General features: G+C 42.7%; 1 protein-coding gene and 1 long non-coding RNA gene across 2 annotated transcripts; one reads left to right on the top strand and one right to left on the bottom strand.

Annotated features, from left to right (window-relative positions):
* The first annotated feature begins 24,482 nt into the window (after positions 1 to 24,482).
* Positions 24,483 to 56,950, top strand: LOC141410363 (uncharacterized). The gene is made up of 4 exons (XM_074040804.1): positions 24,483 to 25,820; positions 47,309 to 47,422; positions 51,935 to 52,058; positions 56,735 to 56,950. Exon 1 carries the CDS (start codon positions 24,754 to 24,756, stop codon positions 25,708 to 25,710), a length of 957 nt encoding a protein of 318 aa, XP_073896905.1. The 5' UTR covers positions 24,483 to 24,753; the 3' UTR covers positions 25,711 to 25,820; positions 47,309 to 47,422; positions 51,935 to 52,058; positions 56,735 to 56,950.
* Positions 25,867 to 56,759, bottom strand: LOC123573667 (uncharacterized). The gene is made up of 3 exons (XR_006698396.3): positions 56,031 to 56,759; positions 46,670 to 46,776; positions 25,867 to 32,217 (listed from the first exon to the last, which is right to left on the bottom strand). It is a non-coding gene; the product is annotated as an uncharacterized lncRNA (long non-coding RNA).
* Positions 56,951 to 72,089: the final 15,139 nt, after the last annotated feature.

Below are 72,089 nucleotides of genomic sequence, written 5' to 3'. Positions count from 1 at the left end.
TTTAATGCTAAGGGGGCTTGCTCACCAAAAGTACAGTGATAGTGACTTCATACCCCAGTGTTCTGCTGCAGGAGGCGGGAAGAACAGTGCAGCAAATGTCTGTAAGTGAAAGAAATAAGATAATACCTGAAGATGCACGTTTGCTTGTTTTAATGTAAGTAAGATAACCACAGTGATCTGTAAAGTATATCTGGCACCTGAATCAAATTCTTCTTCTCAAACCTCCCTTGGAGTTCTCTTTCCAATAACATCAGTGAGAAAAGGACTCTCCTCACAAGTCACAAATGCAAATCTCTACTCATGTCAAGAGTAGGTGACGTGAATCCACCCAGACAAACTGGATGAGATGTAACTTCTTAAAAGTCACTTCTACGCAGTCTTGAGAGTGTCATCAAATTGGTGGCTTATAATTATTTTAAAAACTGTTCATAAATGCATGCTAAAATGTTTGTTTTTATCCCTTGAAATTTCCATTTCTGTGTATCTGGAGTTTCCAGTCTTTCTACCAAATACGCAATGCTCCACTGAGGACTTTTCTGAAGTACAAACAATTTGATGTTTTCCCTGGAGTTCCAAAAATAGGGCTACTATGTCTTTCATCTCATCATCTGGCAACCATACTTCCCACTGATCACCCAGCAAAGGACGGACCCGGCACCCAGCATTCAAAGGGCTACAAAGCAAGGCAAGCCTCCGGGTGTGTAGCACGCTCTTTTGAACACAGTGAACCATCTTGTTAGTAAGGACTGAGGATTTCCCCTAGATTACAAAACAGTTTTAGAAGGCATTTTTTATTAATGACACAGATCAGGCCCCAAAATAGTTGGAGGGTTCTTTTCCTCTTTGATTCAGCTCACCAGCTTCCAAGAATGCGGACACCATTCCAAGGCTTTCGTGGTGCCTACCTGCAGAAAACAGTAGTCCTTTTCCATCTCTCACGACTTGAGGTATGTGCCGCACTCACCAGGAGTTGAACACAATTGCAATTACCAGAGCTAACAGCAAAAATGATGATGTGATCTGAGGCAACACTAGAAATTCAACAGCTTCAGCTAAGTCATCCATTCAGCCAACGCAGCCCTTGTCTGTAGAGTTAGACAAAGACATCAGCTGGAATTTCTTCCCCATTCTCTCTCCGAAGAAGTTTTGGCAGACACAAAAAATGCTAATTTTCATGAGACTGTCTTTAATGAGAATTTTTAAAAATCTTTTCAAGTTACAGGATTGTTTAATATAAAATTTGCACAGTTTTTGTGGGTTTCAATAATGTGTTCCAGTTCCATTCCATCTCACGTGTGGAAGAAAAGTGATTTTCCAAAATAAATAAATAAACTTCACCATTTAAATTTTTTTGAATTTTTGTTAAATTTTAGCTTCAGAGGATGCATGTGCAGATTTGTTACACAGATATATTGTGGAATGCTGAAGTTTCGGCTTCTAGTGAACCCATCACCCAGTGAACACAGTACTCAATAGGTGGTTTTTCTACCCTTCCCTCTCTCCCTCCCTCCTTTTAGGGTATCCAATGTCTACTGTTCCCATTTTTTTGTTGTTGTTGTTTTTTGAGCGGCGTCTCACTCTGTTGCCCAGGCTGGAGGGCTGCGGCATGATCTCGGCTAACTGCAACCTTTGCCTCCGGGTTCAAGCAGTTCTCCTGCCTCAGCCTCCTGAGTAGCTGGGATTACAGGCACGCACCACCACACCCGGCTAATTTTTTGTACTTTTAGTAGAGATGGGGTTTCACCATGTTGGTCAGGCTGGTTTCGAACTCCTGATCTTGTGATTCACCCGCCTCGGCCTCCCAAAGTGCTGGAATTATAGGCGTGAGCAACTGCCCCCAGCCTACTCCTCCCATTTTTTATGTGCATGTGTACCCATTGTTTTGCTCGCAGTTATAAATGAGAACATATGGTACTGACTTTCTGTTTCTGCATTAATTTACTTAGGATAATGGCCTCTAGCTGCATCCAAGTTGCTGCAAAGGACATGGTTTCATTCTTGTTTATGGCTGCATGGTATTCCATGCTGTATACAAACATTTTCTTTATCTAACCACTGTTGATGGACACTTGTGTTGATTCCATGACTTTGCTGTTGACTTCACCATTTTCAAAATAAGACTTTTATGACTAGGGCTAACTGGCACCACTGCTCAGCTTTTAAAAATATATCCAATATTCCTCTTACTCTTCATTATATACATTCATGTCCACATGAATCACTCATGAAATCACTGGTTATTCCTTATGAATCAATTTGGTTTTCTTCCAAATTGACCCAGGAATTCTGAAATTTGGCCAGGCCTGCAAAGTGAGGAAGATGTTACTATTGGACATTGGATGCTAAGGTTACTCCAGGTGTCCAACCACATATGCAAGATTTTTTATCATTTCATGTAAATAGTATCAATAATATAAAAATAAGCTGTTGATTTTTAAAAAATACACATACAAGTTACCTAAAGTTTGACATCTTCCTCTGCCTTCCTGAAAACAGAAACTTTTCAACATCATTTATATCTTATCTAAGGTATCGCATTGTTGCCCATGCAGTGTTCCAGGGACCTCATTCAAAAGATCCCGTGTTTACCTCCCCACGCTGAGGACCACAAGGTTGAACATTAACAATAAAGTCCACTGTGTCCTGTAATTAATATCTCACTTCACGCTTTTTTTTCTCAACTCTGATTAGAAGAATTTTATTCCTCTTCCTTCACAACAAAAATGTTCTGCGATCATAGTTTCCTCTCTTGCTTGTCAAAGAGCTAAATGGGCCAAGCTCTCTGGCTTTTTGTAATTGTCCAATTTATTTTATTTTATTTTTAAATTGAGATATAATGAATATACCATTTTTAAAAATCTATAGTTCATCTTAATTTCTAAAGCAATGTAGTAACGCAAATAAATTTAATATATGCTATTAAGTGTAATCATCATTAGACTGATACATTTTTTAGTATTTTTGCTAAGATTAAGCCTCTTTTGATTACAATTCCATTTTCCCCACTTATGCACCTTCACAATGGGTTTTTTAAAGCAACAACACAGGCTAAGCACAGTGGCCCACACCTATAATCCCAGCACATTGGGAGGCCGAGGCGGGAGGACTACTTGAGTTTGAGATCTGCCTGGGCAACATAGCAAGACTCCTTCTCTACTAAAATTAAAGAAAAAAAAAACTTAGCTGGGCATTGTGGTGGACACCTACAGTCCCAGCCACTCGAGAGGCTGAGACCAGAGGATCACCTGAGCCAGGAAGCCACAGCAAGCTATGGTCACGTCACTGCACTCCAGCCTGGACAACGGAGTGAGACCTTGACTTGAAAAAATAAATAAATAAATAAATAAATAAATATAAAATATTCCCCCAAAAAAGGACTCTAAATAAAATCTTTTATTCAGTTTTCTCTTTACTAAATCTTTATACTCAAAGTAACATCATTTCTAGCTAAAGAAAATCTGAAAATGAAGAAAAAAGACTAAAATCACTCAGTCTTCTAACCCAAATCCAACCACTATTAATATTCACAGTATTAATATTCGTGTATTTTTGTATTTTAATATTTGTGTATTTTTGTATGTGTTTTAATATTTGTGTATTTTTGTATGTGTTTTAATATTTGTGTTGTATACAACAAACAGAATGTGCAGAGGGTCCTAAATGCTGGTCACAGGCTGGCACCAGACCCTGGCTTGGTGTAAACCGTGTGGGGCTCTGGTTGTCTGCCAGGTGACTCTAATTCAGGAGGTGGGAGCCACAGGGCATGGGTTTGTTTCCTCACTCATTTATCTATTGAAAGTTCTCAGATCATTCTGACACACAGAAAAATTAGCAAATTACCAGTTTCAAGCATGGACTTTGGATCCCACAGGCAGACCTGCTCCCGCTGCAGTCCCATCACTTAACGTGGCTGAACAAGAGTACACAACCTGTCTAAGCTCACTGTCTTTACCCACAAAATGAACAAACCAAGAGCTATTTATAAAAATTAAGTGAGAAAATTTCTCAGCAAAGTCTCTAACACATAATAATTACTCAATATACAGGAATTATTGTTATACTTTCCCATTTTTCCCTCGCATCTGGTTTAAGATTTTGTTCTAATTTGTATTGCTGTGAAATATTACATATGTTTCTAAGTGACATTATGTATCATAAGCACTTTTCTATGTTGCTTCATAACCTTCATAGATATTTTTAACAGCTATATACTATTCCATCCAATATAAAGAACCATAATTTACCTAATATTTTCCATTCGTGGCATTCAGACCATATGCAATTTTTCTTTCTTAAAAACTGTGTAATGAACAGCTTCCTACCTATAGCTCTCTACAAAAAGTAAGATGCAGTAATTCTATTTCTGGGGCTATCTCTAAGATAATATTACAAATATTCCAGAATTTTGTAATATTATCTTAGAGATAGTCCCAGAAATAGAATTACCACATCAAACTATATGAACATTTAGATGGCTTTCTCATACAGACTGCCAAGATACTTTCCAAAGAAGGGTTTTTTCAATTTATTATATCATTGGCGGTACATGAAGGTATCAGATTTATTTTACCCTTGCCAGTACTGAGTGTTTTTCCCCCAGTGTTAAAATGGTAGTTTAGAAATTACTAGCAGCAGCCAATTAGCATTAACTCTACCAGTGAGGATATTTATGCAATACCTATAGATCCACATGACATAGAAAACTGAGCTAGAAAATATAAACTGAAGTTTATAGTCTCCACCCTCAAAGGAATTACAACCTAATGGGAAAGACACATTCAAAGTGACCTGCTAACATAAGCAATTAGAACACACAGGCCTCCCTCGGTACAGAGGAGCAGATACTAAGAATACGAAAATCCACGAATGCTCAAGTCCCTGACATAAAATGGCAGAGTATTCACAAATAACCTACTCACATCTTTCCAGATTCTTTAAATCATTTCTAGCTTACCCATAATACCTAAAGCAATGTAAACAGTTGTTAGACTATATTGTGTTGTTTTTTTTGTTTTTTTGTTTTTTTTTTTTTTAGACAGAGTCTTACTCTGTCGCCCAAGCTGGAGTGCAGTGGCGTGATCTCAGCTCACTGCAACCTCCACCTCCCGGGTTCAAGCAATTCTCCTGCCTCAGCCTCCCAAGTAGCTGGGATTACAGGTGCCCGCCACCACGCCCAGCTAATTTTTGTATTTTTAGTAGAGATGGGTTTCACCATGTTGGCCAGGCTGGCCTCGAACTCCTGACCTCAAGTGATCTGCCCGCCTCGGCTTTCCAAAGTGCTGGGATTACAGGCATGAGCCACTGCGCCCAGCCTGTATTGGTTTTTTATTCATATTTTTTCTGAATATTTTCCATCTGCTATTGGCTGAATCTGTGGACCCAGAACCCAGATACAGAGGGCTGACTGTAAATGCAAATTATTTTTTTAAATAATTGATCATATAAATGGTAATCATTTTCAACTTTTATGACTTGAGAAGGCAGTATATTAAATATATTAATTGAAATGCTTGGACAATCTTTTTGGTATGAGGACAAAATCAGCACAATGGCCTACATACTTGGAAAATTAAATATGTTAGCAATGTTACAAAGGGCTACATTCATTCATCAGAGTCCAGAACTTTTGAGTACATGGGGTCAGGGCTTAGAGAAAATCATTCACATTCTCTCTACACAAGTGCACATACTCTAAATCCCTCCTTGAAAGTAAAAGCCTTTTTTTTTATTAGATCACACTCTCGATCCTTAGACTGGACAGTACAGACTTATATTCTGAAAAGTCAATCTCACAAGTAGTCATAGAAATTATGTGAACTCACCAATTCAGGTCGAGCTGCTCTTTAGAAACAACTGTAACGCATGTTCTATCAGCATGTAACTGATTTTCTACCAATAAACTTTCAGAAATTTTAATGGGGGAAGAAAAAGATCATTAAAAAATGTAATACTGATTTTAGCACTTTTTTAAACAAATCTAAAATCCCTTAAATTGCAGAGACATTTTAAAGGTATTATGCACAATGCAACTTTATCAATTAATTATCAGTTTGAGTACATTTAAAGTAAATTTAAAGTTATAGTTTATTCAAATTACATGCAAATGTGCTGGCTAAATATGGTTTCACATTTTAACTGCAAATATAGCTACAAACTGCTGGACTTTAAGAAAATCACAGATGGCTGGGCATGGTGGCTCACACCTGTAATCCCAGTGCTTTGGGAGGCTAAGACAAAAGGGTTGCTTGAGCTCAGGAGTTTGAGACCTGCCTGGGCAACAGAGTGAGACCCATCTCTACAAAAATAAAAATAAAGTAGTTGGGTGTGGTGACATACTCCTGTAGTCCCAACTTCTGAGGATGCTGATATGGGAGGATCACTTGATCCCGGAAGGTAGAGGCTGCAGTGAGCCACGATCACACCACTGCACCCCAGCCTGGGTGACAGAGTGAGACCCTGTCTCAAAAAAAAATTCCAGGCTTTATCACTAGGTCATTTTATGAGAAATAGGCTCACACTTGAGAATAAAAGAAACTGCTATTATTTTAAGAAAACAAAGAAATTTTGGAGCTTTCTGAGCCTTATCTCTTCCATAGTGTTAAAGGAGTATCTAAAGTATTCATTTTTAAAAGAAGAAAGAGAGGAGAGGAAAAACTATTCATGAATTAAACTTTTTTCACAGGAAACATTTTCTAATTAGTTACTTATCACTGAATTAACGCCATCAACAATTTCCATGTGAATCTGCCTTCATGGACTTCTTCAAACTAAAGATTCGCTGCTATAAGTCGCTTCTATTCTCCTTCCTGCATTTACTTCTTGATTCGGCATAAGCAGTTTTAAACATGAACAATCTCTTCCACATGAAGGAGATGGAAGATTTAAAACAGGAGAAGCATGTGACAAGAACTGAAACTTGTCACCCAAAGGAACAGCATGACGCTGCATACTTTAGGCCTGGATCAAATACCTGGTGCTTGTAACATCTGAAAATCTGTTCCTAGGGTTGCCTGAGGGAGCTGCTTGTTCTGCGAGCTAGTTTAACTCCACAGCAATGCCCACATCTCTCACCTTTCTGCTTTTGAATTCTGGATGTAACATAGCCTTAACACAATATAAACTGGAAACTAACAAAAATAATTCCAATTTCCAAACCAACTGATGTAGTCTCCTAAGAATAAATGGGTGTCAGTCTCCATGTACCATCTATCACCCCTCCCTGTCCTTTGAAACCTGGTCAGTGACAAAGATTCTCTGCTTGGCCAAACTGTAGTCAGCCTCCTGAAGCTTCTATTAGGCCCATCTGTGCATGTCCTTGTAAAATCGTTTTAGCAAAAGAACCCTGCACTAAATCAGTTTAACAACAACCCCAATCCTTGATATCTGATCAGGTTTCTCATCCCCCACCATCCCCTAGGTGCTGTCTGATCACCCTGGCCTGTCTTCAGCAAGAATTCTATTAGGTAGGTTTAGCCAGAAACCCCCTCATGCCTTGTCTTAGTCCACCTTGTGCTGCTACAGCAGAACACCACAGATCGGCTAATTTATGAACAACAGAAATATACTTGGCTTATGGTTCTGGAGGCTGGGAAGTCCACAATCAAGGTGCTGAATTTTGTGAGGGCCCCCTGCTGTGCCATAACATGGGAAAAGCCATTGCATGGGGTGGGGATGGGGGTGGGGGCCAATTCGTCCGTTCATCCAGAACCCACGTTGAAGGTAACAGCATTAATCCATCGATGAGGGCAAAGGACTCATCGCCTAATCACCTCCTAAAGTTCCCACCTCTCAACGCTGTTGCACTGGGGATTAGATTCCAAGATACGAACTTTGGGGAACACATTTAAACCATAGCACCCCTGATGTTTCTTCATAGTAATTTTCCAGCCACTGACTTCCACCTGGCTCTTTCTTTGGCAATGAATTGCCACTTGCCCATGCTGTGTTTGGAGTTGAGCCTAATTCCTCTCCCCCACTGCAAGACCTTGTTGCACTGGTTCCTGTACCTACCATGGTGGTCCTGATAAAGTCTTCCTCACAGTACTTCAAAAGTAACATTAAATAATATTTTCTTTAACCTAGGGCAGAAGCATCCTCAACAGTCCCTGGTCCAGATACACAACAAAGGGGGTTTCTGGGCCAGAAAGTGAGCATTTTACCAACTCACACCTACACCAGTTCCTCCCTGCAACTGCAAGGTGGCAGCTACAGTGACCTCTGTCCCCACTATACCTCCTTAGGGTCAAGGTAGAGAATCTGGGTTTATTTATCCGTGCAGACCAGTACTGTAGTTACAAGGTCAAAAGGAAGGTAATTCTTCATAGGTAAAAATGGCAGTGAACATTCAAGAGTTATGCTCTACGAATTCAGTTTACTGTTAGTGATTTACAAAAAGCTGACATTTCACAGTCTTCCATAGAAAAACCTATCTATAATTTTTTGGAGAATAAAAGATGCTCATAATTCAACTTTTAAAAAGTATTTCAGAGGAAAACAGCAGTTAAAACATTTTATCAAAAATAGCTAGTGCAAAATAAGTGTACTAAAGGAAAAGATACAACAGTAATGTTGAAAGTCTATGTTTTTCTGTTTTGGCTTCTGGAAAGTCGAGTATATACTCAAAACACAAATCTCTGTATTTCTCCAAAAGTGGAGGGTTGACTTAAAAATAAAAGTCAGGGCTGAGAGAGGTAGCTAACACCTGTAATTTCAACACTTTGGGAGGGCGAGGTGGGCAGATCACGAGGTCAGGAGATGGAGAACATCCTGGTTAACATGGTGAAACTCCATCTCTACTAAAAGTACAAAAATTAGCTGGGCGTGGTGGCACACGTCTGGAATCCCAGCTACTCAGGAGGCTGAAGCAGAAGAATCACTTGAACAAGGGAGTCAGAGGTTATAGTGAGCCGAGATCGAGCCACTGCACTCCAGCCTGGTGACAGAGCAAGACTCCATCTCAATAAATAAACATAAAAATAAAAATCAGATCAGGCCGGGCACAGTGGCTCATGCCTGTAATCCCAGCACTTTGGGAGGCCGAGATGAGAGGATCACTTGAAGCAGAGTTGCAGACCAGCCTGAGCAACATAGTCACATGTCACCTCCACTAAAAAAACTTTTTTAAAGTTAGCTGGGCGTGGTAGCTCATGCCTGTAGTCCCAGTTGCTTAGGAGGCTGAAGGGGGAGGAACTCTTGAGTCTGAGAGCTCAAGGTTGCAGTAAGCCATGATCACACCACTGCACTCCAGCCTGAGAGACACGACAAGACTCATTCTGTCTCAAAAATAAATAAATAAATAAACAAACAGCTCTAATGAGTATCCAAATTCCACAACACTCAAGTCTGTCCTATTGTTTACAATGTGTACAGATGAAAACTTTAGTACAAATTCATTACTACCACTAGAAAAACAATTCAAAGCAATCAAGACCCCTGGCATCATGAGGTCATCCCGGTATACAGAACTACTTTTTTAGATCCTGAATATCAGATTAGAAAATAGATCGAGACCATCCTGGCTAACACAGTGAAACCCCGTCTCTACTAAAAATACAAAAAGAAATCAACCGGGCGAGGTGGCGGGCGCCTGTAATCCCAGCTACTCCGGAGGCTGAGGCAGGAGAATGGCGTGAACCAGGGAGGCAGAGCTTGCAGTGAGATTGTGCCACTGCACTCCAGCCTGGGCAACAGAGCAAGACTCCGTCTCAAAAAAAAAAAAAAAGAAAAAGAAAAAGGCACCTTTTTTACATTTCTCAGTAGTTTTGGGTGTTTCATTTTTTGAACTCATTTTAATGTTTCTAAAGAGTCATCTTCCCCTTCTTTTTCCAGGAGGAGCTGCTGCCACATTCTACAGCACTGTCTATTGGTGGGACATTCTCCAAACGACACATCTACCTTTTATGTAACTAAATGTACATAAATGAGAAAAATATATATATTTAAGTAACATCCGAATATAGTTAAATTATCTACCTTACTTTTTTTTTTTTGTGGAGACGGAATCTCCCTCTATTCCCCAAGCTGGAGTGCAGGGCCAGTCTTAGCTCACTGCAACCTCCGCCTCCCAGGTTCAAGCGCTTCTCCTGCCTCAGACTCCCAAGTAGCTGGGATTACAGGCACCCGCCAGCAAGTCCGGCTAATTTTTTGTATTTTTAGCAGAGATGGGGTTTCACCATATTGGCCAGGCTGGTCTCAAACTCTTGACCTCAGATGATCCGCCCACCTCAGCCTCTCAAAGCGCTGGGATTACAGGCGTGAGCCACCGCGCCCGGCCTATCTGCATTACTATTAAGTGTAACATGCAAATGCAGAAAATTGAACCGAAAGCCAGGTAACTGCTTGAATGTACTGGAGAAGTAGTACCTGTCCTGGGTCACAGGGCTTCCACCTCAGCAGGTCCCTGAGCACGGGGCGGGGTAGGTGGGGTGAGTAGGAAAGTCCTGACTGCCGGAGAGGACAGGCAGCAAGTCCATCCTCAGTCCCCCAGCATTCCAGCACGGACCCCACTTTCCATGGGGCCTTCCTGCAATAGACTAGCAGGGTGGGGCCAAGGCAGAGGGTGCTGGCCCACACTAGAGTTTAAAGATTTGTAAATTACCTCCATCCATCATACCTGCCTTCCTTACCTCTTGAAACACCAACAACTAACTTGTTTTCTCGTCCCCCATACACTTGCCTGGCTCCCAGGACTAGATCCCAAAGTTCTTAAGGACCAGGCTCGGTGGCATCCATTTTTGCTTCTTTTGTAACGTCCAGCAACAGGACTTGCCACAGTGCACCTTGGACGTTTTGAATGAATGAATGATGTTCTCCAAAGCTTCTGCACTCACTGCACTGGATTCTCAGACAGAAACTCTTATTACTGAAAGTAAAGAGTTTTTCATTGCAGTTCTCAGGCAGAACTCTCTGGGTTGGAGTTACCGTGCATAGGAAGTCCCGCTGCTCAGTTTTGTAAAAAACTTATTTTAGGCCGGGCACAGTAGCTCATGCCTGTAATCTCAGCACTTGGGGAGGCCGAGGCGGGCGGATCACGAGGTCAGGAGATCGAGACCGTCCTGGCTAACACGGTGAAACCCCGTCTCTACTAAAAATATACAAAATTCAGCCGGGCAAGGTGGCGGGCACCTGTAGTCCCAGCTACTCGGGAGGCTGAGGCAGGAGAATGGCGTGAACCCGGGAGGTGGAGCTTGCAGTGAGCCGAGATCGCGCCACTGCACTCCAGCCTGGGCGACAGAGCGAGACTCCGTCTCAAAAAAAAAAATACTAATTTTATAAACCTTGTTTATAAACGCTGCAAAACAAAGGAAATACAAGGGAAACTAACAAAGAGAATACTTAAAATAAGTTTTAAACTAGAACAAATGTCTCAGTTATTATAATACATTTAATGGCTCAAATCCCTAAAAAGACAAAGATTCATGATACTGAATTAAATTTCAAAATTTAACTATATCCTGCTTATAAAACACACTACAAAAAAGGATACCATGGATTAAAAATAAAAAAGTGGTAGTCCTGAGATCAGAAGTTCGAGATCAACCTGGCCAACATGGAGAAAACCCATCTCTACCAAAAATACAAAAATTAGCCAGGCATGGTGATATGAGCCTGCAGTCCCAGCTACTCAGGAGGCTGATACAGGAGAATTGCTTGAACCCGGGAGATGGAGGTTGCAGTGAGCCGAGATTGCGCAACTGCACTCCAGCCTCAGCAACAGAGCGAGACTCCATCTCAAAAAGAAAAAAAAAATAAAAAATAGAAAAAGGTGGTAATGACATACCAAGCACAAAGCAGAAGTGGCAATGCTAAGTTTGGAAAACTTAGCATTTGAAATTTTTTTGGAAAAATTTCAAGGTAAAAAGGATTGAAGAGGATTTTATGCTAACTGTATATTTAAATGTCTAGAAGTATGTATATATAAATATGTATATGTACAATATGTATAAATATACAATTGTAGACATGTTATACGTGTATAAAAGGTAAACTCAACAACAAAGACACATGTTAGATTTCAAAACGTCAAAATAAATAAAGCTAAAACTATTAGTAATATGATGCAAAAAATTATATGATTTTTGGAAGATGACTTTACACACATCACACACGGTCTTTGATAAATAAAAACTACGAACAATAAAAACACAGAATAGTTGACCAATATAATAAATTTAACATATGTAAATGTATTAACAAAAGTTAACACACATACTTCCTATTTTTAAAATTCCTTTTTCCAAGTTTCTATGAAACATAGAAATTGATTACTATTAGGCAACAAAAATGTCAGTAAATTTGAAAAAAAAAAAAAACAGGTATCATACAGTTGAGACTGACTGCCATAAGAAATCAGATGACAACAGTTTTTTTAAAACTCACAATTTCTAGGAGAAAAAGGAAGAAAAAAGTAATTCAAGATAGTGGGTCAAAGAGGAAATCAAAATGCTGATTTATAGACAACTGAAATAACTAAAACAATAAAATATTACATATCAAAGCTACACTCAAAAGCAATTTCATAGCTCTAAAGACTTTGTATTTTATATTTATGTAATTCACATGTACTATATAAATCATATAACCCAACACACTTCATTCACAAAAACTATATCTTATGTTATTAATTTTGAAAACTGAAAAACTTATCTGGCATCATAACCAAAAGTAGTTGAAATACACTTTACCATAACAAATTATTATTATTTTTTTTTTTTTCGAGACAGAGTTTCACTCTGTCACCCAGGCTGGAGTGCAGTGGTACAATCTTGGCTCACTGCAACCTCCACCTCCCGGGTTCAAGTGATTCTCCTGCCTCAGCCTCCCCAGCAACTAGGATTACAGGCGCCCGCCACCACACCCAGCTAAATTTTTGTATTTTTAGTAGAGACAGCGTTTCACCACGTTGGCTAGATTGGTCTCGAACTCCTGACCTCAAGTGATCCTCCTGCCTCGACCTCCCAAAGTGCTAGGATTATAGGTGTGAGCCACCTCGCCTGGCCCAAATTAATCTTTTTAATGTGGAAAAACTCAAAACAAATAATTATTTCACATCTAAGATTCTTAGTATAATCTTTTACACAGAAAATAAAAATAACTAGGAGAAGCAATGTCTTTAAAGTAGATTAAGTAAAATACTGTTCACAATTTGCTTACTCATTGAATCTAAAACCACCACCACCATGTAATTCTTGATCCTCAAAGAAGAAAAATAAAACACAGTGAAGAACAATGAGATGAAGTTTCCTTCTAGCACTATATCCCATCTTGTCATTCAAAAGATTTTCTCAGTACCCATTCCATTGCCCTTTTTCCTAAAATGAACTATTTCTAGCTGGTTGCCAAATTGTTCTTGTCATTAATTACCTTCCAATGTTCCTGTGCTGAGCATCCTTTGAATGTACATCTGGCACTGGCACTGTCCTACAGTCCTCACCAGCCACTCAAATGCTCATGTCCCGCCCGAGAGATGTTCTAAGCAGCACTGCTTTTCGGGCTTAAAATATCGAGGCCACAGTATTATCTTTAGTACTCAGCTTAATTTATTTGGTGAGATATATTTGTGTGTCTTAGTCAAGGGTCAGAAATCGTAATACAAATGAGTCTACTATATTTTACATTCAGAAGAAAAAGTGAAAGAGAAAATATATATATATGTGTATATATGTATAGTATTTATGTGTAGATATGTGTGTATATATATGTGTGTGTGTGTGTGTGTGTGTGTGTATATGTGTGCATATATATCTCAATACTGGTGAACAGAGCCAAACTTTGTCCAGGAGAAATGACATGCAGTTTTAAAAAGGTTAACAGCTCAGACTCTAGAGCCAGACTGCTGGGTTGAAATATGAAATCAACCCAGGCTACTCCTTGAACCTCAGTCTCCTCTTCTATAAAATGGAATATCAGCACTACCTTTGTAAGTATTAAATGAGACAATGCAAAAAAAGTGCTTAGAGCAATCCCTGACCCACAGTAAACATGAATAAGTTTTTTCCGCTTGTCCTTACTCCTTCCCTCCCAACTCTGAAGTAGGGTTAGCAAACATCTAATCTAGTTTGTCCAACCCATGGCTCAAGGGCTGCATGTGGCCCAGGACAGTTCTGAATGCAGCCCAACACAAATTTGTAAACTTTCTTAAAACATTATGAGATTTTTTTTTTGTGATTTTCTTTTTTTAGCTCATCAGCTATCATTAGTGTCAGTGTATGTTATGTGTAGCCCAAGATAATTCTTCTTCCTATGTGGCCCAGGGGAGCCAAAAGATCGGACACACCTGATCTAACAGAATCAAGAAGTATATAGCATAAAGACTGTCTTCTAGAATGTTCTTTTTTCAATGTAGGAGGAAATGCTAAAGATACAGGTAAAAATGAAACAAAGATGCTAGAGTAACCACTATTATCTGGGAGTAGACACAGTGTCTAAAGTACTGCTTTTGTTTTTCTACATTACTCATTTTCTACATTAAAAAAGTACTGCTTTCTACATTCTCTGCATTACTTCACAGTCTACTAACGATTAAAGACTTTCCTTGGACAAACATTTTCTTAACAAATTAATAACCAGGCTCTGATGAAAGGAAAGTGATCAACCCAGACAAATTACGCTGGTCAGAAAGTCCCCCAAAACAACAACACAAAAAGGATGCTTCCCGTCTCTGCGGTTCTGTATTAACTCCAAAGTCAGCAGGCCTTCCAAGGCTTTCCCAGCCTATCAAACCAACCCAGGACAAAGGGGAAGTGATCAGTCAGGAGAACGCGGAGCCCAGAGGCACTGCTGGAGGGAGTTAAGCGAGGATCGGAATGAATGGCGATGCTGTAACAAGATTACAGGAGAGATGTAACCACAACAGATGAGACGGAGAACTGGATTTCTTTCCAGAAGCGCCGCAGAGTTCACTGAGCTGCATCCTCCTTTCACTTCCTCAGGAAGAGTCCAGAAGAATCTGCTTTATTGACCAGGGAACAGAGATTAAAAAAAAAAAAAAAGCCAAAGTGATTTGTCCAGACTGGACAATTCTTTTCACCCAGCAGGTGTAACGTGGGGTCCATCTGCTACAGGAACCCACTCTGATCCCTTAGTCCTCCTCCTGGCCTTGGCGAAATTGGCTGGGGAGCTCAGCCAGCCCCGCAGGCCTGTTGGGTAGATAAATCCACAATGAAAGCGGCCTGATTCCCAGCAAGACCTTTCCACTGTAGCCTCAGGGACACTAGGCAGCTACTCCCCTCACACCTCCTCTTCCTCTATCTTCTCCCTTGCCATTTTTCAGTTCCCAGTCATGGATCTGTGCCGTCTCCCATGCTCCCGTCTCCCCACTCACAGCCCACTGCTTCAAGAGCACCTTGGGCCCTCACCGTAGACCCCACCTCCCCCAGCTCAGCCTCTTCCAGCTCCATCCACCCACCAGGGCTGCCAAACAAGCAGGCAGGATTAAGACGCTGAGCCGGGAGTGGGGTGGGTGTGGGGTGTGGGGCTGTGAAGGCCACAGGGGTAAAGTGCAAGTGTTCCCTAGAGAAGGTGTCACCCAAAGCCAAATGACAAAGAGGGAAGGCGATGAGACACAGTGGCCAGAGAGGCTACACACCCTGGCAGCTCGGGCAGGCTCCCTGGCGCCTTAGGCTGACAGAAGGTTTGCAAGGACTGCAGGACTCTCCCAAGAGTGGAAAGCATCCCAAAGGGGTCACACCAGAAGGCCTGGGGACTTCTCTCCATAATAAAATTTTGTTTTGGAAATCATATCCACTGTGGTGTCCCCTCTAAATATGGAGAAATTCTCCTCCTTTTTTCAGCATGAAAGTGTCAGAAAGCATCTAGGACTCACAAAGGCCCCCTCCAGGCATGAGGGCTTCGAGTTTTGGGGCAGTGGGGACAGGGCATGAGGGGGAGTCTGGAATCTCTGAAGACGACTTTCCTTGTAAGGGCATGTGCTAGGCCCTACCGTCCTGAACATGAACACATAAATGTTTGTTTCCTCAAAATTTGGATGGCAGGGGACTTTATTTAGAAGTAGAAAGGCAGAGGTGTCATCATAACCTTTTGTTGCAATGGTTTGAAAAGAAAAATAGTCCACATCCTGGAGGGAAAGTGGGGGTCGGGGGGGAGAAGGGAGGTACCTGACACAGCGCTGGAGGAGGCAGGCCAAGACAGAAGGAAATGCTGTCACACACAGAGCTCCCAGGACGCGTGCCACAGTGGGTCACTGCTCTGGGAAGCCGCAGTATCCTGGGGTTCACGGTGAAGATAGAAGGCTGCAGCAACCTCAGGCGGCTGGAAGATGGGGTGCCCCAGACTGGATTCCACCCCTTCAAGACACCAGGAAGCCCTCCATGAGCACCAGGGACTCCTGGATTCATGAGAAGGAGGTGATTTTCGACTAACCATGCATCCCCGGCTTCCACGCCAGAGAGCTAGGCTAAGGGACATCATGTGCTCCCCAAACATACGTCACTGGGGAGCGGGGAGGTGACATCCTGCTTACAGAGACAAGTCATTTTACACGGACAGACGGGCTCTCACTGTAGAAAATTATTATAGGGCTTTCACAATAAAGTGGGAAAACGGAGGCATATATCCTGTTTATTTTCATCTTCAGAGTGAAATCTACAGCACAGAGGTATGCTTGCAAAGCGTTACTGTCATAAGAACATCTTCAGACGCAGATCTGCTCAGTGTGGGGTCTCCCACCGTCCCAAGCACTTTCTCAACTCACCCGCTTCTTCAAGCCCCAAAGACTCAGATGAATCCTTTCTACCTCTTTATCTACATCATTTATCCATTTATCACATTCTCAAAGATACACTGCCAGCTCTGGCCCTTGGCAGCGTCCAACTTGACTGGTCTGCATCAAGACAGACTGAGGCCAAGATATCAACAGCTGTTTAAGCCAGTTCCTCCCACGCCAGGGTGATTTTTATTTTTATATTTATTGAGATAGGGTCTCACTCTGTCACCCAGGCTAGAGTGCGGTGGCACAATCTTGGCTCACTGTAGCTTCAATATCCCAGGCTCAGAGGATCCTCCCACCTCAGCCTCAAAGCAGCTGGGACCACAGGCACACAGCACCACGCTCAGCTAATTCTTTTTAAACTTTTTTGTAGAAATGGGATCTTGCTATGTCGCCCCAGGCTGGTCCAGAACTCCTGGGCTCAAGTGATCACCCGACTTAGACCTCCCAAAGTGCTGGGATTATAGGCGTGAGCCACTGTACTTGGCCTAGTATGATTCAAGTGGATTAAAATCTCTTGACGTAAGACCTTCTTAAAAATCCAGATCTAGCTATTATTATAGTATACTATATATTAAAAAATTAGATCCAAAGCTTGTACCTTGGCAATACATCTATTTATTCCTCACTGAGATAAACTATAGACCATATCATTCGTTTCCCCCAAATTAAGAAATGTTGGAAATTATATCATGTCTACAGCTATGCAACAAGGGTTTAAAACTTATTTCACAAATATATAAACTAAGTAGGAGGATACAAGTACAGTCTCCAAACTTCAAGTAACTAATGTTAAAGCCCACCTCATACACTGAAAATTCTATTTTTAAGGTGACCAGATCATCACTGTGTGATATTTTAGGCAGACTAAAGAAATTTTAAATTCCTCGCAGCAGATAGTTTGTATATAATGAACTTTCCCGGGTTTTTATCCCAAAATATGTGATCGACCTCAGGAACAGAAAGCATCTAAATACTTTCAACCCATCACAAGATACAGATACCATTTCAGTTTGATGAGCCCTTTTAAAAGAACTTGGCAATAACCGGCAAATTTACCTCTTGATGCAATTTATTTTCCAAATTCAAAATAAACCCACAAGGAAACAAATGTGCTCAATATCATAATTAATCTACAAGCAGTAAAATTTATAAATCTTTACAAAGCCAGATTTATTACAGCAAAACCTGAAATCTCAGAAGTTCATTCTAAATGCTTTATTACAATAAAACTGACATGCCTTCGCTGAAAACACCTTTGAGCCAAAGTGAGGTAATTCATAAAATGGTTTTTTATGGGCTGGGCCTGGTGGCTCACGCCTGTAATCCCAGCACTTTGGGAGGCCAAGGTGGGTGGATCACAAGGTCAGGAGATCGAGACCATCCTGGCTAACACGGTGAAACCCCGTCTCTACTAAAAAATACAAAAAACTAGCCAGGCGAGGTGGCGGCGCCTGTAGTCCCAGCTACTCGGGAGCCTGAGGCAGGAGAATGGTGTGAACCCAGGAAGTGGAGCTTGCAGGGAGCAGAGATCGCGCCACTGCACTCCAGCCTGGGCAACAGAGCGAGACTCTGTCTCAAAAAAAAAAAAAAAAAATTTTATCACTACCTAGAAGTCACTACAGTTTTAAATGCATCCGTGTTCACTGTTTAGACTTAATCCTGTGATTTTCATATGAGAGGTAAGCTTCCTTAGGAGCCAGGCCCGCGTCTTAAACTTCTCTAAATCTTCTGCAGACTGCAACCCAGCACACATCTCCGGAGACTCACGCCTTCTCTCTGCAGAACACCATCCCACACGGCCCCACAGGACCTGGCCTGGGCCTGCCTCTGACCTCAGCTGCAGTTACACCTTCTGCTCCTTTCCTGGCTCAACAAACCCAGCCCCATGGGCCACCATCTCCATTTCTCCAGCACAGCAAGCTGATTTCCACCTGCTCCTGTGTCATTGCTGGTTGGTGGATACCTGCCTCACTGGTCAAGTGTCACCCCAAATGAGGTACTGTTGAGTAGTCATACAGGAAACTGCTTCTAGCATCCCGGGGCCTAGGTCCAGATCCCAGCTCTATCACTTACTAACTAGGCATCCCTGGAGAACATTTATCTTTCTGTTCCTTAAGGTTCTTGTTTGTATATGGATAAAATAATGATACCTAAATGATATAGGTGTCTTAAAGATTAGATTAGATCATTAAAAAAAAAAAAAAAAAAAGCATTTAGGGCCGGGCACGGTGGCTCATGCCTGTAATCCCAGCACTTTGGGAAGCCGGGGCAGGCGGATGACCTGAGGTCAGGAGTTCGAGACCAGCCTGATCAATATGGAGAAACCCCGTCTCTACTAAAAATACAAAATTAGCCAGGCGTGGTGGCACATGCCTGTAATCCCAGCTACCACGGAGGCTGAGGCAGGAGAATCACTTGAACCTGGGAGGCGGAGGTTATGGTGAGCTGAGATCACGCTACTGCACTCCAGTCCGGGCAACAAGAGCGAAACTTCATCTCAAAAAAATTAAACAAATAAATAAATAAAACATTTAGAAAATAGTTGGTGATCAATAAATGTTAATGTTAGCTATTCTGTCATTTCTCCCCAGCGCTCTCTATTATTCTACCAAGTGCTTAATTTTTATAGCACTTAAAACTATTCGAACTTTTTATTTCTTTAATTTTTCTTTTTTTTTTTTTTTTTTTTTTTGAGACAGAGTCTCATTGTCACCCAAGCTGGAGTGCAGTGGCATGATCTCGGCTCACTACAACTTCTGCCTCCTGGGTTCAAGCGATTCTCCTGCCTCAGCCTCCCAAGTAGCTAGGATTACAGGTGTCCGCCACCACGCCTGGCTAATTTTTGTGTTTTTAGTAGAGACAGGGTTTCACCCTGTTGGCCAGGCTGGTCTCAAACTCCTGACCTCAAGTGACCCAACCGCCATGGCCTCACAAAGTGCTGGGATTACAGGTGTGAGCCACCGCGCCTGGACCCTTTCTTCAATTTTTCAAATGTCTGTTGTCCCACTAGAATGGAACCTCCAAAAGTAACAGGAACTTTATCTGACTTGTTCTCCACTTCAGTGCCTAGAACACATCCCAGGAACTGGTGGCTGCTCCAGTCACTGAATGAATCAATATCTACAATTTAAAAGGCTTTAAAACAATTGTTAAGCAATTCAAGCTATTCGTCTAGGAATATTATTCAATGTTAAGTCGACTTAAGTAAGTTCCTGAACTATGACTTCTTTTGAGTATACAAATGTCTGTGGAGTATACATTTTTTTAAATAATTGTAGGCTGGGCTTGGGTGCTAACATCTGTAATCTCAGCACTTTAGGAGGCTGAGACGGGAGGATTGCTTGAGGCCAGGAGTTCAAAACCAGTGATTTGGTTTGGAGCTGTGTCCCCATCCAAATCTCATCTTATAGCTCCCATAATTCCCACATGTTATGGGAGGGACCCTGTGGGAAGTGACTGAATTATGAGGGTAGATCTTTCCCATGCTGTTCTCATGTTAGTGAATGGGTCTCATGAGATCTGATGGTTTTAAAAAAGGGAGTTTCCTTGCACAACTCTCTCTTTGCCTGCTGCCATCCACGTAAGATGTGACTTGCTCCTCCTTGCCTTCCGCCATAATTGTGAGGCTTCTCCAGCCATGTGAAACTGTGAGTTCTCTATTAAACTTCTGTCCTTTGTAAATTGTCCAGTCTTGGGTATGTCTTTATCAGCGGCATAAAAATGGACTATTACAACCAGCCTTGGCAACATAGGGAGACCCTGTCTCTACAAAAAAAAAATTAAAAATTAGCCGGGCATAGTGGTGCATGCCTACAGCCCAGCTACTAAGGAGGTTGAGGCAGAAGGACCGCTTGAGCTCAGGAGTTGGAGGCTGCAGTGAGCCTGATGGAGCCACTGCACTCCAGCCTCGGCAAGAGAATGAAACCTTGTCTCAAAAAAAAAAAAATCTGTCTTAAAAATCTACTATTTGGGGAAACCACTTTAAGAAAGCAACTCTTTTCAAGAAAACCAATAAAAATTTTGGAAAAGAATAAAATCTTGATGCCCATGTGTTCTAAACAATTTCATAATGCAAAATACAAGTTCTGATATAAAGTCTAAAAAAGCGTATTTGGTCTGAACTATTTAAACATGTGAGGATCAAATGGGAAAGTGTAAAGTGCCACTTTCCCATTTGGGCACAGAGATGCACCCGTGCTCCCTGAGGTCTGGAGGGGGAGCACATGGCTCCACACAAAGGCTAAGGGCTTGTAGCTGAGGCTAGAAGGCCCTCCAGCCTCAACCAGACTAATGGTTTCTTTCTTCAGGTGCTAACCGTGGTCTGTGCAAGTGTCCCGAAGGAGAGCAAACACTCTAAAGAAGCACTTGGCATTTCTCCCTCTGTTTCAATAGGCCCAGCTGGTGCTTCTATTTCTAATTCCCTCCCAGTCCCACCCTTCGCCCTCACTGGCACGGAATTCTCACTGTAACGCAGATCAAATCATGTCATTCCCGCCCCTGCTTAGAAGCCCCCAGTGGTTTCTAGATCTTCACATCTGGCCCTCTCCCACCTTTCCATTGTCTTATCGCCCCAGCCAGTTTCCAAACACATCTCCAACCCCAAGCCTTCACTCAAGCTCCGGTCACCTCCTTCCCCAGCAGGGAGAGTTCTTCTGCTCTGCAGGAACGCCCACCCACCCCCATCTCCATCTGCACAAGCTCAAGTGAAAGCCTCATACCTGGGAAACCTCCCCTACCAGTTCACAAGACAGAAGCAACTGCTTCTCCTTCACTCAAAACAAAGAGTGCTCAAAGCATTTAGCACACTCTCCATTTCTTATGTCAGAATACCCCAAAAGATGGCATGTCCCATCAGTCTTCCTATTTGCAGGAGTGACACAGAGGCTGGCGCTAGAAAGCACTCAATAAACATGCATGGGTTTTCATTTACTGTTATTTACTCAAAATATACAGCACAATTTTAAAACATTACCAGCATCCTGTATACCCTTTGAAGGGTTCTGAAAATCAAAAGTCCAAACTTTTTCTCTACATGCCCACAGTAGGTTATTTCTAAGAATGGACTTGCATATTCTAGTAGGTTATTTCTAAATAGTGGGTTGGAAGATGCCAAGTCAAAACCACTTTTCCTTTGAGTAGCTTAACACCCTGCTTCTTGTTGAATCCAGTAATCATCTCCTTGTTGTCCAACCCTCACCTGAAATTTTACAGTTGGTTAGAACCATATACTTTTGGAATTACTGGCACCAAAATGCTCACGATTTCAACACGGGTGTTTCAAGTTACAGAATAAAATATTAACTCCTGGCAAATCCTGCTGTGAGAGTGTAGGTTTGCCTCAACTGTACCACAGCACAGTCAGAAAAAAGCACCTGGGCTTGCCTGTCTCTGCTCACCTGCAAGCCTCTCTGCTCTGGGTTGTGGGAAATCATGCACCCCGGCCAACCCAAGTCAAGAGAGGGGGCAAAACCGTTCCTCTCCTTTCTTCACTGGCAGAATCTAATGGAACACTCATTACCACTCTCTATGGTGGGATCTAAGAGATCATCTGAAACACAACCAAATTTTATAAATAATCCTTATCCCCCACAAGAATGATAAAATTTGAACAAGGTTTTAGCTACCAGCTATTTCAGAGAACTATTGGTAACTGATGAGCTTAATTCGAGTTCAACAAGTGGGAATGTAATATGCCTCCTGTAAAGCTCATCTATGTGTCTGGCTCTATGGCTGTTTCATATGCATGAATTAATGAGCTAAAATCCCAAAACAACGTAAAAGTGCCCAACAATATATGTACTACAGATGGGGGTCAATTGAAAGGGATGCTGCAAGAAATCTATTACTGAGTATCAAAGATAGCATTTGGTTTCTGGTTTTGTACATATAACAATAGATAGATTCCAGGCTATTCCTATGATAACATGACTCTTTTCAGAGTACAGTTTCAGCCAGGATTCCCCACATCACCCCCTCCTCCTGCCCCCGCCAGCATTTGAACTTGTCATCACGTGTATTGTGACTCAGAATAAAAGGTTGTGAGCCAGTCCTCATCAGCTTCCAGACTGGAATTTCAAAGCCCAATAAAAGATCTGGCAACAAAAATATGAGGAAGCATGCAGCAGATACTGAGAATTTTTACAGTAGATAAAAATTTTTCAAACAATTCAGCATTTTACCGTCATTACTGAAGCAAAATTGGAATTGCAGTGGAGATTTTAACCCACCCCACACCCCCACAGGCAGTTCAAAAGAAAGTTACCACTTGGATCCCAGCAGGTATCACCCCTGCTCTTTTATCTGATGCTTGGGCTTTAGGAGGGGGTCCCACTGCTTCCTCTGAGGGTGCAGAGGTAGGGCGAGGAGCTCAGTACTGCAGAGGCTGGCAGGCCCCATCAGCTGCCAGTCAGCAGGGACAGCTCAGGTCAGGTCACCTACCCAGGTCAGGGCAACAGTCAACCAATTACAGCAATTTGGAACCTTTAAAAATTGCCAAAATATTTCTCTTTGGTTAATATGACAGATCACCAATTCCTATGAATTTATAAATTCTGCTGAAATAAAAAAAATACATGAGCATACTGAAATATTTACAAATGAAATTAAGTTGGTATAATGTCTGGGATTTCAAAATAGAACTGGTAGGGGGTAGATGGGGGTATAAATGCAGTAAGATCGGCCATGCCATTGATACTTTTTGGAGCTGGATGATGAGTACACGGTTGGGGTTCAATATAATATTTTTGAGTTATACTACTTTTGTATACATTTGAAATTATGCAAAATAAAACATTAAAAAGTGTGAAATCGAGTTTCAAAGAAAATTATTAAAAGCCTGTAGAGCAATCTATACGGTGCATATAAAATGACTACATACATCCTTACGTACTAATGTGTCACTGTCCTACAGTGCAAAAGCAAGTTAAGTCTCAGAGGCGTTCATCTTGGCCCTGTACGGAGGCTGCTTAATTTCAGGGACTGAGGTTTCTGCTAAAGTCAAGAGAATTGAGAAAATTAAGGCACCTTTTAAAATTCAGTGCAGGTTACAAAATACACAAGATGCAAGCTTTACTAGCTTTTTGTCTACTCAAGTCAAAGAAAGCTTTGTAAAGATCTCTTCTATGCCAAAATAGACAAAACACAACAAAATAAAAATGCTATAAACTTGTCACACGCATAGATGGAGTCACATCAGCAGGTAACAGCTAATCCTTCAGAGGAAGGCGGCAGAGCAACAGCGAGTAACGAAAAAGGCGACTTCACAGTGTTTCAGCGTTTGAACTTTTGACCTCCCCAAATGTCAAGAAAGAATTTCTAAACCGCGGAACTAGAAAGAATGCTTTCTTCCTTAAAATTGTTTCCTAAAGCTTTACTATTTACTATCTACGCTTTTAGCCACCGGACCCAAAGTACAAAACTCAAAAGTGTATTCTAAAGGCGATGCAAACTGGATGAAGGAGGGGAAATTAAGTAGTGCAATAAAAACCAGCAAGTCAAAGCAGCACTGAAGTGCGGCGGCGACCTTCACCTCTGGGCGACTCTGCCCCTCTTCACGTTTTGCTCTCTTTTGTGGAAAATCAGATTTTTTTTCCTCCGGCATCTTTGTGTCTCTTCCTTCCCTCAAACACACAAAACGACTTGAGAGATGTACTGCAGGTGAGACTTTTAACACGAACTCCGCAGCCTTGTCTCGTTCAGAAATGAGTGCGCGCAACACTCAGCCCCTACCCGAGCTTCCTGGCGCGTCCCCCGCAGTCGCCGCCTAGGGAAGGGCGTCCCAGGCGCACCTGAGCCGCTGCTCCGGCTGGGAGCCCCGCGCAACCCGAGCCCCGGAGTCCTCCCCGCCCACCTCCGCCCGGCCCGCGTACTCCAGCCGTGTAGCAGTGCTGGGAGGGGGACACTCACACGCCCCGAGCGCCGCGCCCTCAGAGCCGCCCGCCGAGCCGCGGCGCCCACCTGGCGGCCCCAGGCACCGCCCGCCACCGGGGAGGCTCCCGCAGGCAGGCGGGGGCGGCGCACGGGGAATGGGACGGCTGCCTCCTTTCGGTGCCAGGAAGTTCCCCAATCCCACGCTCGCAGAGGGCCCCCGGCTCCTCCCCCGGCAGGGACGCGGGCACCCAGGGGAGCCTCGGCTGTGCCCGCGGCGGGCTGGGGCAGGGCGGGGCTCCCGCGGCCGCACGGCACGGACGCAACCCGGCGGGAAGGGACGGGACGGGCGCCCGGCTGCCGCACTCACCCAGGCAGCGGATGTGGAAGCCCGAGGGCGGCCGCAGGGCCCGGCGCGTCCAGCCTTCGCGCAGCGCCTCCAGATGCTCCTCCTTGCCCTGGATCAGCAGGACCTGCTCGTCGATCCAGCCCAGGAAGAAGGTCTCGGCCACCGCGGCCGTGACTTTCTTGTTCCAGAAGTGCTGCATGTTCTCGGCTTTGAAGTCGGCGAAGATCTCGTAGCCGATGTGGTGCCGGGCGAGCTGGCGGGGCTGGGCCGGGGGCGCGGGCCGGGCTGCCCCGGGCCTTTCCCCCGCCGGCGCCTCGGCCGGGCCCAGGACGATGGCCAGGGAGTGAGGCGCGATCTGCAGAAACTTCTCCATCTTCCCAGGCATCTGCCGCGCCGACCTGGCTCACCGAGGCCGCCTCCCGCCGCTCCCGGGAACAGCCGCCGGGATGTGGCTGCAAGACCAGCGGGGAGCGCGACCGTCCCCCGGGGCAGGGCTGGCCGCGCGTCCCCCAGGGCAGGGCTGGCCGCGCCTCCCCCGCGCCCCGCGTCCCTGCAGCCCCGGCGCCCGGCGCAGTCCCTGGGCGCAGCCCACGGGTCTCCGCGGGGAAGGGACGGTGTGCGGGGCCCGCTCCGGCCCGAGCTCTGGAGCGCGTTACCTGCAGCTCCGGGCCACCCTTCGGGCAGCGCTCATTTTCCGGCGGCGGCACCCTCGCCTCCCCGGGCGCCCAGCGGCCCGCGGGGGCGGAGACGCGGGAGGAGGCGGTGAGGGGGCGGGCAGTGCGAACGCGGCCCGGGAACCCCCTGGGCTGGACGCGGCCCGAGGAATCCCAAGGAGTCCGATGACGGAGGTGTTCGGGGAGCGCGAATGGCCAAGGGGTGAGCGTTGGGGTGTTGGGCCTCGAGGGAGAGCCGAAGGCGGGGGGTGGGGGGGACGCAACGGCGACACTTGGAAGGCACCGATTCCGGAGCGGTGAGTGTCGCTCCTCCCCACGCTCCACCCCTGCCCCCACCTCCCACCTCCCGCTGGAACAAGTGGATTCGCTGACTGGTTAATGAATGTACCCTTGGAAGTGGCTTTTTAAAAAACTTAGTCAACCACGAAAAATTGTCATCAGTCCCTCCTCCCAAACTCTTGTGGAATTCTACGCTCTTGTCTTCAGTATATAGTTTGGCCTACCCTAGAGGAAACCCAGTCAACCATTCCTAGTATTATCTAGATAACCCTCGGTTTATGAAGAGGTTACAGAAATTTACCAGGAAAGGTAACGATGATGCTTTTAAGAAAATTCCTTACGTTTGTTTCTATGCAAAATTCTGTTTGACTTATTTTTTAATCGAGAGTCACTAGTAGTCATATATGAAAAGAGATGATTGTCATAAGAAGCATTAAGGGGTTATGCTACATTTACCCAGAGCGGTACTTAAATTTCGATGTGCATCACCATCACCCGGAACACTTATTAAAACACAGGTATCTGGGCCCCATTCCCAGAGCTTCTGATTCAGTAGGTCTAGAGGAACCTGGTTTTTAAAATTTCTAACAAATTCCCAGATGCTGCTGCTGCTGGTGGTGGTCTCGGACCACACGGTGAAAAACACAGAATGCCCAGCCTAGTTTTGGGGACTGGAAATAATAACTGAACTGTTTTCTGCTGGTGTCCTGTGATTTTATTATCATGAAAAAGTCACTAAACCTGTGTCTAAAGACTTGTGGGGCTTTTTTGCTTGTTTTGTTTTGTTTTCTTGAGACAAAGTCTCATTGTCGCCCAGGTTGGAGTGCAGTGGCAGGATCTTGGCTCACTGCAACCTCCACTTCCGGGGTTCAAGTGATTCTCCTGCCTCAGCCTTCCGAGAAGCTATGATTACAGGCGGGCACCACCACACCCGGCTAATTTTTGTATTTTTAGTAGAGACGGGGTTTCACCACGTTGACCAGGCTGGTCTCGAACTCCTGACCTCAGGTGATCCATTCACCTCAGCCTCCCAAAATGCTGGGATTACAGGCATGAGCCACCGCGCCTGGCCAAGACCTGAGTTTTTAATCTTACTGCAGGATGCCCAAACAGGGCACAGAAACTCAGTTTCTCCATCTGCAAAATGGGAGCTGTTAGGTCCTGCTCAGTCCCTGTCACTGGACTGGTGAAGGAATCAAGCAAAGAAATGGATAGGAAGTAACCTCTGATGATAAAGTGTTCAGTCAGCATGAGGGTGTCACAGACACCAGGTGCTTTTCAGACCTCAAAAAGCCAAGAACTGGATTTAGCACGGGTGGCTGGAGCAGGGCATCCTGACCTCAGAATTTCCCAGGCACCCACCATGTGGGGAGACCTGTGATTTTCCTGCCTGGCTTTGGTGCTTTCACACTAAGTCTCCTCAATTTGGCCGCATTGAAATGCCGCGTTCCTCACCCTCCTTGCTTAGTGCCTGGGCCTCAGGAAGAAAGGAAGTGATGGTGAATGGAAAAATGGAAGAAGGGACAAGTTTACACTTCTGACTTTTTTTAGTTTGCATTTATCTCTTTAACTTTTTGTTTTATTTTGACATAGCTTCAGACAGAGAAAAGTACAAGAATTGTACAAAGAATACCCACATATCTTCGCTTGGGTTCCTTAATTAACATTTTATTCTGTCTCTACACATGCACAAACTCTTTTTCTAAATGATGTAACAATCTCCCTACTATAAATTATTACTTTACTCTTTCAATTAATAAATATCTTTCTGAGAAGTATTTTGAGTTTATATAAATACCATCCTGTTACTTCTCCAGTGTTTGCTCATTATACGGGTCTTTGATTCTTGTTTTCTTGATATTATAATGATTTCTAAATTCTGGTATTCCAATTTCATCATGCCTTCTACATGTATTCATTGTCATTCTACTGTAAAAATGAGATTTCCTTTATTATTTAATAACAGTGTGGGCTATACCTTCTTGCTTTATTCAATAGGTTATAATTCTTAAGTATTATCATTATTTTGATGTTCATATTACCCCAAATTTGGCCAGTGGGAGCCTCTAAAAGCTGGCTCTTATGTCCTTTTGAATTGGTCCCATCATTCTCTGAGCACTTCCTTACTTTTTGGCACATCAAGATGTTCCAGAATCATTTTGCTCCACCCCTACAATCAGCCATTTTTCCAAGGAACTCTGATTCTTTTTAGTGAATGGTATTTAGAAACCAGCATGTGGCCACTAGGTGTGCTCATTGCTACTGAGGTGACATTGGGTTTTGATTAGTCCATCTATTCATGAGCAGCATTCACAACATACTATAGTTCTTCTCTTTACAATATGTCTTCAATCATCTATATAGGAAATATGAGGCAGTGTAGCTTAGTACAAATAGGTTGGATGCAGGGTTGGACAATGTGTGTTCAGTCTACTTATCAGATAGATGAAGAACCTTAGGCAAGTGACCTGTTTAACCCTCTGGTTTCTCATTTCTAAAATGGACAGTTGTCATGAGAAGCAAGATATCATGTGTAAAGTGTCCAGTACCTAGTAGGCACTCAAGAAAACACTAATTTCTTCCATTTCTACTCATTGACTCATACATGTACATCTTTTTCTTTAGTGTGGCTCTCCCCACAACCTCCAGATTTCTGCTTCTCTCAGAGCCCAGAATACAACTGCATTGCCATGTTTAGGCTTTTCCCTCCATGGAATAAAAGAAATGCTGCTCTGATCAGAGGTGGGGATTTTGTTGCTTCTATTACAGGTTCTACCACAGTTTGCTCTTTACAAGAGTATATTATCAGAAGAATGGCCTGTAACCCCACCACTCTGGGAGGCTGAAGCAAGAGAATCACTTGAGCCTAGGAATTCAAGACCAGCCTGGACAACATAGTGAGACCCTGAGTCATAACATTTGTGTAAAAGATTAGCCAGGTGTGGTGGCATATGCCTGTGATCCCAGCTACTCAGGAGGCTGAGGTGGGATGACTGCTTGAGCCCAGGAGCTTGAGGCTGCAGTGAGCTGTGACTGTGACACTGCACTCCAGTCTAAGTGACAGAGCAAGGCTCTGTCTCAAAAAAAAAAAAAAAAAATGAATTAAAGTTCATCTTGGCAAGCTATCCCTTTGGTGACCGAATGCCTTCCAGAAGTCTTCCAAATGACCGCTGTTTATGCAAGACTATCTCTCGATCAGGCCCTTTCCCAAACTTGTGTGCTTCCAAACTAATGTGCTAGCCCCAGAAACCATGCTGCAGCAGCTGTGTTTGGGGTCTCCCGCTCCGCCTCTCTTTACCCTGTTCCCTGCTCATGAAGACCCTCAAAACCTCCTTGTCATCATCCAGATAGCCAGAACAATCTCCCAATCTTTCCCAAACCATGGTGCTTCAAGGTACTGGGGCAAAGCATGCTCCATGATGTGGGCCTTCCCCCCAACTCAGGATACTCCCAGTCACTTGACCCTAAGGTAACTCTGTCTGTGCCCAGAAAATCACCAAAAATAGCTCCTTCATTTTCCATGAGCAACTGCTGAGCAAAAACATACAAAATACTGCAAGAACAAGCAACCATCTGAAATAGTTATAAAACGTTTTCCCTAGGAAATTAAATGCAAAACTGCCTTCAATATAGACAGCCTTTGACATTCTCAGCAAGACATGTTTCCCTCTTGAACGGCATCACAAACATCTGCTGTCCAATCGGCTCTGCTTTCTATTTGCATAACTAAATGGCCTATTTTATTTTCTCAGAACAAAGAATATTTTTCTGGAATACTCAAAGGAACAGTGTTTTCAAATAGCTACTTCTTGAAAGATTACTCAACTCTGAAAAAAAAAAATAGGTTTTCCATCTTCCACTACAGCTACCTAGGCTCAACAGCCTTAGAGCCAAGTGTTAGTCAAAATTAAGACTCAAACGTTCTCTCTCCTATCCCTGAATCGGCAAAAAGCAAGCATCTTTTTCCAAACACATGGCTAAGAGCTCAGCCCTAAGATGTCTGGACAAGTCCTATCTGCATACTCTTTCCGCATCTTGATACAGAGGTCTTTGTCTTCTTTAGGCAACAATTTCCCCTGATAATAAAAAAGAGTAAAATTTAGTTAAGCACCCAGGGTATGGAAAGGTCTTTAATTCTTACAACAGCCCACTAAGGCAGCTATTATACCATCTCTATTATTTTGTGGATGAGGAAATTAAGGCGCAAAGAATGTAGGAAATTTGTCTAGGATTCCCCAGCAATGAAATGCCTAGGTTTAGAATTAGAATCTAAACCTAAGCAGTTTATCCGACAGCTCAAACCCCATGTTATCCCATCTGTCCCACTTCCCTAACCAATTACTGGTAGGTAGAATATCCCATGAAGGTCCTTCAACAGTGCCTCTTGCGTAAATGGTACTTGACGTTTGTACTAGTCATCTATTGCAGCATCTATTCCGAAACTTAGCAGCTTCAAACAACAAACATTTTTAATCTCACAGTTTCTGCAGGTCAGTAATCCAGGCACAACCCCACTGAGTGCCTGAATGGTTTGGATCTGTGCCACCAAAATTTCATGTTCAGTTGTATTCCCCAGTGGTGGAGGTAGGGCCTGTTGGGAGGTGATTGCATCATGGGAGTGGATCCCTCATGAATGGTTTAGCACCATCCTTTTCACACTGTTCTTGTGAGTGAGTTCTCATAGGATCTGGTTGTTTAAAAGTGTACAGCACTTCCTTCATCTCTTTCTTGGTCCTGCTATTGCCATGTAAGATGCCTGTACCCACTTTGCTTTCTGCCATAATTGTAAGTTCCCTGAGGCCACCTCTGAAGCTGATGACACCATGATCCTGTGCAGCCTGCAGAATCATGAGCCAATTAAATCTCTTTTCTTTATAAACCACCCAGTCTCAGATATTTCTTTATAGCAGTGTAAGAACCAACTAATACAGTGTCTGTGGCTCAAGGCATCTCAGGGAGCTGCAGTCAAGTTGGGACTGCCATCTCATCTGAAGGTTCAACTGGGTGTGGACCTATTTCCAAGCTCAGTCAGATGATTATTGTCAGGATTCAGTTCCTCGAAGGTGCTGGACTGAGGGTCTTATTCCTCACTTCGTAGAAGCCCACTGTTTTTCTTGCAGCTTGAACCTCTCCACAGGGTAGCTCACAACGTGCCAGATGGCTTCCCTTAGATCACCCAAGACAGAAATAACATCCCATCACCTCTGCTGCATTCCGTTTTCTAGAAGTGAGTCACTAAAGCCAAACTCACACTCAAGGGGAGGGATTTATACAAACGTATGAATTCCAGGACATAGAGATCACTAGAGGTCATCTTAGAAGCTCCAGGCACAACATTATAATGAACCATGAAAATGTTTAATTATTAAGACAATTACAGTAAAGTGACAAATAAAAAGAGCAACTTCTAATAGAAATGATCTCCCTCACATAGAGATAGCAAGCTCTTGGCACACATGCAATCAGAAAAACTATTGATCTTCCCAACAGGAGGGACTATCTTAGAGGATATACCACCAGAACTCAATGGGACTAAGATAAGAAGATTCTTTATTGGTTCTTATTGCTGTCCTCATTTGCATTACTATCAACCTCATTAACATCATCATTGCCAATTAATGATTACTTACTATATGGCAAGCAATATGCCAGATGTGCTAAGAACTTTTCATGTGTGGTCATATTATTGTGGTTTTTCTTCAGAAGATGGTCTTAATGGCAATCATATTTTTCAGATAAGTAACCCAGTGAATTTTCATTTTCTCTTTTTTTTTTTGAGATGGAGTCTTGCTCTGTCACCCAGGCTGGAGTGCAGTGGCATGATCGTGGCTCGCTGCAACTCCCCCTCCTGGGTTCAAGTGATCCTTATGCCTCAGCCTCCTGAGTAGCTGGGATTACTACAGGCAAGTGCCACCATGCCCAGCTAATTTTTGTATTTTTAGTAGAGGCGGGGTTTCACCATATTGGCCAGACTGGTCACGATCTCCTGACCTAGTGACCCCCTGCCTTGGCCTCCCAAAGAGCAGGGATTACAGGCGTGAGCCACTGTGCCTGGCCCAAATTTTCATTTTTAATAATCCTCAATTCCCAGTTGTCTCACAGTATCTTCCATTCATGGACTCAATTGTTTCCTCCATGTCAGTTCAGCAAAATGTGCCTTTGAATATAGCTTCCTTTTCTTCCTCAGCCTTTCCCTCTCTTTCCCCTCCCTGCCCCACCTCCACCATCCCCAGTCTCTTCTCTCTTGGCCCCTATCTCCAGCTGCTGCCGTAGCCAGGAGCGAGGACAGACTCTGTGATGAATGAGCATTCCTTCAAATGCTGTTATAAAAACAAGATAAAAACCAGTCAAGAAAATATAATGGGTTTAAGGGTAGGAATCACCAGGTACAAGAATGACCTTGAGTGTAATTATAGCATGTCAAACAGGTAAAGGGACAGACAGAAACAGGGAGGACCTGCCTTAGATAGGATGTTGAGGGAAGCCCTCACAGAAAAGGTGGGCATGTACTCCAGCCCAAAGAATGAGAGGTAGTCCAGCTCTCCGAGACTACAGTGATCACATAGATACATAAAACATTAGAATAATAATTCTTCCTTCTTACTGATGTTGTAAGAATGAGGCATTTTATATATATAAATATATATAAATAAAAAGAATGAGACATTTTATATATATACAAATATGTACATATATATATATATATATATATATATATATATATATATAATGCCTCATTCTTAAAAATTAGGAACAAAATTAGGAACAATTATTATTCTAAGTTTCCAAGGAGAAACTAGGGTTCTCAGATGTTAAGTAATTTGCCCAAGGTCACACAATGAATGAAGCCAAAATGTAAACTCGATCTATGAATTCAGACCCATGCTTCGTCACCATCCACTGCAGCTTCCACAGGAATGTAAGAACCTACATGATAAACCAGTGTTACTTTAGTCCCAAGAAATGCATGCACCAATTTACTTGAAAACATTCAGTAAAAACTATGAAGAACTGCTTGAATATCTAATCACATAAGAAATCCTCAAAGCCATTTCAAGCTCTCTGAGGAAAACCTTTGCCTCAGTTGTCTCAGTCCTGAAGTTCAAGATGAGTGGGATTTGGGGCAGGATTAAAGAGCATAGTGAATGAAATTCTTTGTCAGCACTTTTCCCCCACTGCCTGCAGTCAACTGCCTGCCATTCTTGCTGGGGAAAGACGGCTTTGCTAAACTTGATCTTGGCCAAGCTTATCAATTGCTGATTGCCCACTGTGCTATAACAGAAGCCCAGACAATCATCAGTCAGGGAGGTGCATTCCTGCCTAAGTGCCTTCAGTTTGGAATTTCTGTTTGTGGCAGCTACTGTTTTCTACAGATCTCTGCCACAATACCTCCTGTTCACATGCATATCTATGATATGACCTCGCCACACTTCCATCAAGAGGTAGAAACCATCTCTTCACCCACTTCACTCTGGGCAGGCACCATGATTTCTTTAACCAATAGAATAGAAGTGAAGGGATACTGCATGAATTCTGGCTGTAGACCGAAGGCCTCATAGTTCCCAGTCCTGCCTCACGGAAGCCAGCCACCATGTAACAAGTGCTACTACCCTGGGATCATCATATTGTGAGGAAGCTCAAGCTAGTCACATGGAGAGGATGTGCAGACAGAGTACTGCTGGCCAATTCCTAGTTGTTCTTGCCATCCCAACCCCGGAGCCAGACACATGAGTGAAGGAGATGTTCCAGCCACGGCAGACACCAACTATGGAAGAGCTGAGGCTCCAGACTGATGGTCCCAGTTGAGCTGTCCCAGACGTATCTGGCCACCCCATCTGAAACTTCCAACTTGTGTAGCAAAGGTGAGCCATCCCGCTTTGCCCTGCCTGAATTCCTGATCCACAGAATTGTGAGCATAATAAAATGGTGGCCTTTTTACATCACTACGTTTTGGGGTGATTGATTACATAGAAATAGATAATTGTAACACCATTGTTCTTATAATATATGCATGCTACATGTGGAACTATAATTTATAAGAATCCAGACAGGAAATAATATTTTAATGACATGCTGATTATGCATCTATGGAGAGTCAGCTTTTATAAAGAAAAAAGAATGTCCTTCTATATTATTTTGATAGCACAGTATTGTACATGGATTACCTTCTCTGCTGTGTCATGATGCAGCATGAAAGCCCTTGTCAGAAGCCAGGCTATGCCCTTGGACTTCCCAGACTACAGAACCATGAGCTAAATAAGCCTCTCCTCTTTATAAATGACTCAGTCTCAAGTATTCTGTTAGACTCATAAGTACATAATTCCAGGCACCAATTGGTTATGTGTCAGAAACAACAGCATCTGCACAAAAAAAACCTTACTGTTGTCAGGTACGGTGGTACATACCTGTAATTCCAGCTACTCAGGAGGCTAAAGCAGGATGATTGCTTGAGCCCAGGAGTTCAAATCCAGCCTAGGCAACATAGCAAGACCTCCATCTATTAAAAAAAGATAAAATCAAAAAAATAAAACCTGGCTCAAGCCTGTAATCCCAGCATGTTGGGAGGCCAAGGTGGGAGGGTTGCCTGAGCTTGAGATCAGCCTGGGCAACATGTTGAGACCCTGTCTCTACATTAAAAAAGAAAAACTGAGTTAGGCATGGTGGCACACACCTGTAATCCCAGCTACTCAGAAGGTTGAGGCAGAATCACTTGAGCCTGGGGGGTTGAGGCTGCAGTGAGCTATGATCATGCCACTGCACTTCAGCTGAGTGACAGGGTGGGACCCTGTCTCAAAAAAATTAAAAATAAAAACCTTACTGCAGTAGCAAGCCAGAATTTCCACAGAACTTCTATAACCATGGGGGTGACCATTTATTCTAATTACAAGTCTTCTGAAAGATTCTTTCGATAATAACCCAGTCTTAATTGTGTCATAACACTTACACAGTATTAGTGATTTTTTTCATGCTTATGACTACATGTTTACCTACAAGCAGGAATCCATCAATTGTTGAACCTTCAATTACGTGTCTGCTACTGCTTATCTCAGATAAATAATACAAATAGCTAGCATTTATATGGTGCTTCCTATATGTCATGCAATGTGCTAAGTACTTTATGTATACATTTATTTAATCCACACAGCAGCCCTACAGGATAGATACTCTTGTTATCCTAATTTTACAGATGAAAATTGATTCAAAGGGAATTAAGCAACATGTGCAGGACCTCCACTGTGACGTCCTCACCAAAAGCCATGTTGAAATTGGATCCCCAATGTGGTGGTATTGGGAGGCGGGGCCTAGGGGGAGGTGTTTGGGTCATGGGGACAGATTTCTCATGAATGGCTTGGTTTCATTCCCATGGCAGTGAGTGAATTTTTTCTCCAGTAAGACGGAATTAGTTCATTCCCACGAGATCAGTTGTTACAAAGTGAGGTTCCTCCTCCTGTTGGGTCTTCCCGTGTATCTGCTTCCCCTTTGACCTCCTCTCCATGTCATGATGCAGAGTGAAATCCCTCACCAGAAGCCAGGCTACACCCTTGGACTTCCCAGACTGCAGAACCATGAGCTAAATGAACCTCTCCTCTTTATAAATGACTCAGTCTTGGGTATTCTGTTATAGCAACACTAAATGGGCTAACATAGTCACCAAGCCACAGTTCAAGCCCAGGCAGTCTGGTTTCAGAGTCTGTGCTCTTAACAGCTACACTGTGAGACCTCTTCCACTGTTTTTTAAAGAGTTCGTGATGGTTTAGTTATTGTAGCCACACGTGTGAATCACTTACTTTGAGGATATTGGCTATCTTTTGTTGTTGAGAATGAATATGATATTGAAAACACTACCAAGGTATATCCCATATGTCACTTCTTCCCACAACCTACCAAAGACACTTACCTTAGTGAAGATCTATACTGATCTACCTTCAGGGAAGACTTTTTGACTGCCTGAGACACTGTCTCAAAGTGGCTCAAAATGCTCCCAGAAGTTTCTCTATCTATTCTGATTCCTCAATAAATTTTCCCAAAAGAATTCGTCTTTTCTGGTAGGAAGTTTAAGAGTGCCACTATCAGCGAAAGCTCCTATGGCCTAACATTTAACTGCAGGTGGCTTTTGAGATGCTTCTGAATAATGCCTCTGTTGACATTCCCCCAGCCATGACCCCTCTCTACTTATACAGCACTGGCCCTGGCATTTCAGCTACAATGGCAGAAGCTCATCCCACTTCAAAACCGAATTTCAAAGAGTAGTGTGCAAAACATATATTTCTTTGTCTTCAGTTTCTATTGGTGGTTTATGTTCAATTCCTGTACCTGTGAACAGCAGCAATTAAGAGTGGAAACCAATCTAGCATAATTCCTTCCCACATGAAAATATTAGATTCTTTTCCTGCTTGTTATTGTAAACCCAACCCAGATTTCATGCTGAATTCATTTTTATTTGAACAAAAATTCCACCAGCCAAACCAAATTATGAAATGTTGACAGTATTGGATATCTATATCATGTCTCAGGCTTTAACACTGAGTGGTTGGAAGCTACTAATGTTGCTCCCATTCATCAACGATTATGTATCAGACAACTATTGTATTCTAGGCAGTGAACTGACTGCTGGACAAAGAGAAATAGATGTGACGTGGCCCTTGTTTGGAGGGAGCTTATAGTTTGTAAAAAGAAAGACAAGTCATCCCCCCAAAATGAAGTTATACTAATTGGTGGAATGGTAGAAACATGTACATGCTGCAGAGAATCAGAAAAGAGAGAGGGGCATAAATGGAAGGAGTGGCTCATTATAAATGGGAATTGGGAATGAGAGAAGACAGTTTGCAGTGGGTGATACTGGGCTAACACTTGGGAGATGAGTACTTGTGGTATGATATTGATACATTATATATAACTCTTTCCAATATAAGATCTTGATCCACTGCTGAGTCTCTATCATTGGGAAGTATGTCATAAGAAAATGGTTATTAACACTAGAGTGTCAGTTTGGGATGGATTTCTTTTTATTTATTTTAAAGTTAGAGTAGAGTCAGAGTTTCTCTAATAACAATTTTACTATCATTCTTTTGCATATTGCTAGGCTTTATTAAGTAAGAACAGAAGGGGTGGACTTATAACTACCCTGCCAGGATTTGTGTATTTCACCTTACTCTCATGGGCCTGTGTCTTTCACGCAAATGACATCCTCCAAGAGGGCTGTGGTGGGAAAAAAAACAACATCACGAACTGCTATTATAACACATACTACACTGTCATTATTTTCGTAAGTATTTAGATGGGCATAGATATACCTTCTTGCTACTTCATGTGAAATAACAATAGTTGATATTAATAGCAAAGGTAAATGGTAAAATAAACATAATTTTTAAACATGTTTGTCTACTCACTGGAATAGCAGCAGTTCATTATCTGTTGATTTTTTAAAATGTAATTGCCAAGTTCTACGCTTGATTTTGTCTCCCCCAAAAGAGGAAGTGAATACTCAGTGTCTGAGGTCTCCAACAGTGGAAATTATAACCTGCCAGGAACCCGCCATCTTGCCCGAAATACATATTCGCGAGTGAACAGGCCCTCCCTCCCTCTGAGATCTCTGCAGATGGCAGGTTTCCAAAAGGAAGAAAGAAAAAAAAGGACCAGCTAAAAATAGGCAGTTTTAGGAAAATGCTATGGCTAATCAGATAACTGCTATCTGAAGCATGCAGATATCAAAACATTTAATAGAAACCTTGTCTCTACTAAAAATACAAAAAAATTAACAAGGCGTGGTGGCAGGCACCTGTAGTCCCAGCTACTCGGGAGGCTGAGGAAGGAGAATGCTGTGAAGTGTGAACCCAGGAGGTGGAGCTTGCAGTGAGCAGAGATTGTGCCACCACACTCCAGCCTGAGTGACAGAGCGAGACTCCATCTCAAAAAAAAAAAAAAAAAAAAAGTAGAACTTCAAAATCATTTATACTGGGTATTCAGTTATAACTGTAATTAGATTCATATGTTGTTTTATGCTTAATGATTTTAGATGTGACTGACCACAGAGTTCAGAAAAATATTATACGTAATTGAAATTTTCCCGATGATCCAAGATAAAGTCATTAGACATTTATCTAGAAGACTAGGCATAGACTCCTAGACATTTATCCTGTGTATTCCAGATGGAAAAATACAGATGTCTACTTTTTCAAAATATATTTGAAGTAGTTTTATTTGTAATTTTTTCACTTTTTTTATATTATTGATGGAGATTGTCTTGTTAATTACGACTTGTCTACCATCTGTAACAGTTATTGCAAATCTTGGTGTCTTCTCAGCTCATCACTTATTTTTGAAACAGAGCCTTGCTCAGTCACCCAGGCTGGAGTGCAGTGCCACAGTCTCAGTTCACTGCAACCTCCACCTCTTGGGTTCAAGTGATTCTCCTGCCTCAGCCTCCTGAGTAGCTGGGATTATAGGCACGCTCCCTCACACCTGGCTAATTTTTGTATTTTTAGTAGAGACGGGGTTTCACCATGTTGGCCAAGCTGGTCTCGAACTCCTGACCTCAGGTGATCTCCCCACCTCAGCCTCCCAAAGTGCTGGGATTACCGGTATGAGCCAGCCACTGCACCCAGCCTCATCACTTTTAATTTATCCTATTTATCCTGTTTAAATACTTTGAAAGGTATAAATATAATTTGAAAAAGTAATTGGATAAGCACTCCAAGTCTAAAATTGTACTTCACATCAGAATAAAATATATACATACAGTAAAAAAAAACCACTATGTTTTAACAGAAAACGTACTCATTATCAAGAAAAAAGTGGAAATGGAAGGCATTCATTTCTGGCAATAAAGCACACTAAATATTCTAAAAATTTCTCATTACACCCACATAAAAATGATACATATCAGAAATAACACCTCTAGCACTCACTGGCCTTATGTTTCTAGGTAGGGTAGAGGTTCTTATGTAAGACCAGTGATTTTTCCAGGAACAACTAGAAAAGCTAGATTAAACAGAAACATTATCTGCTTACAGACATCACATAGTTTCTAAAGCAACCAGGAAAAAGGGTAATAAAATTTCAGAGAGAAGAGTCATGAAGTAATGATCCAACCTTCTGCGCCACTTTTCCCAAAGGAAATTGGTTAATTCTAAGTATGGGCAAGAGGCTGAGAGCCCGGGCTTTGCCTGAGTAGAGCGCTGTTTCTGATGGGCAGAGAAACCAGGAGACTTTTTGGCAGTTTTATGCAGCGGGAGTGACGCGATTGAAGGGCCTCAAACATGGACTGTTTTCCCTTCAAGACAGCTGGAGAGGATACGGAAATAAACAGCTCAGCTGACAGCTAGAGCAAAGTTTTTGGCAGCCTCAGAGTAATGAGAAGACAAAGATTAGAGTGGATGACCTGCCAGGGACAGGAACCCCAGTGTACACATCAGGTCCTCAGTCAAAAGGCCTAGAGCACATTAGCGTAAGAAGAGATGTGAACCAAGGAGAGCGCTGCCAAAACTGCAACCCAGAGTAGCGTCTGCTCAGTCCCTTACTGAGCAAAAGCAAAAGCTCAGTACCCCCGACTGGGGACGGGTAACGTTTCCTGGAGGAAAGGAGCATCAGCTGGGCCTCTCCTCTATATATATATATAGTATTTTATATATAATATATAGTATTTTATATATAGTATTATATAGTATTTTATATATATTATATATAGTATTATATATAGTATTTTTATATATTATATAGTATTATATAGTATTTTATATATATTATATATAGTATTATATATAGTATTTTTATATATTATATAGTATTATATAGTATTTTATATATATTATATATAGTATTATATATAGTATTTTATATATAGTATTATATAGTATTTTATATATATTATATATAGTATTATATATAGTATTTTATATATATTATATAGTATTATATAGTATTTTATATATATTATATATAGTATTTTATATATATTATATAGTATTATATAGTATTTTATATATATTATATATAGTATTTTATATATATTATATAGTATTATATAGTATTTTATATATATTATATATAGTATTATATATAGTATTTTATATATATTATATATAGTATTATATATATAGTATTATATATAATATATATATTTTTATATATATATTTATATATACTTTTTTTTTTGAGACAGAGTCTCACTCTGTCGCCCAGGCTGGAGTACAGTGGCGCAATTCTTGGCTCACTGCAACCTCTGCCTCCCGGGTTCCAGCGATTCTCCTGCCTCGGCCTCCTGAGTAGCTGCGATTACGGAACCCGCCACCACACCCAGCTAATTTTTTTATTTTTAGTAGAGACGGGGTTTCACCATGTTAGCCAGGCTGGTCTCAAACTCCTGACCTCAGGTGATCCACCAGCCGCAGCCTCCAAAGTGCTCAGATTACAGGCCTGAGCCACCGCGCCCAGCCCTCTCCAATAGTTTATAGACAATGTCCAGAATTCACTGAAAAATTTTAAGGAAAAGGACCTATATGCAGTGTGTTGAGTCCCTGAGGGAATGAAATGTATACCAGAAGCAGACTCGGAGCAGAGAAGAACTCTAAAATAACTAACACATGTTCAAGAAAAATAGAGGAAAACAAACAGTAGAGATTATTACCAGAAAAACCGAAACCTCTGAGGAAAATTAAATGAAACTGTCAAATGGGAAGGACAGTCTCTGATATGAGGACTCAGCAGGTGGGCTCAAGACTAGACAATATATGGTATATGAAAGGACTGGTGAACTGACAAACAGGTCAGTAGGAAATATTCAGATTTTAATGCACAAAGGAAAACAAAAATGGAAAAAAAGAACACTGAAACCCCTGGTATACATTGGAACTGTGTAATACACAGGAATAGTTAAAGCTCTTTGAGAATGGAGCAGAATAAATATTTGAAGGGATAACCAAAGAAAATTTTCCAAAACTGATATGTAACGTTATCTCACAGATGTAAGAAGCTCTGCACACACAAAAAAAGTCACACATACACACATCAAGATAAAATTGTTGAAAATCAAAAATGAAAAGAAGATCATAAAATGTGAAGTGGGGGTAGAGCGTGGTGGGGAAACATTACCTTCAAAGGCACAACAATAAGACATTTTGTCTACTGTTCGGTAGAAATGATGGAGCTAGAAGGCAATGGAGTATCTTTTTAAAAGCTAGAACTCTACAGCCAGTGACAATAATATCCTAAAATGAAGGTGAACTCAAAGTGTTTTCAGAAGATCAAAATCACAGCACTAATTTAATAATTCTAGCTCCAGTGTGGTTTGAAGATATAATTAATGTTACTAATCAATTGACCTTAAAATAGGGAGATTCTCCAGAATTACCTGGCTGGACCTGATATAACCACATGAGACTTCACAAGCAGAGTCGTCTTCTAGCTGAAGGCAGAAGAGAGATGTGGCAGGAGGGGAAGCCGGACAGATATCAAGGGTGACAAGGATCTAATGCAGTTTTGCTGACTCTAAGACATAAAAGCCTATCTGCAAGAACCAGAAGGAGGCCTCGAGGAGCATAAGGATAGTCCCAGCTGACAAGTATTTAGAGAAATAAAGCTGGCTGGGCACAGTGGCTCACACCTGTAATCCTGGCACTTCGCGAGGTTGGGGGTGAGGGGGGGGGTGGATCACCTGAGGTCAGGAGTTCGAGACCAGCCTGGCCAACATGGTGAAACCCCATCTGTACTAAAAATGCAAACATTAGCTGGGCGTGGTGGCAGGCGCCTGTAGTCCCAACTACTCAGGAGGCTGAGGCAGGAGAATCGCTTAATCCGGGGAGGCGGAGGTTGCAGAGCTGAGATCGCCCATTGCACTCCAGCCTGAGCAACAGGCTCAAAAAGAAAAAAAAAAAAAACAGAAAAGAAATAAAACTGTCATCCTATGACTGAGGGTTGGGGTGCCTAACATGCGCACAGGAGGCTCCTAACACAATGAGACAGAGCTGGGGGTTGGAAGAGAAGGAGAAAGGCCCAGGCACGCTGGGAGCATGCGGCTGCCTCTGAATATTCTAAGGCAGAACTCCAAGGAATCAAAAAACTCTAAATTAGAATTTCCATTTACAGGAGATCATAACAGTATATTTGTTAAAATTAAAAGATAGACTACAGGGATGAAGACAGTGTGGTACCAGACACACAGATCAATGGTTAAAAAAAAGTAAAAATTGAGAGCCCAGAAAAAGGTGCTTCCACTTATGGTCACTAAAGGTGCCAACAAAATGCAATGAGAAAGAAGGTGTTTTTAACAAATAGTACTGGGAAAATTGGATATTTACAAGCAAAAGCACCTCACGTTATACACAAGAGTTAACTCAAAATTTATCAGGCCTAAATGTGAAAGCTGAAACTAAAAATTGTAGAAGGAATAGGAGTAAATCTGCATGCTCTTGGGTTAGGCAATGATTTCTTAGACGTAATACCAGAAACACATGCAACAGGAGAAAAATGGTAACTTAGGCTTAATCAAAATTGAAAGCTTTTGTATGTCAAAAGACACCATCAAGAAAGTAAAAATACACTCAAATATTGGAAGAAGATATTTGCAAATCATGTATGTGATGAGAAACTTGCGTCCAGAATATATAAAGAACTCTTAAAACTCAATGGTTAAAAGATAAGTAGCTCAATCATGGCTGGGCACAGTGGCTCACGCCTGTAATCCCAGCAATTTGGGAGGCCAAGGCAGGCAGATCACTTGAGCTCAGGAGTTCAATACCAGCCTGGACGACATACTGAAACCCTGTCTCTACTAAAAATGCAAAAATCAGCCAGTCGTGGTGGTGTGCACCTGTAGTCTCAGCTACTCGGGAGGCTGAGGCGCAAGAATCTCTTGAACCTGGGAGGCAGAGGTTCCAGCGTGCCAAGATTGCGCCACTGCACTGCATTCCAGCCTGAGTGACAGAGTGAGACTCCGTCTCAAAAAAAAAAAGAAAAAAATGTAGCTCAATTAGAAAATTGGCATAAGTCAAAACACATTTCACTGAAGAGGAGACACAGATACCAAACAAGCACATGAAAAGTTGTTCAGCCGGGCGCGGTGGCTCACGCCTGTAATCCCAGCACTTTGGGAGGCCGAGGCGGGCGGATCATGAGGTCAGGAGATCGAGACCATCCTGGCTAACACGGTGAAACCCCGTCTCTACTAAAAATGCAAAAAATTAGCCGGGCGAGGCGGCGGGCGCCTGTAGTCCCAGCTACTCAGGAGGCTGAGGCAGGAGAATGGCGTAAACCCGGGAGGCGGAGCTTGCAGTGAGCCGAGATCGCGCCATTGCACTCCAGCCTGGGCGACTAAGCCAGACTCTGTCTCAAAAAAAAAAAAAAAAAGAAAAAGAAAAGAAGTTCAGTATCACTGCCATCAAGGAAATGCAAATTAAAATCACAGTAAGCTATTGTATCATTATACATCTATGCAAATGACTATCATAAAAATTAGTGACAGCATCAAATGCTGGCAAGGGTGCAGAGAAATAGATCACTCATACATTGCTGGTGGAAATTTAAAATGGTCAAGCTACTCTGAAAAAGTTTGACAATTTCTTATGAAAGTAAACTTGCAATTACTGTATGACTGAACAGTTGCACTCTTGGGCATTTATCTCAGAGAAATGAAACCTCTGTTCACACAAAAACCTGCATATGACTGTTCACAGAAGCTTCATGCACAACTGTTAAAACCTGGAAACAGTTCAGATGTCCTTCCAACTCAGACACCCTTCAGTGGGTGAATGGTTAAATAAACCATAGAACATGCTACCATGAAATACTCAGCAATCAAAAGATACGGAGTATTGGTACGTGAACATCTTGGATGAATTTCGAGGGAATTATGCTAACCAAAAAAAAAGCAAATCTCAGATTACATACTTTATGATTTCATTTATATGACATTCTCAAAATGACAAAATTATAGAAATGGAAAGCAGACCTGTGGTTGCCGGAGGTTAGGAGCAGTGGAGTGGGAGGAGAGGGACTGGAACGGAGCCAGGTGCGGAAGGTAGAGGGTATGATTATAAAAGTCAACAGGAGGGACTGTTGTGGAGACAAACCAGTTCTGCATCTTGTGGTAACAGATAAGCAAACCGTAATCAGTGATAAAAAACGCACAGAACTTGGCCGGGCACAGCAGCTCGCGCCTGTAATCCCAGCACTTTGGGAGGCCATCGCGGGGCAGACCACCTGAGGTCAGGAGTTCAAAACCATCCTGGCCAACCATGGCCAACATGGTGAAACCCCGTCTCTACTAAAAATATAAAAATTAGCCGAGCACGGTGGTGTCTCTACTCGGGAGGCTGAGGCAGGAGAATCCCTTGAACCCGGGAGGCAGAGGTTGCAGTGAGCTGAGATCATGCCACTGCACTGTAACCTGGGTGACAGAGGGAGACTCCATCTAAAAAAAAAAAAAAAAAAAAAAAATCATGCATAGAACTAAATACATGTATGTGGACACACACGTGAAAGAGTACAAGTAAAATAGGAGAAACAAGAGTAAGCCTGGTAGATTGTTTCATTGTTAGTATATCGGCTGTGATATGAGATTGTTTCATTGTTAGTATATTGGCTGTGATATGAGATTGTTTCACTGTTAGTATATCGGCTGTGATATGATATAATATGTCATCATTGGAAGAAATCAGGCAAGGGATCTCTCTGAATTATTTCTTACACCTGCATGGATTTACAATTACCTCAATAAAATTTTTAATTTAAAAAACGCAAAAGATTTAAATAAACATTTTCCCCCAAGATATGCACACGGCAAAAACACATGAAAAGGTGCTCAACATCATTTATCTCTAGGGAAATGCATACTGACAAAATCACAGTGAGATACCATTTTTTACCTAGTAGAACAGTTATAATTTTTTAAAAAGGCAAACAATAATAAGTGTTGGCAAGGATGTGGAGAGATAGAAACCCTCCTACGTGATTTGTGGAAATGGAGAATGGTACAGACACTCTGGAACAGTTCAGTAGTTTCTCAAAAAGTGAAACACAGACTTCACATGTGATCCAGCAATTCCACTTGTATTAATAGCCATCTAACCAAAGAAATTAAATGAAATAAAAACATATGTCCATGCAAAGACTCGTAAACAATGTTTGGCAGGGTGCAGGGGCTCACTCCTGTAATCCCAGCACTTTGGGAGGCTGAGGCGGGCAGATAACCTGAGTTTGAGACCAGCTTGGCCAACATGGTGAAACCCTGTCTCTACTAAAAAAAAAAAAAATTAGCCGAGTGTAGTGGCACATGCCTGTAATCCCATCTACTTGGGAGGCCGACAGAAGAATTGTTTGAACCTAGGAGATGGAGGATGCAGTGAGCCAAGACTGGGCCACTGTACTCCAGCCTGGGAGACAGAATGAGACTCCATTTCAAAAAAAGAAACAAGCTCTATTCACAGTAGCTGAAAAGTGGAAACAATCTAAGTGTCCATGAACTGATAAATGGAAAACAAGATGTTTATGCACACAATGGAATACTATTTGGCAATAAAAAAGAATGAAGTACTAAAAGACACTAAAAGGGGAAGAAGCTAATGCTCAGTGAAGCAAGCCAGACACAAGTGACCACATATTTTATAATCCCATTTATATGAAATGTCCAGAAAAGGCGAATTTGTAGAAACAAAGAGAACAGATTAGTGGTTGCCTACAGCTGGGGGTGAAAACCGGGAATGACTGCTAATGAGCGAGAGGTTTCTTTGTAGGGTCATGGAAATGTTCTGAAATTAAGTCATGGTAATAATTGTACAACTCTGTAAATATACTAACATTCTTTGAATTGTATACTTAAGAGATGTATGTTATGCTATGTATATTATATCTCAATAAAACTGATAAAAACAAAATTAAGATAAAGTATGTTTGTAGAACATATTGTAACAGTTGGTTGGTTTGCATTAAAATTGTTGAGTATCTGGACGTGTAGCCCGTAGGTCTCCATTTGTGCTGGAGACAGCCTGTCTGCCATTGTCACTAACAGGACCAGAGAAAGAGAACTGAGGAACTAAGCCCTGAGAAGGGGCTGACTGGCTTGATGGCCATGCCAAGGAGAGTGGCGAAAATGCACAGAAGTTTAGAAAGGTTCTAGTTACATTGCTGTAGGTTTTAGTGTTTTACTATTGCAATATGTTTGGGATTGTCTTTCATTCAAATCTGCTAGTCACTACCCAGCTGAAAGTATGGACTCTAAGCCGGGTGCGGTGGCTCACGCCTGTAATCCCAGCACTTTGGGAGGCCGAGGTGGGTGGATCACCTGAGGTCAGGAGTTCGAGACCAGCCTAGACAACACGGTGAAACCCGTCTCTACTAAAGATACAAAAATTAGCCAGGCATGGTGGTGGACGCCTGTAATCCCAGTTACTCAGGAGGCTGAGGCAGGAGAATCACTTGAACCCAGGAGACAGAGGTTGCAGTGAGCCAAGATCACACAACTGCACTCCAGCCTGGGCAACAGAGCGAAACTCCATCTCCCAAAAAAAAAAAAAAAGAAAGTATAGACTCTAAGCTAAGAACATATGACAATTAATTTATTTCCACATTCCTCCAATCACTTTCTTGAATCGTCTCCTAAGCCCTGTGCTATGATTTTAATATGTTCCCTCCAAAATTCAGGTGTTGAAACTTGGTGGTCAATGTGATGGTATTAAGAAGTGGGGTCTTTAAGTGGTGATTTAAGAAGTAAATTACCCAGTTTGTGATATTTTGTTATAGCAGCACTAAGCAGACAAGGACATCCAGGCTTCCACTTACCTTTTCAGTGAAGATGCAAACAACAGTGTCACTCTAGCCACAGCTGGGATTGATGCTTTCTCCTAGAGTTGAACGTCTGTGTTGGTGCACTGCTCTCCTCCTAACTCCTAGGGCTCAATCATAGCGTTTTGTAAATCACTGACCTTTTAATGTATTTCCTAATCAATTCCATGGGTGAAATTAAAGAACAGTGTATTGAAAGTAAAACCACACTTAGTTGGTCACAATTTTGACATAATTCAGCATCTTATGGCCAACAACTTTGGAACACAAGCAATTATATACAGTTTCCTAGTATCTCTACTAATGTTACAAGATGGTACACGTTGGGGAAGGGATTACAGCTAAACAAAAGCAATTTTGTGATTCTGAATATGATCAGACCAGCCCAAGCATTGTATTCTCAGAAAGGAAATGTGTTGTCATGCCTTAATGAAGAGGTAAGTGCTCTTTCATGAGTCTGCTTGGTGGCCCAAGGATCTGAGGGATTACTGCCTGGATTTGATGAGTCAGACTCTAAATATGACAATGTTAGCACCGGCCACATCTGTTGCTCAGATCTCCCTTCTGTGGCACCCTGGCTAGAGACTGAAATGATTTGGGAAGCTCAGATCCCAGCTGCCGGTCCTTTTCTTTAAGGGATCATCCTATGCATGGGAGGGTGCCACTGCCCTAAAAAGAAAGTCAGAGAAATCTGCCAATACATGTGGTGCGGGAAGAAGCTACCAGAGGCTGATGTCACTACCTCTGTGGGTAAGCCACCTGCCTGAATTTTCTTTACTTGCCCTCCAGATCCCTGCTCCACCCCTTTCTTTCCTGCTCTCTGGCAGGAGGAAGGCTGCCATGGGATGCACCAACAGGCCCTCTTGCCCTCTGACTTCCGGCTGAATCTAGCTAATGGGAGAAATTGGCAGGAGCTGGGAGGCCGGGAGGAGAGGGAATGGGGTACTTTTCCTCACTCTTCCTAGTCAGGCCTCGGGGTGGGCAATAGCAGGGTTCCCTCCCCAGGGCTGGGCTGCTCTCCAGGGATCTTTTTCTACACTGGTTGGTCTTGCTGGGTTAGTATCCACTCCCTTCCCTTGCTCCTTCAGGCCTAGGAGAGGGTACAGAACTTGCTGCTGTGGCCACCCCAGGGTGCTTCACTGCCTTGTTAGTTTCCCTTGTTAGTTTCTCTTAGCCCTGCCCCTCCTTTGTAAATAGTCCCTTCATGAAACCTGCTTCCATCACTCCTTTTGTGAGTGCTGTCTGTCTCCTGCCAAGCTCCACGCAGTTACTGGGAGCAACCATTGGTGAGTAAAACTGGGAAGCACTGGAAAAGGATTTAATATTTTATTTTATTTTATCCTGCTCTCAATTTTTTTTTAATATTTAAAAATGAACAAGTGTTACTTTGGGGATGAAAAACAGCACAGAAATGTATACACACACTCAAAAAAAATCAAAACTAACCTAAAAGTTAATAAATAAGATTACACATAATAGAATGCATGTAGCATATGTACCTATTTCTTTCACTATGAGGAGTTCAGACAAAGATATAGTAGGTGTGTTCTACATGACATAAAGATTTGACTGTAAGAGTATGTGCTTGTGTCGTATTGATAAAAACCTTCTCTTAAGTCTCTAAAAATGGAATTCATCATCAAGTATGGACTCATGAGCAAAAAGAAAACTTTAAAGTACATATTAGAAAACAAAGAATTTAAGATTGCATTAAAATTATATAATATTAGGCAGGGCACGGTGGCTCACACCTGTAATCCCAGCACTTTGGGAGGTCGAGGCAGGCAGATCACTTGGGGCTAGGAGTTCGAGACCAGCCTGGCCAATATGGTGAAACTTCATCTCTACTAAAAATACAAAAATTAGCCAGGCATGGTGGCACACACCTATAATCCCAGGACTTTGGGAGGCCGAGGCGGGCAGATCATTTGAGGTCAGGAGTTTGAGACAAGCCTGGCCAGCATGGTGAAATCCTGTCTCTACGAAAAATACAAAAATTAGCAGGGCACAGCGGCGGGCACCTGTAATCCCAGCTACTTGGTTGGCTGAGGCAGGAGAAGAACCCAGGAGACGGAGGCTGCAGTGAGCCAACATTGCACCACTGCACTCCAGCTTGGGCAACAGAGTGAGACTCTGTCTCAAAATATATATATAAAATACTACTTAATCTAAAAAGATTATTCCCAAAAAATGCATTTGCTAAAGATTTAGTGACGCATCAGCATTCGGATGCATCTATATGAGATATTCTCCCCAAAACCACGTCTGTTTAAAACATGCTTATTTTTGAAAGTAATGTAGCAACATTTTCCTAATTAATGTTCTTTCTCATACATAATTTAAAAACATTTATTTATGACTATATATAATATTAGATCTGTGACTTTACATAGCTAAGCATTTTTAAAATAAGCCTTAGTAATACATATTTACAATAAAAATATTTGACTTAATATATGAGAGTACTATTAAATACTGATTCTCTAACAAAAAATAGAAACAACCTAAATGCTCATTTGTAGTCAAATTGCCAAATAAAATATATTTCCACAATGTAATGCTATAGAGCAGTTACAAGGAAAGAACTAGATCTGTGTGTAGTATAGTGAATATATCTCAAAACACATGCTGTATGAAAACAGCAAATTCCATGATAGCATAATGTGCCTTTGTGAAAAACAAACTCCACAAATAATAAGTTCTTTGCCTTTTGTTTCTTAAGAAACATGATATAGTATTCGTTATGAGCCAGGCACTCTCTCAGCACTTGATGGATATTAACTCATAATTTTCAGAGCAGCCCTGCCAGGGATCCTGTAATGTTGTAGATTTCCTAAAGATGGAAAACTGAGGCTCAAAAAGGGGAAGTTACTTGCCCAAGGCCACAGAGCTTACAGAAGGAGGCACTTGGATCCAAACTAAGGTGTGCAGACTCCATAGTCTGTGCTCCTGACTACTGCCTCTCCTGATGCTGGGAAAGATGGACGTTGGCTGCAGGATTTAGGGAATGCCTGAGCAAAATACTGCTAGAATTAGCCACACTCAACTCCCCCATCTCTGGGGGCATCTACTCATAAGCCATTCGTCACTCTCTTCCCTTACCCAGTCCCAGGTGTTCTAGGGGTGAAGAGTTAATGTCTCCTTCCCTCTGAAAAGAGCAGCGGGACAGTTGGCAACCTCTTACATCCTGGAAGAAATAATGCCATCCATTGTAGATTTCCATTCATATGGTTAGTAACTGTGGAAGGCTCTGAGGACCCAGGCTTTTGTTCTCTTACACATACTGTCCCAGAAAGAACACTGAAAGTGGAGTCAGAAAAGCTAAGTTTGGGTCCTGGAGGTCCTGGCTCCAGCACTTAAAAGTGGGAAAGTCACTAGAGTCAGAGATAAGATGTTTGGCTGAATATGCCTTCCCCAAACTTCAGTAGAGAAGAGGAGGATATGCTCCTTTATCAGTCAGGGGAGCCAGTTTTTTGTTGTTGTTGTTATTGTCATTGTTTGTTTAATCTAAACGAGAGTCTTCCATTATCACTCACCAAACAAATGTTTAATGAGTGTCCAACTAGGTTGCAAAAAGGAATTGACAGTGTAGGTGGGAGACATGAGACCTACATACCTTAAATAAAAGCCAAAATTTAAAATAATGATATGGCCTTAATTGTGTGGAAAAGGGTATTGTCACTTTTGAGTTGTTTGTTTGTTTTGTTTTGTTTTTGAGATAGGGTCTCACTCTGTCACCAGGCTGGAGTGCAGTGGCACAATCTCAGCTCACTGCAGCCTCAATCTGCTGGGCTCAATGATCCTTCCACCTCAGCCTCCAAGTAGCTACGACCACAGGGGTCCGCCACCACCCCTGGCTAATTTTTACAATTATTTTATAGAGACAGTGTCTCACTGTGTTGCCCGGGCTGGTTTTGAACCTCTGGGATTACAGGTGTGAGCCACTGCACCCAACCCAGTATCATTACCGTGAAATTTCAGAGCAAAAGAACAGTGAGGACTAAAGTAGCCAGAACAAGAAATATTTGCTGGGTGCTGTGGTGTGAATGTTTGTGTCTCCCTGGAATTCACATGTTGAAATCCTAGCTTCCAATGTAACAGTATTGGGGGGTGGGGCTTTTGGGAGGTGATTAGGTCATGGGGGCAGAGCTCCTTATAAATGGGATTAGTGCCCTTATAAAAGAGACTCTAGAAAAATCCCTCACTCCTTCCACCATGTGAGGACAGACTGAGAAGGCTTTCTGGACTATAAACCAGGGAGAGGGGCCTCATCAGACACTGAATTTGCCAGCACCTTGCTCTTGGACTTCCCAGCCTCCAGAACCGTGAGAAGTAATTGTCTGTTGTTCATGTCTGGGATTCTGTTATGGCAGCCTGAATGAGCAGAGACATTGGATCCTGAGGGATAAGAATAGCAGTATGGAAATGGCAAGGTATTTTGCAAGAAGGAAATACAGGAAGTAGTAACACAGTTTGCAGCTGGGTTGATGAGGAGATGAGCTTGTAGTGTTGGAACTCAGTCTCCCTGCATGGTATCTTTATGACCTGTACATAGACCCACCCACACACAAGCACCTGGCAAGGTATAGGCCTTAGCTAATGTGTTCCAAAATGTGACTCAAACCCAGGAATTACATTGGTGCTATACTACAGTAGGTCTTGGAAGCCAGGTAGAAGAATTTGGATCTGATTCTTGAGGAAATAGATAAATAAATGTGTTGACTGGGGACAGATGATGTTCTATGACTACAAAATGGTCTTTAGGGGTGACTCAGTCCATCAGATAGACCAGGGACAGGAGAGTCTCAGGCACGTGTCATTATAAAAGGAACTGGCCCTGAAGAGACCTCCTATGGATTACAAACAAGTGGAAGGGGGCAATCAATCCACCCTACACAGTGGCCACAACACCAAACACAAAAATTGCTGTACACATTCATTGTAAAACCCTCAAGCCAATATTTCTCCTACTGGAATGGGCAGAAACAAATTGCTGTCCATGTTCAGAGAATTACTGAAATATTCAACTAATATGGGTCTTCCTTTGGAGGAAAGAACTGATTATTTAAAACATATAAATCCTCATTTATTATAGAAATACTCTACATTTTCTGATCATTTTGGTGCTCAGATTATTGCCTTCAATATAGTTGTACACCAATTCATCTGCCCTTAATGTGATCATTGTAATAATAACCTTATATAGAACTTAAATAAATTTGTTTAATGTTTTCTGACCTTGCCATCTAATTTTTTTTTTAGAGACAGGATCTGGCTGTCTTCCCCAGGCTGGAGTGCAATGGTGCAATCGGAACTCCCTGAAGACTCAGACTCCTGGGCTGAAGTGATCCTCCCGCCTCAGTCTCCTCAGTCCCTGGGATTACAGGTGTGAGCCACTGTGCCCCACACTATCCAAATTTTGTATCATTTACAATACAGAGCAAATGTTCCCCCTAGAAACTGCTTTTTGTAACATTTCCCAATCGACACATTTGCAAAACCACCATTAGCTCCTGTGAGTGAGTCTAGGACAGCACCAGATCCCTATGACTTGGGAACCAGATGGCAACCTCACTTCTCCCGCTGGAGGAAGCTCCTCCAGCATCTCTTTCCCCCATGAGATCTGAACATGAAGCCTGTGAGAGCTCCTTGTCATTATGTTTACGTTGCCCAGGCACCTTTCTAACACAAAGCACCTTATCAGTCAATGACCTTAGTACGGATCCATCACTCGGCAATTTTGCACAGTGCTCCCTCAAAGCCCTATCCTGAGAGAACAAGTGGTAGAGGCTGGTTTACCCTTAGGCAGAACAAGCTCACCTGCCCGAGGATTTCAAAAACATAAAATTGCTTTACTGTTGCTTTTGCTTTGTCTAACTAATGATTCATGCTTTAATCAAAAGCACAGGAGTAAACCCACTTTCAGGGCTCAGGTTTCAGTTAAACGCTTCACTTGAAATCACTGTAAGTCTGGACCTACTTCATTGGATTTGAACACCCATTTATGAAATAAATTTAATTCTGAGGACCTTAGGCTCCTGCCCTGTGCTTGGTTGGAGGCCAGTCTGCACTCCTCTCCGATGACCCAACGACCTCGAATCCACCTGTCCCTTCCGAGTCCTCAGCTGACAGCAACTCTTTCCACAAGTTCCTTCATTTCATTAGTATTTTCCTACCTTCTCAATTTCCATTTTTTCTTTACATTTTGCTTTGTGAGTTCAGTTTTTCCTCAGCAAAAATACTTTCTTCCCAACATTCATGAGGGAGTTTTAAGTGTGATTCCAAAGTTAGACCCCAAAAAGGCACAAATTGATCAAATCTAACATCAGAAATATTGACTGAGTTGTCCTGAATCAAGACAGTTCTTCATATACTACACAGTAACATCACACAGACACACACACACACACGCACATGCACACACACACCTCTGCTCACAAACACTAGTGTGCAATACACTTAATGTAAAGCAGATACAATCCCCATCATAGGAGTATATGGTCTAATTAGAGGAGCAAAAATAAAATGTTCTACACATTTGTAGCAGGACTACATCTCAGTATGCTTTTTTCTTGCACACTGGGATATGTACAAACTACAGCTTTATTTTTCTTTAACTCAATTGTTTTATCTTTCAAGCCGCCATTACACCATCACTATTCCTTTTTTTTTTTTTCCCCAAGAAGGATTTTCGCTCTTGTCGCCCAGGCTGGAGTGCAATGGCATGATCTCGGCCCACTGCAACCTCTGCCTCCTAGGTTGAAGCGACTGTCTTGCCTCAGCCTCCCGAGTAGCTGGGATTACAGGCGCGCACCACCATGCCTAGCTAATTTTGTATTTTTGGTAGAGACTGGGTTTCACCATGTTGGTCAGGCTGGTCTCGAACTCCTGACTTCAGGTGATCCACCTGCCTTGGCCTCCCAAAGTGCTGGGATTACAGGCGTGAGCCACCACACTTGGCCATTCTGCCCTTTGTCTGGGGTTGTACCTAGGTTTTGGGTGGGGTAGAGGGGTCATGCCAAGGTATCCTGAAGTGGTGGAGAGTCCACCAGGCCCTCACTGTCACCCGTCCACACAGACATCAGCTTAGACATGTGTTTCCGTGCCAGGCCCTCGGTCTCTGGTCTACACAGGTCATCACAGAGACAGTTTCCCTTTCAATCCACTGGCTCCTCCAGGTTTTGAGGCTCTTCTCCTATGACTCCTGAGGCCCTCACGGGCACACAAGAATTGTTCTGCTGTTTCCATGAGATGCTGAGGTGCACGAAGCTCTCTGTTACTAAGACCCATCTGACAGCCATTTCTTCTTGGGAATCTGGTGATCCCCCTGGGAGCACAAATCCGCCCTGCCCTCTGACACATGGACTTGGGTCTGGGCTTTTGCTGCTGCCCCAAACCCCGATCAGAGAAGCAGACCAGGGCTCTCCTTCCTGAAACCCACCAACTGCGATGCTCTCCCCGCTCCCTGTCACCTTCATTCTACTCCCATTAAGGATAAACTTGATCTTGTACTTTTAAAAAAATAACTGAAGTAGACATCACATTGTAATGCTGTTTCTATTCCAGTGACAGATTTAAAAGAGAAATACAATTGCTGTATTTGTAAACTATCTGGAATACTTTTATAATACTCTGGAAATCCAATCCTATACAACTACTTAAACTTTAAGAATATTGGGAGTGTCAACTTAACTATCTGCAAGAGGCGAAACAGTTTTCCAAAATAATTTTAAAGGTTATTTGACCAAAGTGTGAAGACCAACTAGGAAATGATTAATTATGAATGGAAGTTAGGGAAGACTTGCATTTGAGGTGGTTCTTGAAAACTGAGTCAGACAGGCAGGCTAGACATGATTGTGAAGAGGAGGTCAAGAGAGCTGACCTTCAGAGTGTCTGAGGAATAAAAAGCCCTGGTGGAGGCCGGGTGTGGTGGCTCACGCCTGCAATCCCAGCATTTTGGGAGGCCGAGGTGGGTGGATCACCTGAGGTCAGAAGTTTGAGACCAGCCTGGTCAACATTTTGAAATCCCATTTCTACTAAAAATACGAAAATCAGCAGGGTGTGGTGGCACACACCTATAATCCCAGCTACTCAGGAGGCTGAGGCAGGAGAATCAACTTAAACTTGGGAGGCAGAGGTTGTACTGAGCCGAGATCGCGTCACTCTACTCCAGCCTGGGTGACAGAGTGAGACTCCAGCTCAAAAAAAAAAAAAAGAAAAAAGTAGCTAGTGTGACTGCTGGGTGCATGGTACGCACCTGGTCAGGTTTGGCCACTGATGAGCCTGGACTTGTTCCTTGGGCACAAAGGAGAAATGACTCTATCTTATCAGGATGGGTAACCCTGGGCAGACACTGAGAAGACACAGGTTAACGCTTCTGGAAATGTAAACCTCTTCCTGTAGATACTGGAAGAGCCCTGCCCAGGCTATGCACGGACCCCTAGCTCATTGGCTGGCCCTGCGCAGTGCTGCGGCCACGCCATTCATATTCGTATCTTGTCCCTGATATCCTCCTCCACCTGCTCTTCACACCATCCAGCCATGCTCACTACACACAGAGCTCAATAAATTCTTTGGGGAAAAACAATCCATATTTTCTGTCCCCAAGACTGGGTCATTCCTTCTGCAAAAATTCTCTCAGGTTGCCTTCCAACCTGATTATGCCCCTGTCTTAACTGCATTGAAGTCTGTTTCCTGTCTTCCTCGACGGTTACCAAAGTATCTCACTTACCTCTCAAAATAAGACAAAAGCGAAAAACAACTAAAATTAAACTCTGCCATGTTTTATTCCACATACATTTAAACCTTAACTACATCAAGTTAAAGTTCAAATCTTTATAAACAAGTTTCTGGTTCTTTCTTTCTTTCTTTCTTTTTCTTTCTGTTTTTTTGAGATGGAGTCTCGCTCTGTTGCTGGAGTGAAGTGGTGTGATCTCAACTCATGGCAACCTCCGCCTCCCATGTTCAAGTGATCCTCCTGCCTCAGCCTCCCGAATAGCTGGGATTACAGGCGCTCACCACCACGCCTGGCTAATTTTTTTGTATTTTTAGTAGAGATGGGGTTTCACCATGTTGGTCAGCCTGGTCTCGAACTATTGGCCTCAAGTGATCTGCCTGCCTCAGCCTTGTTTCCTGTTGAGCATTCCCTATCCTTTATTGAAATGCTGGTCCTCAAACAAACACACACACACACACACACACACAGATGGACCTATAGATAGATCACGCACACCTACGGGAATGTTTTAAGCTTTTGAAAGTAAGTGGTCGGTATCGGGGTGATCAGTACACCATTCTTTTAATTTTTGTGAGTGTCTGGAAATTTTTATAATAAAAAATTAGAAAACAGGATTCTCACCTTCCATCCAGTCTTTGATCTGTGATCTGGGGCATTCCCTCCATGCAGGGCACCCTTTGGGTCCTGTGCCGTTTCGTGCCACCTCTTCCTCCAATAACGAATCTTCTCAAAAGCAGAGAGCTGTCTATTACAATGCCTCTTAGCCTGGGGGTATTTTATCCTCTTACTTTCCAAGAATCACTCACAGCTTATCTCCCACTGTGACATAAAGGCTTCCTGCCCTCTTAAGTGGGTTTCAAGATGAACAAATGAGAGAGGAATGGAGGGGTTGGGGAGCTGTCTTCCCAGAGCCACAATAAGCGATAAAAGAGGCTGTGTCGGCTCTGTCTACACCCACATTTGGACAGCATGGTGTTCCTCTTTAAGCCACATGTCTTAAATGGGCTCTGTTTCAGTTGGGTGCTGTTCTGAGTCCCCTGGCCTCTCCAGTCCAGACTGCTCCTTGGTGAAACGAGGCCTCTGTACCAGCTGGTTATTGGACCAGCTCTCCTGGGCCACTTACTAAGTATGTGGATTCCCAGGCCTCACCTCCTGGTGCACATGGTCAACAACATGAGAAACCCTGGACTGGGTGGCCTCCAGGACTGCCTCGAGCTGTGATACACCACAAATCTGTGGCAAAACAGTGTGGGCTGTGTCATCAGAGCAGAGCACCTCTCTCATGCCTTCTCTCTCTCCTGACCCACTCCACTCCCTCCTCCCAGGCCACCATCCGTGGCCTGGCCAGGATGCTGTCCCCTTACACGGACGAGCTCCCCATGACACTGCTGACACGGGAGCCTGAAGCAGAACAAGAGAGTTCAGAAAGAAGCAGTCAAGGCTGATATTCCAACATCCGGAAGCATTTTCTTGGTCCTCCTTTAAAATAAAACAAAATTGCCATGTATCAATAAAAATAAATAAATAAAAATAAAACCAAAGTGTCTTAGCTCTTCGTCACTGCATGAAAACATATTTTATAAGATTAACTACCTTAACTATGCATTAAGATATATTTTCTATTGTTTAGAACACTCCTTTTTTAAATGTGTTTTTGGAGAAAAGCTTTGTAACAGGCTATTTCAGTCTAAAAATATAAATACTTTCCTTTAGGAAGTCACCGCTCCCTTCCCCTCACATATTTGAGGAAATACTGCAGAGCTAACTGCAATCATGCTAAAAAAAAAAAAAAAAAAAAAAAAAAAAAAAAAAAAAAGGAAACCCAACCACAAAACAAATCCCCTTCCAATGTTTCCACGGGAGCCAGTAAACAGCTAATGCCACAACGACGTGAGGTGGGCGGGGGCCTGGTTCCCCCCAGTGTCATGCACTACCTTCCGTTTTCTGCCGGTTGAATGTTAAATAAATCTTCATGCAAATTCACAAAGAGCCCTTTCATCCTTGGGGCATACAAAAATGCAGAATTAGGCCCGAAGTTCTGAGTTCCTTCTACCTTCCATCGGCTGAATGAACTACAGGAATTCACTTAAGAGGCCTTTGGAAAGATGCTTCATGGCAATCCCGACCGTGACCACCACCAGGCCAGCCTTAGCGGGACCCCTCTGTCCTCCCGACAGCTCCCATGCCCCAGCTTGTCTGAATTACGTGATGATCTGAGGCCAGTACAGAGGTAGGTCCTGGAGGGAGTGCTGACTGCTTTCTCTTTTCTTCAGCACATTTCAAAGAATGGCAAAGCACTTTAGAAAAAAGTTTCTTTCAGACTTAATGCTGCTTAGGCCACAGGTACACATGCCTCGCTGTGTGATTGTTCAAGCCCTTAAGTCAACACAACAAGAATTTACAAGGCACTGGCTGAGTGCACAACACTATTAACAGCTGAAGTGAACACACACACGCAATGTTCATATTATCTATCAAAGAATTTTATATCCAATTAGGCAAGTCATTATTAATAAGTGCAACACAATTGAAGGATAAAATAGTATGAATGCAATAAACGAATAACACCTGCAATATCGCCTGAAAGTATCTCGTTTGGGTTGAGTGTTTGGGGAAGGCTACTGCAGAATGAACGAAACAGACTGGCAGTTAGTATACATTGGAATTCGATTGCAAACTGCCTTGTCCAGAGCTTTGCTCCTACACTTATGAGCTACGGGACCCAGGGCAAAATACTTAATCGATTTTGGCCTTAGTTTTCTCATCTGTCAAATGGGGGTAACACACATTCCTATCTCAGAAGGCTCTCGTAAGAAATACACATACACACATACATATTTATTCACTTATTGATAGTCCCTTTCCTCACTAGAATATAAACCCCATGACAATAGGAAATACTGATTGTTGCTTTGGTCAACTAAGCCAAGCTGGGACTGCATTTCCAGCATTCTCTACCCTGCATGTAGATGGGTTAGGGCAGGCCACAAGAGAATTGTGCCCAATATTTGGGAGACAAAAGCAAGGATTCTGCCATATCTTTATGCTCTGAAGGTCGGTGCAGGCTCTGGGCAGTGTGGGAGCCACACACGTTGTCACTGATGTTCAAGCACATCTTGTCCCGTGGCCATCAGCCAGGCTCCTCCTTCTACATTTCCCACCAGAACGTCCCTGTAGCTCCTCTGCGTCCCAGGCCAGGTGTGTGTGCAGCTCCTCAATGAAGGCCCCGCAGCTCCTCCTGGTCAGTGTCACCATGTCAGAGCCAGTGAGGCAGACACAGGTTCCAGTTTGTTCTTGTGGGTTCCAGTGTGTTCTAGTGGGTCACAGTCTGTCCTTGCTGATGCCACTTCATACCTGGCTTTTCTTCCCCAAGTGGGTCTAGTAACCCACAAAGATTTCATCACCAGATGAAGAGGCAACAGCCTTGCACTGACTCCTCCAGCAACTCCCACAATTGTGTAACATCTAATCCCCAAAATAAATCCATTATTCCATACCACTTATAGTGATTCAGCATCTCTGACTGAACCCTGCCTTATACGGAAATCTGCGCCAGAAATTGTCTCAGAGGATGTGCTCTTGGAGCCAGTTCTAGGCTCTCGGAAATTGGTTCTCTGATCTGATTCGATTTTAAAGTATTAGTGATCCTGTTTCCATTGGTAAAGAGAGTAATGGTCATGCATGAAACAAGATGGCAAAAGGTATTTTAATGATTACCTGTAGATACCTGTCATCAAGTGTCTATAGAAAGCAAGGCTTCAGGCAGGGCACAGCGGCTCACGCCTGTAATCCCAGCACTTTAGGAGGCCAGGGCGGGCGGATCACCTGAGGTCAGGAGTTTAAGACCAGCCTGGCCAACATGGTGAAACCCGTCTCTACAAAAATACAAAAATTAGCTGGGCATGATGGTGGGTGCCTGTACTCCCAGCTACTCCGGAGGCTGAGGCAGGAGAATCGCTTGAACCCAGGAGGCGGGGGTTGCAGTGAGCCGGGATCACGCCATTGCCCTCCAGCCTGGGGGACAGAGCAAGACTCCGTCTCAAAAAAAAAAAAAAAAAAAAAAAAGCAAGCAAGGCTTCAGGTGACTATGTAGCTCCTGCCATAGAACACCTTACACATAATGGGATTGCTTGCTTATTCTGAAGTGTTCTGCAGGACTTGGAGAAAGAAAATGATGAGCTTAGGGCTTTACATTCCCAACTCAAAGTCTGGCTAAACGACTAGAACTCTATTACTGCCCTCCCCCTCACCAAAAAAAAAAAAAAAAAAAAAAAGCATCTTTCCTTGTAGCTATAGAGTCAAGATTTCTGAAAACCAAACCCAAAGTTCAATTTGATTGAATTTAACCTTACGGGATCTCCTTTGCTAAAGTTAAGGCAATGATTGGAAAGGAGAGGGACTCTAAAAATTGGGAAGGGGGTATGCAGGCATATTCGATGCAGCAGGGGGCCTTGAGTCCCCAGACCCGCCAAGTCTTCTTTGCTGGTGGAAGCAGCCCTTTTTAGCCTGGTTAAGGAGACTATTGTCCTCACGGCTGAAGGGTCTGTAATGGTCTCTTCTGAAGTGGTTGCCTTACAAAGGACTTGTGACCCTTCTTAGGAGGAGCAGCAGGTCAGGGTCAGCCCCACTCCCGCCCTGTTTCTCACTGATTCTAGAACAGACTCAAATCCCAGGAGGCCCCAACAGGTACGAAATATAAGCCATAAGATTATAATACACCAATCTATATCAACAGAAACCGGAAGGACATGTGTGGAAACCCAATAAGGATGCTGGATCAGAATGGAAGGAATACAATGTTAGACTGGATTAAATTTTTTAATATAAATATATAATAATGTATGTTACATAATATAAATTGAAACAGATTATTGATTCAATGCGTTAGTTCAAGTGGCTGGGAGTGACGCTAATATTTTTCTTATTTGATTGACTGAAACTGGACCCAAGGGGCTACACTAAAACTTTAAAGAAACAGCAAAGAGAGGCCGCGTGCGGTGGCTCACGCCTGTAATCCCAGCACTTTGGGAGGCCAAGGCGGGCAGATCATGAGGTCAGGAGATCAAGACCATCCTGGCTAACACGGTGAAACCTCGTCTCTACTAAAAATTACAAAAACTTAGCCGGGCTGGGTGGTGGGCGCCTGTAGGCCCAGCTACTCAGGAGGCTGAGGCAGGAAAATTGCGTGAACCCAGGAGGCGGAGCTTGCAGTGAGCTGAGATCGAGCCACTGCACTCCAGCCTGGGCGACAGAGCGAGACATCATCTCAAAAAAAAGAAAGAAAAGATGATAAAGAAATAGCAAAGACAACACTTCTGGTACAGAATGAACATTGGAGGGGGAAAGGTAATACTTATTTTAAACATGTTTGGTCTTTAAGAATGAATGAAAAGGAATTGGTGATTTTCTTACCCACGTGCAGGAGATTTAGCCCTAGTGAAGTTCATCTCACTTTTTACACTAATTCCAAGTAGATCATGGATCCAACACCACGGGTCATTTTTTTTCCCCAGCCTTGTGCATTATTTTCCAATATTCTTGCCTACTGAAGTCTGTGAAATGTGGTTAATTTTAATGAGAGATTCTAATGAAATCATTTAGCAGTGCAAGCACAGTAACCTCTTTTTCTTCCCAGGTCTCCTTCCTTTGGAGATAGTCTCTTGGGTTGAGTCCAATATGCACATCATCTTCCCCAGCTCTACAGACTGGCTCCAGTTTTGAGATCTTTCAGAATTTTCCATTTTGTGATATCTTAGCTTTGTGTGTTAGGGAAGTTTGAACTTCTTCATTTGCATTGTCGCCTTAATTAACATGGCTGGGGGCAGAATCCAATAGCCTACATTAGTCAACACTGGACAAGGAGGAAGAGTTGGAGGTGCACAATCTCAGCTCTGAGGGTTATGCATTCTCCCTGCTTGTGTCCCAGAAACACTTCAGTCCTCGGGAGTTTCAGCAGAAAAAGCCCTCATGAATCTAGGGAACAGCATCAGCTACATGAGTTTTTTTTAAGCGGATTTTTGTCCCGAGATACTGCTCAGCCTCTTCAATTATACTTCTTAATTTTAAAACATTACAAACTCTTTCTTGCCTTTTTTTTTTTTTTTTTTGAGACACAGCCTCACTCCATCACCCAGGCTGGAGTGCAATAGTGCAGTCACAGCTCACTGCAGCTTCCAACACCTGGGCTCAAGAGATTCTCTAGCTTCAGCCTTCTGAGTAGCTGGGACTTTAGGTGCGTGGCACATGGCTATTTTTTTTCTTTTCTTTTCTTTTCTTGTTGTTGCTGTTGTAGAGATGAGGGTTTCACTATGTTACCCAGACTGGTCTTGAACTCCTGGCCTCAAGTGATCCTCCCACCTCAGTCTCTCAAAGTGCTGGGATTACGGCTATGAGCCTGGTCTGGCCAACTTTCTTTTTTTCACAACTATTTTTTATATGAAGATTTGGCCCTTAGTATTAGAGCCTGGAAAGAGGAAGAGGGAAGGGAGGATGGAGAGAAGTTAGTTAATACATACAGAATTACAGCTAGATAGAAGAAATGAGTTCTGGTGTTTTGTAGCACTGTAGGATAAATACGGTTATCATTTATTGTATACTCTCAAAAAGCTAGAAGAGATGATTTTGAATGTTCACAACACAGAGAAATGATAATTGTTTGAGGTAATGGATATTCAAATTAACCTGATATGATCATTATACATTGTACACATGTAATGAAATATCACTCCATATCCTATGAGTATGTACAATTATCATGTGTCAACTAAAAATAAAATACAACAGCATTTTATCCCTCAAAATCAAATTTTTAAAAAGAGAACAATTATGCCATATCCCCTTAGGACTCTGAATCTCAATGTGTCACCTACATGAAGGATTTCTTACAACTCTAGGTGTAAGTGGAAAGAGGAAAGTAACCTGAAAATCATTGCCTGACATTGCCATGTGCTCCGTGTAAGCACTGAAATTACTCAAGGGGAAGGATTTGGTCTCTTTCTCTGAACCTACATAGAACTTGTCGATTTAATTTAATTTAAATTTATTTTAACCTACAATTTTTATTTTAATTCATTATCACACCAATATCATAGTGAGAGAGCTGGGCTATCAGGAGTGCGTGAAGGTTAATTCCGTATCTATTGTATATTTACAATATTTCATCAGAAATCTAAGGCTTGGTGAAATGTTGCAGCACATAACCCCAACACATTCTAATTCCAACTCGTCAAATTACTAAAGTCAGAGCAACGTATTGCAGTTTCATGTTTTTCAATTTATAAAACAAGAATTGACCTCTTTTACCCCTGTGCTGAAAGTGTGGACAGAGTTTTACAGACACAGCTTGCTAATTAATTGCTTAATAATCTTGCATTGATTTATGCCACTGTAGCAATTTTATGCTGGTTTTTCCAGTATCAAAGCAGAGGTGTGGCTGTTCTGTTAAAATGACCATTATGCAAGTTCCAACTTTAAACAACTCTGCTTACCAGTATTTGCAAACTGAAACATCCCCTTGAAACCAATGCAAACATCCAGGGGAGGACTTTATATATATATATATATATAACCTTTACTTGAAGAGATTTTCATTTTCTCCCATAAAGTGTAACAATGGTAAATCCCATTGTTTGCAAATCACTATATAGTAAATGTTTATACTAATTTCTCATATACTCAAGCCAAAAATTTTTTAAAGCTCCACATTCTTCAACTTCCCCCATAATGTTTCTGATTTAATGGCAAGATTTATAAGCTGTGAAGATTAGGAGGATCTTATAAAGTATCCAGTCCTTCTCACCTCTCAAAATTTTCTATGTTTTTTTTTTTTTTTTTTTTGAGATGGAGTCTTGCTCTGTGGCCCAGGCTGGAGTGCAGTGGCGCAATCTCGGCTCACTGCAAGCTCCGCCTCCTGGGTTCACACCATTCTCCTGCCTCACCCTCCCGAGTAGCTGGGACTACAGGCGCCCACCACCACGCTCGGCTAATTTTTTGCATTTTTAGTAGAGACGAGGTTTCACCGTGTTAGCCAGGATGGTCTCGATCTCCTGACCTCGTGATCCGCCCGTCTCGGCCTCCCAAAGTGCTGGGATTACAGGCGTGAGCCACTGCGCCCGGCCTTCTATGGTATTTTTAATTTTTTTTTTTTTTTTAAGACAGAGATTTGCTCTTGTTGCCCAGGCTAGAGTACAATGTCTCAATCTTGGCTCGCTGCAACCTCTGCCTCCCGGGTTCAAGCGATTCTCCTGCCTCAGCCTCTCAAGTAGCTGGGATTACAGGCATGCACCACCACGCCCAGCTAATTTTTGTATTTTTAGTAGAGAAGGGTTTCACCATGTTGGCCAAGCTGGTCTCGAACTCCTGACCTCAGGTGATCCACCCACCTCAGTCTCCCAAAGTGCTGCGATGACTGGTGTGAGCCACTGCGCCCAGCCTGATTTTGGGAAATTTTTAATAATAAAGCTTAAAAGCTATTTTTTCCACCTTGGTGGCTACAAGTAGAATTTTTTAAATTAACATTAAATCAAGAAGTTCTTAGTCTCCGTTAATTAAGCTTTTTTGATGCCCACAGTATACAGAAGTCTCTTTAAATCTCATTTAAATGACATCACATAAACTATTTCTTCTTACTTTTGCTGTAGATTGATGCTTTCTGAGACATTTAGAAGCATAGAGTTGCCAAATAAAATACCAGACATCCAGTTAAATTTGAATTTCAGATAAACAATGAATTTGAATTTCAGATAAATAATGAAAATATTTTTAATATGAATATGTCCCAAATATTGCTTGGGATATACTTATACTAAATTTCTTTTCATGATTCATCTATTAATAAAATCCAAATTTAACTGGGTATCCTGTGTTTTATAAAACAGTTTGAAGATACTCATGGGCTATAAAATTCCACCACGTTTAGTGCGCAGTTCAATGGGGTTTAGTATATTCACAGAGTTACTCGACCATTACCACAATGTAATTTTAAAACATTGTTACCACCCAAAAAGAACCCCTGTGGCTGTCATCAAGCCACTCCTCATCCCTGCTCCGTCATTCTGCAGCCCCGAATGGCCAATAGTTTATTTTCTGTCTTTATAGATTTTCCCATTCTGGACATTTCACATACATGGACTCACGAAGTATGTGGTCTTTTTTGTGACTGGCCTCTTTCACTCAGCAGGCTTCCACGGCTCACCCATGTAGTAGCATGTGTCGGCGTACGCTGCATTTTTTTTTTTTAATTTATTTATTATTATTATACTTTAAGTTGTAGGGTACATGTGCATAACGTGCAGATTTGTTACATATGTATACTTGTGCCATGTTGGTGTGCTGCACCCATCAACTCGTCATTTACATCAGGTATAACTCCCAATGCAATCCCTCACCCTTCCCCCCTCCCCATGATAGGCCCCGGTGTGTGATGTTCCCCTTCCTGAGACCAAGTGATCTCATTGTTCAGTTCCCACCTATGAGTGAGAACATGCGGTGTTTGGTTTTCTGTTCTTGTGATAGTTTGCTAAGAATGATGGTTTCCAGCTGCATCCATGTCCCTACAAAGGACACAAACACATCCTTTTTTATGGCTGCATAGTATTCCATGGTGTATATGTGCCACATTTTCTTAATCCAATCTGTCACTGATGGACATTTGGGTTGATTCCAAGTCTTTGCTATTGTGAATAGTGCTGCAATAAACATACGTGTGCATGTGTCTTCATAGCAGCATAATTTATAATCCTTTGGGTATATACCCAGTAATGGGATGGCTGGGTCATATGGTACATCTAGTTCTAGATCCTTGAGGAATCGCCATACTGTTTTCCATAATGGTTGAACTAGTTTACAATCCCACCAACAGTGTAAAAGTGTTCCTATTTCTCCACATCCTCTCCAGCACCTGTTGTTTCCTGACTTTTTAATGATCGCCATTCTAACTGGTGTGAGATGGTATCTCATTGTGGTTTTGATTTGCATTTCTCTGATGGCCAGTGATGATGAGCATTTTTTCATGTGTCTGTTGGCTGTATGAATGTCTTCTTTTGAGAAATGTCTGTTCATATCCTTTGCCCACTTTTTGATGGGGTTGTTTGTTTTTTTCTTGTAAATTTGTTTGAGTTCTTTGTAGGTTCTGGATATTAGCCCTTTGTCAGATGAGTAGATTGCAAAAATTTTCTCCCATTCTGTAGGTTGCCTGTTCACTCTGATGGTAGTTTCTTTTGCTGTGCAGAAGCTCTTTAGTTTAATGAGATCCCATTTGTCAATTTTGGCTTTTGCTGCTGTTGCTTTTGGTGTTTTAGACATGAAGTCTTTGCCCATGCCTATGTCCTGAATGGTACTACCTAGGTTTTCCTCTAGGATTTTTATGGTATTAGGTCTAACATTTAAGTCTCTAATCCATCTTGAATTAATTTTTGTATAAGGAGTAAGGAAAGGATCCAGTTTCAGCTTTCTACTTATGGCTAGCCAATTTTCCCAGCACCATTTATTAAATAGGGAATCTTTTCCCCATTTCTTGTTTTCCTGAGGTTTGTCAAAGATCAGATGGCTGTAGATGTGTGGTATTATTTCTGAGGACTCTGTTCTGTTCCATTGGTCTATATCTCTGTTTTGGTACCAGTACCATGCTGTTTTGGTTACTGTAGCCTTGTAGTATAGTTTGAAGTCAGGTAGCGTGATGCCTCCAGCTTTGTTCTTTTGACTTAGGATTGTCTTGGAGATGCGGGCTCTTTTTTGGTTCCATATGAACTTTAAAGCAGTTTTTTCCAATTCTGTGAAGAAACTCATTGGTAGCTTGATGGGGATGGCATTGAATCTATAAATTACTTTGGGCAGTATGGCCATTTTCACGATATTGATTCTTCCTATCCATGAGCATGGTATGTTCTTCCATTTCTTTGTGTCCTCTTTTATTTCACTGAGCAGTGGTTTGTAGTTCTCCTTGAAGAGGTCCTTTACATCCCTTGTAAGTTGGATTCCTAGGTATTTTATTCTCTTTGAAGCAATTGTGAATGGAAGTTCATTCCTGATTTGGCTCTCTGTTTGTCTGTTACCGGTGTATAAGAATGCTTGTTATTTTTGCACATTAATTTTGTATCCTGAGACTTTGCTGAAGTTGCTTATCAGCTTAAGGAGATTTTGGGCTGAGACAATGGGGTTCTCTAAATATACAATCATATCATCTGCAAAGAGGGACAATTTGATTTCTTCTTTTCCTAACTGAATAGCCTTGATTTCTTTCTCTTGCCTAATTGCCCTAGCCAGAACTTCCAACACTATGTTGAATAGGAGTGGTGAGAGAGGGCATCCCTGTCTTGTGCCAGTTTTCAAAGGGAATTTTTCCAGTTTTTGCCCATTCAGTATGATATTGGCTGTGGGTTTGTCATAAATAGCTCTTATTATTTTGAGGTACGTTCCATCAATACCGAATTTATTGAGCGTTTTTAGCATGAAGGGCTGTTGAATTTTGTCAAAAGCCTTTTCTGCATCTATTGAGATAATCATGTGGTTCTTGTCTTTGGTTCTGTTTATATGCTGGATTATGTTTATTGATTTGCGAATGTTGAACCAGCCTTGCATCCCAGGGATGAAGCCCACTTGATCATGGTGGATAAGCTTTTTGATGTGTTGCTGAATACGGTTTGCCAGTATTTTACTGAGGATTTTTGCATCGATGTTCATCAGGGATATTGGTCTAAAATTCTCTTTTTTTGTTGTGTCTCTGCCAGGCTTTGGTATCAGGATGATGTTGGCCTCATAAAATGAGTTAGGGAGGATTCCCTCTTTTTCTATTGATTGGAATAGTTTCCGAAGGAATGGTACCAGCTCCTCCTTGTACCTCTGGTAGAATTCAGCTGTGAATCCATCTGGTCCTGGACTTTTTTTGGTTGGTAGGCTATTAATTATTGCCTCAATTTCAGAGCCTGCTATTGGTCTATTCAGGGATTCAACTTCTTCCTGGTTTAGTCTTGGAAGAGTGTAAGCGTCCAGGAAATTATCCATTTCTTCTAGATTTTCCAGTTTATTTGCATAGAGGTGTTTATAGTATTCTCTGATGGTAGTTTGTATTTCTGTGGGGTCGGTGGTGATATCCCCTTTATCATTTTTTATTGCGTCGATTTGATTCTTCTCTCTTTTCTTCTTTATTAGTCTTGCTAGTGGTCTGTCAATTTTGTTGATCTTTTCAAAAAACCAACTCCTGGATTCATTGATTTTTTGGAGGGTTTTTTGTGTCTCTATCTCCTTCAGTTCTGCTCTGATCTTAGTTATTTCTTGCCTTCTGCTAGCTTTCGAATGTGTTTGCTCTTGCTTCTCTAGTTCTTTTAATTGCGATGTTAGAGTGTCAATTTTAGATCTTTCCTGCTTTCTCTTGTGGGCATTTAGTGCTATAAATTTCCCTCTACACCCTGCTTTTAATGTGTCCCAGAGATTCTGGTATGTTGTATCTTTGTTCTCATTGGTTTCAAAGAACATCTTTATTTCTGCCCTCATTTCGTTATGTACCCAGTAGTCATTCAGGAGCAGGTTGTTCAGTTTCCATGTAGTTGAGCGGTTTTGATTGAGTTTCTTAGTCCTGAGTTCTAGTTTGATTGCACTGTGGTCTGAGAGACAGTTTGTTATAATTTCTGTTCTTGTACATTTGCTGAGGAGTGCTTTACTTCCAATTACATGGTCAATTTTGGAGTAAGTACGATGTGGTGCTGAGAAGAATGTATATTCTGTTGATTTGGGGTGGAGAGTTCTATAGATGTCTATTAGGTCTGCTTGCTGCAGAGATGAGTTCAATTCCTGGATATCCTTGTTAACTTTCTGTCTCGTTGATCTGTCTAATGTTGACAGTGGAGTGTTGAAGTCTCCCATTATTATTGTATGGGAGTCTAAGTCTCTTTGTAAGTCTCTAAGGACTTGCTTTATGAATCTGGGTGCTCCTGTATTGGGTGCATATATATTTAGGATAGTTAGCTCTTCCTGTTGAATTGATCCCTTTACCATTATGTAATGGCCTTCTTTGTCTCTTTTGATCTTTGATGGTTTAAAGTCTGTTTTATCAGAGACTAGTATTGCAACCCCCGCTTTTTTTTGTTCTCCATTTGCTTGGTAAATCTTCCTCCATCCCTTTATTTTGAGCCTATGTATGTCTCTGCGTGTGAGATGGGTCTCCTGAATACAGCAGACTGATGGGTCTTGACTCTTTATCCAGTTTGCCAGTCTGTGTCTTTTAATTGGAGCATTTAGTCCATTTACATTTAAGGTTAAGATTGTTATGTGTGAACTTGATCCTGCCATTATGATATTAACTGGTTATTTTGCTCGTTAGTTGATGCAGTTTCTTCCTAGCCTCGATGGTCTTTACATTTTGGCATGTTTTAGCAATGGCTGGTACCGGTTGTTCCTTTCCATGTTGAGTGCTTCCTTCAGGGTCTCTTGTAAGGCAGGCCTAGTGGTGACAAAATCTCTAAGCATTTGCTTATCTGTAAAGGATTTTATTTCTCCTTCACTTATGAAACTTAGTTTGGCTGGATATGAAATTCTGGGTTTAAAATTCTTTTCTTTAAGAATGTTGAATATTGGCCCCCACTCTCTTCTGGCTTGTAGAGTTTCTGCCGAGAGATCTGCTGTTAGTCTGATGGGCTTCCCTTTGTGGGTAACCCGACCTTTCTCTCTGGCTGCCCTTAAGATTTTTTCCTTCATTTCAACTTTGGTGAATCTGGCAATTATGTGTCTTGGAGTTGCTCTTCTCGAGGAGTATCTTTGTGGTGTTCTCTGTATTTCCTGGATTTGAATGTTGGTCTGCTCTACTAGGTTGGGGAAGTTCTCCTGGATGATATCCTGAAGAGTGTTTTCCAACTTGGTTCCATTTTCCCCCTCACTTTCAGGCACCCCAATCAGACGTAGATTTGGTCTTTTTACATAATCCCATACTTCTTGCAGGCTTTGTTCATTTCTTTTTCTTCTTTTTTCTTTTGGTTTCTCTTCTCGCTTCATTTCATTCATTTGATCCTCAATCGCTGATACTCTTTCTTCCAGTTGATCGAGTCGGTTACTGAAGCTTGTGCATTTGTCACATATTTCTCGTGTCATGGTTTTCATCTCTTTCATTTCGTTTATGACCTTCTCTGCATTAATTACTCTAGCCATCAATTCTTCCACTTTTTTTTCAAGATTTTTAGTTTCTTTGCGCTGGGTATGTAATTCCTCCTTTAGCTCTGAGAAATTTGATGGACTAAAGCCTTCTTCTCTCATCTCGTCAAAGTCATTCTCCGTCCAGCTTTGATCCGTTGCTGGCGATGAGCTGCGCTCCTTTGCCAGGGGAGATGCGCTCTTATTTTTTTAATTTCCAGCTTTTCTGCCCTGCTTTTTCCCCATCTTTGTGGTTTTATCTGCCTCTGGTCTTTGATGATGGTGATGTACTGATGGGGTTTTGGTGTAGGTGTCCTTCCTGTTTGATAGTTTTCCTTCTAACAGTCAGGACCCTCAGCTGTAGGTCTGTTGGAGATTGCTTGAGGTCCACTCCAGACCCTGTTTGCCTGGGTATCAGCAGCAGAGGCTGCAGAAAATAGAATATTTCTGAACAGCAAGGGTACCTGTCTGATTCTTGCTTTGGAAGCTTCCTCTCAGGGGTGTACTCCACCCTGTGAGGTGTGGGGTGTCAGACTGCCCCTTGTGGGGGATGTCTCCCAGTTAGGCTACTCAGGGGTCAGGGACCCACTTGAGCAGGGAGTCTGTCCCTTCTCAGATCTCAACCTCCGAGTTGGGAGATCCACTGCTCTCTTCAAAGCTGTCAGACAGAGTCGTTTGCGTCTGCAGAGGATTCTGCTGCGTTTGTTATTGTTTACTGTGCCCTGTCCCTAGAGGTGGAGACTACAGAGACAGGCAGGTTTCCTTGAGCTGCTGTGAGCTCCACCCAGTTCGAGCTTCCCAGCAGCTTTGTTTGCCTACTTAAGCCTCAGCAATGGTGGGCGGCCCTCCCCCAGCCTCGCTGCTGCCTTGCCGGTAGATCACAGACTGCTGTGCTAGCAATGAGGGAGGCTCCGTGGGTGTGGGACCCTCCCGGCCAGGTGTGGGATATGATCTCCTGGTGTGCCTGTTTGCTTAAAGCGCAGTATTGGGGTGGGAGTTACCCGATTTTCCAGGTGTTGTGTGTCTCAGTTCCCCTGGCTAGGAAAAGGGATTCCCTTCCCCCTTGCCCTTCCCAGGTGAGGCAATGCCTCGCCCTGCTTCAGCTCTCGCTGGTCGGGCTGCAGCAGCTGACCAGCACCGGTCGTCCGGCACTCCCCAGTGAGATGAACCCAGTACCTCAGTTGAAAATGCAGAAATCACCGGTCTTCTGTGCCGGTCGCGCTGGGAGTTGGAGACTGGAGCTGTTCCTATTCGGCCATCTTGCTCCACCCCCCCCACCCCGTAGGCTGCATTTTTATTTGCGAAGCCTGGCACCCCTAATCATAGGCATACAGAACAGAACCCTTTTGCCTACAAGAAGGCCAAGGACTGATCTTTACCGCCAGACGCAGAGCCTAACATCCCTGGAGCTGCCTCCAAATCTCTTACTTCTCCTTTGCACTCTCGGAGTTTCTCATTCTGGATTTGGAGACCTGGGCCCAAGGAAAGCCCCAAGGAAACAGGACTGGGGCGGCTCGTGGAGAAGTCGCTGGGAGGCCGAGGGAAAGGATGCAGAAAGGCGGGCGCCCCAGTTCAGGACCTGAAGCAGCCTGAAATAGCGGTCCGCCTTCCCTACTTCCCTAGGGTTTGGGGATCGCTTCTGCCCTTCTCTTTTAGATCTCCCCTTGATGTCCGCTGTCGGCAGATTTTCCCTCCATGGAAATACAGTATTATAATCTCACAGGACCATTATTGGATATTGGTTAATCAAAATGTGATTATGCCATGAATGACTGTATACGGGCGTTCGCAAGCATATATGCATGTGTACTCCCACACCAATGCCAGCACATATGTATGTGTACACACAGATCCCTTCTCCTGCTTTTTACAAAAATTAACTCCTCTAATTTGTCTGCAGAGCTCTTTCAAACCCAGGGAGGAAGGGTAAGTACACAGTGGGACTGCCTCACCATCCGGGCTTGATTTCGCATCTGCCACAGTTGCTGTTTCCCTACCCTGTCCCCAGCCTTCCCCAGGCCCCAGCTCAGACTCCCCACCGCCGCTCCCTCCCTGCGGATGTCAGCGACTCTCACGGATGTGGCCACGAAGATAGCGCCTCCTGCTCCTGGCCTGGGGAACTGCAGTCCACGCACAACCAACACTGCTGTCACCGCGCCAGGACGTTCCTTTCAGGTTAAGGAGGACAAAGCTTTAAAACCTCAGCAAACAGCTCACCCAAATGATCTTTCTTTCTTTGTTTGTTGTTGTTGTTTGTTTGTTTTTCTTTGTGTGACTTGACTTTTTGCCTTCCTCGAGTTAGAGACGTTTACTATCTTCCCCTGGGCAGAAGGTAGGTGCCACCTGAGAAGGGAGGCAAGAGGCCTTGCCTGGCAGGGATTTGAGCCACAAGGCCAGCCTCGCCTTCTACCTTGCATGACAGGACACTCGGTGCGGGCTCGGGAGAATCCGGGACACCGCCCCACACCCTCTACTTGTAAAACGTGTATTTCAAATACCATGTCGCTTTCCGTTTAAGCCTTCCGCAAAGCCATAGCCAGCATCCCCAGCTTCCCCGGGGCC

The sequence above is a fragment of the Macaca fascicularis genome, chromosome 5 (assembly GCF_037993035.2).
Source record: "Macaca fascicularis isolate 582-1 chromosome 5, T2T-MFA8v1.1".
In the NCBI taxonomy this organism is placed as follows: Eukaryota; Metazoa; Chordata; class Mammalia; order Primates; family Cercopithecidae; genus Macaca; species Macaca fascicularis.
The sequence above is the reverse complement of the archived record's forward strand: the minus strand, read 5'-3'. Positions and strand labels throughout refer to the sequence as shown.

Bases quoted from the DNA above. Each gene is read 5' to 3' on its own strand.
- LOC141410363 (XM_074040804.1), top strand. From the start codon at position 24,754: ATGGGACGGCTGCCTCCTTTCGGTGCCAGGAAGTTCCCCAATCCCACG.